This window comes from Amblyomma maculatum, chromosome 10, assembly GCF_055883805.1.
Source record: "Amblyomma maculatum isolate TAMU_Amacu chromosome 10, ASM5588380v1, whole genome shotgun sequence".
Classification (NCBI taxonomy): Eukaryota; Metazoa; Arthropoda; class Arachnida; order Ixodida; family Ixodidae; genus Amblyomma; species Amblyomma maculatum.
The window spans coordinates 103382446-103454534 of NC_139353.1; the positions used below are offsets into that span (position 1 = coordinate 103382446).

The 72089-nt window shown below is 46.4% G+C and overlaps 1 protein-coding gene across 1 annotated transcript; it reads left to right on the forward strand.

Moving 5' to 3' along the window:
• Positions 1-8258: 8258 nt before the first annotated feature.
• Positions 8259-57467, forward strand: LOC146177158 (ionotropic receptor coreceptor Ir76b-like). The gene is made up of 5 exons (XM_084581098.1): positions 8259-8383; positions 10092-10309; positions 50687-50842; positions 55021-55151; positions 56923-57467. The coding sequence occupies exons 1-5, from the start codon at positions 8305-8307 to the stop codon at positions 57137-57139; spliced, it is 801 nt and encodes a 266-aa protein (XP_084437224.1). The 5' UTR covers positions 8259-8304; the 3' UTR covers positions 57140-57467.
• The last annotated feature ends 14622 nt before the right edge of the window (positions 57468-72089 follow it).

Genomic DNA, 72089 nt, shown 5'->3' on the forward strand with positions numbered 1-72089 from the left:
TAAAATAGGTAAACATGACCTATATCTGATATCTAAACATCATATTTTAAAGTATGATCTAGATATTTTCAAAGCACGTCGCGAGCGTCTGTGCGAAAAGAGGGTTCTCTCATACTTTACACTTTTGTGCTTAGCTAAAAGCATAGCTAGAACATTCGCTTCGTAACTACGTAGTTATTGTTTCAGAGAATATACGCCTCGAATTTCGAGCCATAGGAAAAAGAATTACACCTGTGGCGGCAAGCTTTACATCAGGTCGGTCGGTTGGTCGGTCGGTCGGGTTGAGTTGGTTGGTTGGTTGGCTGGTTGGTTGGTTGGGTTGGTTGGTTGGTTGGTTGGTTGGTTGGTTGGTTGGTTTATGGGGTTTAACGTCTCAAAGCGACTCAGGCTATGATACACGCCGTAGTGGATGGCTTCTGAAATTTCGAACACCTGGGGTTCTTTATTGTGCACTGACATCGCACAGCACACGGGCGCTTTGCTTTTCGCCTCCATCGAAAAGCGACCGCCAGGGCCGGGATTCGAAAAGAGAAACGTGGTTGAAGGCTGTTTACTTTCATTGCTCTCAATGAAGAATCAAGCGGCAAACCCAGCGCCTTGCTCACCCAGAGCTCTCTTCACCATTTATAGCCTACGAATCAGATTATTTTTTTCTTGCTTGTTTTTAGGAATTGACTTAGCAGTTTCCGCTAAGTAATGTTCGCGTCATTGACATTTCCGCATGTCTCTACCCCCAAACAGCGCTCTTCGCCCTGTGGCGACAAGTGTAACCAGGCATCACTGTGCCTTAGCCGATTTAACAGTGTTTCACTACGCGCTTCTAACTGCATCTCGTTTTGCCATCAGTTGTTCTGACCTGCGCTTGCCGAGCATTGTTTCGACTTTGGCAGCACTCTACAATGTTGTGTACTGAAAGAGAAGGGGTGCACTTCAGCACAAGTCGTTTAGAAAGTAATGAATAACTCTTGCTTGCGAAAAACTGCGCGAAACTAAATATTTACATGGGAAATTACCATATTGGAGACGCAATCTGTTACATTACAAAAATACTAGGAAAAGTAAAGAAGCTACTGTAATTTTATTATTGTATCTAAATTACTCTCGTGTATGGCTGCATTCCAGCTGTTGTTGGTAGCACGCAATACAGGTTACTATATACCACGGCAATATGAAAACAGGTCGCGAAGGGTTAGAGCACTGCCAAGCACATCGCACAGGCATTTCACCCCTAAACGCCTCGAGCGCACAACTCTTAACTAGCAGCAATGGGGAATGGGGCACGACATTGCCTTTGCCGCTCGGGAGGCGGCATTGACCACTTCAATGAATCAGTTACTAAGCATTACAGGTGCCACAGTTTTCTTTACGACACATGAAGCTTATTGGCCAGTTTTATTCAGTACTCGCTTGAATAGCTGACTCAGCAACTCGGTGCAGCGGTGCATGCTCACGAGGCCTGCGCATGCATCACTCGTGTTGCAGCAAAAAGCGCATTCCTTTTCGCACTGGGCGCTGTCCTGCTTTCGCGTGTCACGGGGCTAGGATCCCGTTGTTGTTGCATAGGCTTGTTAGGTGGTAGTGCTGCGTGTAGTAGCTAAGAGATGGGCTGTAGGCTTCCTTGAAGTTCGTTCACATTCTTTCCACGATTCGGCTTCACGTTATCCGCCTGTTCTGGTGACGAGGGCACCGTGGAACGCCGAAAGCCATAGCTAAATAAACGTTAATATCCTCGCGTCAATCTCACTTTTTTGTTTTCAGCTACCACTTGTTTGCGACGTCCGACTCGTAAACAACCAAACTCACGTGACTGGAATTACGGACATCTTGCTATCGTCTGTGAGAAAGAACTTGAACTGTTCGTAAGTACCTATCAACCGTAAATATCATCCGGAAAGTCCCTTTAGCCACAACAAACTAGACACCTGCTAAGAGAACCAAAATCTGTGTAATTTAAAGGAGAGAACAGTCTACGAGTCGAAGGCTAACGTTGGTGATATTTTTTTTTTGTGTTATTGGTATAGAAAAGAGTTAGTCTTACGATAATGTTTAGGGATAAAGAATACTAAATGCAAAGGGGAAGGAAAAACAACGTGCCGCTTTGCTTTAGTATTCTTTATCCCTAAGCATCATCATAAGACTAACTCTTCTCGATACCAATAACGAAATACAGAAAACGTATCGCCAACGTTCGCCTTGAACTCGTAGGCTGTTCGCTCCTTTAAATTCTATAATAACGCACCCCTGAGTCCCCCTCAGTTCCCCTTCAATTCTCTGCTTAAAAACTGTAAGAAATAAGCTCAGAAACCTGGATGTCACAAATCCTACGCAACGATGACCTGACTCGAGCACGTTAACTTTGCTCCGGGAAATGACCTGACATTTGGTTGCACACCTTTATTCTCCATGCTGGTAAACGTTGACGCGAGACGACAACTATAATAGCATGCGCATCAATTTCTGGTTCCGTGTGGCTCATGTGGTTCCGTGGCTCATGAGCAACAAAGAACACCACATATCAAGATGCCTCTCGTCGTAAACAATTCGTGCAAACCCTGTAAGGAATTTATCGTGAAATAGAGGGCAAGATATTTCGCTTCTCGACCAAAAACATTTATAACGTACACTCAGCTGTCTACAGGTCTCCTCCAGTGGCTACTAATCAATGTCGTAATGGCTCAAAATCAATTTGTTTATTGGCCGTTTAATACTATGGCGTCCCTTGGAAGACATATATTGAATGTCTGAGAAAAGCATAACAAGTTATCGGTGCATCCTTTCAAATACATGTAATTTAGGTGTTGATTAGAATATATGATTTTTTTGGTAGAGAAATTTGCTTGAAAGAGTCATAATGACTCTAGCTACTGGCCGCGTTCTGCGGCTCGGCTGCCGCCTCAAAATGGTAGGCGGTAAATGTACTGCAAATGTCGAAAAAAATATATTTCGTGTTGTGAAGCGATGTCTATTGTAAAACAAGGCAGCATTTGTTACATGACTGCTGAAAAAACTAATACATGACAATAATCCGTAATCAGTATTCCGAACGACTAGTTTTGCTTTTAGTGCAGTTTGTTAAAAAAATATAAACGATTGAGCTTCACAAGTAACCTATATAGCTTTTTCATTTTCCTTGCATTACCTTCAGTTTTAAACGTTGTGGAGGGCAGGACCCGCTAGGAGGCGTTGCATTCTACTTCCACGCGGTTGAAGAATAAACAGGCATACATGGTTTTACTGTACGGGTGGACAGACTGTGGTTGGTTGGTTTGTGGGGTTTAACGTCCCAAAGCAACTCAGGTTATGAGAGACGCCGTAGTAGAGGACTCCAGAAATTTCGACCACCTAGGTTTCTTTAACGTGCACTGACAGCGCACAGCACACGGGCGCCTTGCTTTACGCCTCCATCGAAAAGTTGCCGCCGAGGCCTGGATTCGATCCCGCGTCCTGTTTGCGAACGGGCCACCTGTTAGCCATCCTAATAACATAACAATGCTCATTTCATTGTGACCCTCACGTAAGTACTTGATTCCGCCGCTATAGGCACACAGCTGGCGGCCAAGGCCGGAGAGAATTTGAAACCGCTAGCGTTATCAGGCGTCATACATCCTTTAAGGGCAAAGAAATCACGTGAGCGACGCTGACTTATGTTTCCTAATTGCAGATATTTGCAGCAACTCCACGCATTGCTTCCAGATTTAACTGCGCATCGATAGCATATGAGTCCAATTCAGTTTCTGGAGGACAACTATTATGACAAGAAAGCCGGAGTATATATATATATATATATATATATATATATATATATATATATATATATATATATATATATATATATATATATATATATATATATATATATATATATATATATATATATATATAAATAGGATACGAGAACATTTAACGTACTTGGCCGCTTAAAAAATTATAGAGCGAAGTGTACGCTTCATTTAAAGAAACATTTTATTGGACTCGGCGTTTGGACCAGAAGCTGGCCTTCATTCGCACTCCTGATGAAGGCCAGCTTCTGGTCGAAACGTCGAGGCCAATGCAATGTTTCTTTAAATAAAGCGTACACTTCGCTCTCTCTCTCTCTCTCTCTCTCTCTCTCTCTATATATATATATATATATATATATATATATATATATATATATATATATATATATATATATATATATATATATATATATATATATATTTGGGAAAAGACATTCTTGGCTGCGGTCCGGTCTCTTTCAAGACCGGACCCCGGTCGAACCGTCGACGAAGAATAAATGAAGTTAAATGAAGTGTTAATGATCTTCGCTATATATATATATATATACAGTAGCAACTTAATTCTCAGCTTGGGAAGTCTTATTGTTCGCTTTCATGGAGTTATGAAGGTCAGTGTGAGATGATAGTTGAGCTCACGTATTTCTTTTAACTCTTTTAACCAGTAGTTGGTGTAATTAAAGTAAAAAAAATTACAAAAACGCAATAATCTGTCTTTGAATATTGAAGCCGGTAAATATTGCTGACTGTTCAGCTTGCGCTTCGGCGTCGGTGTGAAATAAGGTGTTCTAATTATCGCGTCCTCTCACAGCTACAACTACTATCTGCCATCAGTTCTTACTTTCGGAAACGTGGCGCCGAACGGCACGTGGAGTGCGGGACTGATGGCCGACATCGCCAATAATGTGAGTCAATTTTTTGTCATCCGTGTTCCTAATTTCTGATGCTGAATGGCAATATGAATGGCGCGACTGGCCTTGGTATTGCTCTGAAAGCCGAAATATTACTTCATACCTGTTGACACAATTTTATAACATGACCATACCTCAAGGCTAAAGCAAGGGCAACAAATTACCCGATTTCGGCAACTACTAGATTTGGCAAATGACAATGATGATGTCTGTTTCAAAACAATAATGCGGAAATGAGAACCATTGCGAATTGCGCGTTCAGCCCCTTATAATGAGATCGTTCTGTGTTTTGCTCCGGTTCTGACGTCTACACCGTTCATTTTTCTTTTTTTTTGTATTTAATATTATTTATTGCTTCATGTTTAAATTTTTAGTCTCATACTTTTACTTTTCACTTTATTATTTTCAACACTTTGCAGTTCATTACATATATAGCACCTTTTCATTAATTAATTTCTCGGGTGAGAGTATCACGTGATTGGGACCACTATCTGGGATCGCATTATGCGACCAAAGTCGACCTTCAGATTTCGTGCCTCGCTTGGTTTTAGCCTATATAAACAAACCTCATTGCACATGCTTACGCAGGTGTTTCTAGCAGCCTTGCTTCCCACCACATTATTGTACAGCGCCCACTTTTGGTATTAGTCTGATGCGACGCTTAGGTAACTAACTACTGCGGCGTTCCATTTGCATCCATAAAGTTAAGCACAGATGGACGCAAAGCTCTAAATTAGGTGGGAGTAAATAGTGAAGTTGATTGGATTTCGTGGCAGAGGATGTCTGACGTGAAGCAATTCAAAATGAGCATCTAGAACGTTCAGAAAACGATATAGAGGAGCAACTTGATTATGAAAACAGATTTCCAGCGTATCCTACGTGCGTACTCGTGATAAATTGTTCCTAACCACAGCTTCGCGTTCTTGACATCGTTCATCATCTCAAAGGTACTCTGATCCGATTACAATCGCAACGAACTCGGCCCTTACCGAGCCGCTACTATTGCGTTGAACTCATTATCTCATAGAGTGCTTGGTTGGTTGGTTTGTGGGGTTTTTAACGTCCCAAAGCAACTCAGGCTATAAGAGACGCCGTAAGTGGAGGACTCCGGAAATTTAGACCACCTGGGGTCCTTTAACGTGCACTGACATCGCACAGCACACGGGCACCTTGCTTTTCGCCTCCATCGAAAAGCGGCCGCCGAGGCCGGGATTCGATCCCGCGTCTTTGGGAACAGTAGTCGAGGGCCGTAATCACTGCGCCACCCCGGCGGGGCTCATAGAGTGCACCCTGTGCTGAGGAAATAAATTTTTAAAATAAAGCAGTGGCTATAAGGCGCCCGTCATAGAGTGCACCCTGTTGCTCCTAACGGACGCAATATAGCCACTGCTTCATTTTAAAAATTTATTTCCGTAGCACAGCCTTGGCCTATCTATCTCGGACAGCTGGCTGACCAATTATCTATTGTACTCAAGGTGTATATATGCGATAAATATTCATCCCATTTCCTTCTCAGCGTTGCCTAGGACAGTTGGCGGCACTGCTTGTTTATCTAATGCCCCCTAAGAAAACATATAACTCAATTCAACTTCTCTAGTGGCGCACACTTGACTGGACGGTAAGCTCAAGCAAACGGAACAGAATAAAGATATAGGTTGGTAGCTCCGAATCATGGATTACCACAACAACCGGTCAGGTCATCAATGTGAATGATTAATGCAGAACATAGCTTGCATTTCTTTTCATAAACTGTGGCCTCAAGAGCGTAGTGCACAGGACCATTCATTTTTCTACATTTTGCTTCAGCATTATCACAGACGGCCGTGAAAGCAGGGCTCGTTTCAAAATAGTTGTCTTTTGTTGCCACATCTCCGCTCAATAACTTAGCCTTCTGCCGCATTGTCGTGCCTTCTGATTATTTGTTACCGTTTAATAAATCATTACTTTTCACGCGAGAGCAACAACGTGCACCCACGCTTCTTATATAAAATAATGCTAAACTACTCGAGTGGTTTGTTGACTTTGAATTCTGTTTGTATAACTGGCTCTGTGCAGATATAAGAGCATAACGTAGGGAATCGCCGCAACTGCCTTCCGTTCCAGGTCGTCGATATGACGTTCCCAAGTGTCCCGAGAGGTGTTGACGAGGACGACTTGGCCGACCCTACGCCTCCGATTTTCAATGCGGCGATCAATATCCTGGCAGGCAGAACCCGCATTCAGGACACCAATGTTACTGGCTACTTGCTGACATTTGATATACAAGTAAGCAATTGTGCAAGGTTTGCAGCGGCCTACAAAAGGTCACGGACTCTTTCGTTATATACTTACTTTTGAACTCATTCAAAACAATTCTTGAAAACTCAATTAACTACTGTGCAACTCAATACAGCTCCCTGACTCAAGTTTTCTGACTATTCCAACAGTGGCAGCATACGTTATAGAGGCTTGGTCACCCAGAGTGGTTCAGCAAAGCACGTCAGTTACGTAGATGAAGGCATTTTGTAGGTTAATGCTAAATTATTTGTTTGAAACTTGACTCCTTGATTCTCAGAAATATTGCGGCAATCTTACTCCTTTAAACATGTGCACGAAACACACGTGTTTCCTTTTGGCACGTATGTTGGGAGCAATGAAAGGATGCACACTATTGACCGTAACCAGGAACCCCTTAGGAAATTCAGCCTTGCTTTCACAAAGGTGAAATGTTTACCAGCGGAGATCTCATGTATGTTTTTTTTTTAATGCGGGCCTCAGAAAGTTTGCCCAACTTCTGTAACCGAAGTCTATATATCACTGAAGCAGGCCGGCGAAGACTGCACCATGAGGCTATGAATTCACTTAACTATGAGGACACTTTACCGACTGAGAAAGGGAGAAGGAGAGGGAGAAAAATAACTGAAATGCAAAGAGGGTGTGCGGAGAAGTGGAGAGATAACTAGATGGCGACCAGTGTGTTACCACACGCGTAGAATCTCGAATAAAAGGATGAAAAGAAAAGAAGTACAGGAACGTGAAATTAATTTGAACCGTTTCGTTCACCTATGATACTAGGACAGACAGGGCGCCCAGTAAAATTTCACAGCATTGACTGAACCCTTGTGCGTTTAAGAATTTGAGTAGTCCATTACCGAATATGTTCTCTAAGATATTCCAAGTGCCCGGAATCTTGGCTTCCGCTTCGGATCTAGTATTGAAACGGCAGAACGTGGAAGGCAGGTGACACCTATACGCAGAAATCGTGGATACTCAGGTCCTCAACCACTTCACGGCCCTCTGAAGTTCTCTAAATCTGGAGCATTTGGAATTGTGATAGTAAAGATGTCGCTGAAGTTGCCTAAAAGCGATTCAGAAGCAGGGGATATTTGATCTTTTTATATATCCTTACAAAGAACGTCTACTAAGCCTAACGGCGGAGTTTCTTGGTTTGGTGAGGCTTAGTAGAGTTTCATTAAATCTTCGTGGAACGGCCTTCTGTCTTGAGAAAGAAGACGGTCGACTTTTCTAAACTCTCTCCTGTTTCCTGCGCTGCTATTTCGTAGGTATGGGCATTGCTTTTGTTGTTCCTGGCTCTACTGAGCGCCGTCTTGGCTATTCTGGATGTGGCATCCAGCCGGATGCGTGGAGAAACGGCTGTAGCCGCTAAATGCTGGAACCAACACTTCTGGATGCTCTTCGAAAACATGTTTTGCGAAGGTGGGTACCTTTGAGGAAATCTACTTAGCAAAGCGCTTAAAAAGCACTTAAAAAGCCAACAATAGCGTCCTGACACCGGGGTTTGAGCTTTATTCGTCTGGTCTGAAAACTATTGTACAGCCATCATGATAGATCCAAAGACGCAGATGCACTATCTAGATCAGTTCGCCGATCCCCTGCCGGTTTTATAGGCTCCCAAGTGTCTCCCGCCGTGGGGGTGCAGTGCTCAGGAATCCCGCCTGATGTCCCAAAGGTGCGAGATCGAATGCCGGCATCAGGGGTTGCTTTTTCATTACAGTGCAAAGCAAGACGCCTATGTTCTGAGTGGTGCCAGAGCACGTTAAAGAAGCCCAGGTGGTTGAAATTTCCGGAGGCAGCCTCTAAGCCGTGTTTCATACTCTTAGTCTCTTTGGGACGTTATGCCCCACAAACCAAACTAAAGATTTTCATTCAATGAATTCAAAGGGGTCGTGCGCACTCCACACAGACATTGGCTTTCGGGTATACGAACCATTCACGTTCAATCCCCCTTGACTGCCCCTGCAACACGTGCTGGTGTCCGTTGAGACCCCTGGTGACATAATTTTCTATAGCTGCAATCTCACAATAGGCCCTACTTGATTACTTGATGCCGAACGAATTGACGACGCATATTCTGTGCTGAATTACTCGCTTTCAAACACACTCTTATTGTTGCTTTCCTGCCTTTGAAATATTCGTATGGAAGCCTTGCACCTATACTGTGAGATGGAACGTCTAGTAATTCTTTTTTACAGGCGTAAGTGCCTCCGGTCAAAGTTAAATGCCAGGAATAAGACGATTATTCGAGCAAATTTTCTTTACATCAGAGATTTCCCAGATAACAGCCCTTATGTTGTCTACTCAAAGACGAATAATACGAATATTAGAAGCATAGGTTGCTCTTGTTTCAAAATATGAATATTATATTTCTATGAGACTAACAACAGGGAGGACCTAGGCACCACCTGCGTTGGCTTTCCAATGGGCTCTGTATTCGTTCTTCTGCTGTACACTAGAGGTGAGGTCGTGGCGTGAAAGACAGTAGGACGTTAGCTAGGACAAGTGGTCACAGTAAAAGATATTCTGCAATGAAGATAGTCAACACAATCTTGAAGGAGAACATCTTCGGCAGAACTCCGCCTGGTTAGGTACTTGAAACAAAACTTTGAGAAATTCTTATCACCGAAGGAACCAAGTTGGTCCCGAAACGTCGGGTTCTAATAAATAATTTGGTCGGTGCTAGGTGTTCCTCAAACTTTTGTTTAAAGACAATCTTACATTAATTTGTGCTGAAGCGAAGGTTCAGAAATTTAATGGAGCCTGTAAACCATTACTCACGCAAAGTGCGTTGCTAAGCAGGTACACACTCTTCACACAGCGGGAGCAGCCTTTTCATGCCTTCACCATTTACGCCGGCTGAATCGGCTGTGTGAGGTAGTGTGAACAGTCCCGGATGTATGTCTTCAGTTCCAAGTGCTCCAAGGCACAGGTGAAAGTGACTGGGTCAAAAACACTGTGACTTCATAGAAAACCCACATCGGGCTAACATGTTTGCAGCATGCAGCACTACGAGGGTTTGAATTATCGCTCAATTGTCTTTCTCCATTGCATATTAATTGGGGAACAAAGCGTAAAATATATTGAAAATAGCGGACGTCACACTTCATATCACAAATCGCTTTTGCAGCATCTGTGGTAACGCCAAAGAGGACAGTGCTTCGAGTGGTAAGCGGCTCCTGGTGGTTAGCCATCGTGGTTCTCATGAACGCCTTCACGGGACACATGCGCGCCTGCCTCCTGGTGAAAAACGAGCTCGAGAGAATCAACACGCTGCAGGACATCGCTGCTAAAGCTCACCTCAAGGTTTACCTCCTCAAGAATACCGTAGTTACCCGGCACTTGGAGGTAAGAGTTTATCTAGTTCACAATACCGCGGAACCAAATCTGAGAAAATACAGGGTGGATTGAAAAAACATCCCATCGAATTTTTAACAGCCAGACTGCACATAAAATTGAAGACAGAACAATTTTCAGCAAGTACCGTTAGACGTTAAAACAGATGCTTGGGCAAGTTGGTAACTCATTTTGACCGGAACAGCGCGCACTAAGACACAGACACGAAGAGAGACACGACACACACGAAAGTCAGCGCTCGTGTGTGTCGTGTCTCTCTTCTTGTCTGTGTCTTAGTGCGCGCTGTTCCGGTCAAAATACCGTTAGACGTTTCTCCCATTCAGTTATAAATTATTTGAACACACTTGCTCCAACACACCTTAAATTATCAATTGCAATGCATCCAGATCTTGCTTATATTTTGGCTCCAGAAAACATTTTCTCTCGTGGTGAATAATACAAAGAATATAAATTTGACAGAAATCTGATTTTTGTTTCAGGTGAAAAGCAAGACGCTTGTGTGCTGTGTGGTGTCAGCGCACGCTAAAGAACCCTAGGCAGTCGATATTTGCGGAGTTCTACATTATGGCGGCTCTCGTACCTTGATTTACTTTGCGACATAAACGCCATTAACCAAACCAATTTCGTCCCATCACACAATTTAGAGACATTCGTAACTTTAATGCTTATAATTGGATATAACTTCTATACTCTTGGTCATCATATTGCAATTGTCAATATCGCCTTCAGCATCACTCCAAAGCGGCTTCTTTTGGGTCGCCGAAAGTGCAGATGCTGAGGATTTCGAATTATTTCTGATCAAATCACTCACGTTAATCTTCTAATTCTGGTACTGAAGGCCATAGACGATTGTATGCTACCTGCATGTCAAACTCTAGAGCTAATATGCGAGCGTTTTAGTCTATACAAGCATTTTAGAGTAATAAACCTTAGTGAAAAGTAGCGTTTATGTTTGAAAACTTCCACATGGTGGGAGAATCAATACAATTGTTTTCCGCGTCACTTTTAAAGACGTGTAGGGCTATGAAAAAAAAAACGGTGTCTATCGTCAGGCACACAATCTTGCTATTAAGACAAAAAGACCTCATACGAGTTATTCTGTTTCTAGCACTGATATATAAAGTTTGTCAGCATTTATATAATTGAGTTTGGTGACGGTGTCGGCGACGGTGAAAGGCGAAGCCAGATGTGTAATCAATGGTAGCTGCTGCATAACAAACGAAGATCTTGCCGCCACATGGCAATATTGTCAAAGCACTGTAGTATGCGCCAGCTCTTTATTTCCTAGAAGAGACTGCCCTTGATGAGGGCGTCCGCGGTATTCGAGGTGTTGCCAGTCTTTTCTTACCCCGAAATGGCGGTATCAACTTGGTGGCATAAGGCTAGCCCGTCTTAAATGTAGGTGACGTGGGTTTCAGGTCAGGACTGCGCACACGACTGACGGCATTTTGGCCGCGAGCATCAGAACATCTGTTTGTCAAAAGAGAGCGCGAAGCTTTTCTTTAAAGATATCCCAACTCAATTATTCTTTCTCATCGGTGTCGTGCAATAGGCTCGCTGCGCAGGGCTAATAGTAAATGGCGTTTTTCAGCAGAACGGTAAGTCCCCCTTTAATACTGCTGACACAGTGCATGGACATCCATTTGTCGACGTTTTCACCTGAGGCGATGAAAATGGTGTCAGGGTCATGGGGATGAGCCACGATCGTAAATGTAGGGGCAGTGAGGTTGCGCCAGTCCCTGTGTTGAGTCATGGTGGCAGTTCTGGTATAGCACATCTGTGAAGCTCCGTAATGCAATATTCTGGGACACGGAGAGTGGCAAAGCCGGCCCCTCCACCAAGATAGTAGGTAGCAGGAAGCGTCCACAGCAAGTAAAACACGTATGCACTCTCACAGCGCAATGGCCAAGTTGAGAGCACACAGGACGTCGAAGCAGAGACCGCTGCGAAAGATTCAGGCCTCGAGTATGCATCAGACTGCCACACACACACTTCTGCCGTTCGAGTCGAAGACGAAGTCAGGGAGCTGTCTCCGCTGCCCGCTGCGAAATCTGTATGGTTTTCTTTTTAACTCTGTCTCTCTCTCTCTCTCTCTCTCTCTATATATATATATATATATATATATATTGAAATGTGGATTTAATGGTTGGTTGGAACGTCTAGCGCTGGCAGTACTTTGGGCACAGCAGGATCGAATTACCAGCCGCAGGGCACAGCTTCAGCGCGAGCGAGAAGGGCGCCGGAGACAAGCGATGGGGATGGCGATGCCGCAGCGTTTTCTGGTCTTTGTCTTCTTTACATCCCCCCCCCCCTCTTTGTCTTCTTTACTACCCCGCCGGCTGAAAAGCACCGTCCCGGTGCGTACTAGCGTCCAAACCAGGGTCCATGTAGTACGGTTTTAGGCGTGCAACATGGACCGTCGCGGTGCGTGGTGTAGAGGCATTGCGGACGGGATGCAAGGGCGCAATTTCGTATGTCACTGATGTCACTTGTCGTAAAATACTGTAGGGTCCTGTATACCGGGGCAAAAGTTTTTCCGAAAGGCCAACGCGCCGAGCTGGAGTCCAAAGCAGCACGAGAGAGCCGCAAGAATACTCGGTGTTGCGATGACAGGAATCATAGCGACGTTTCTGCGAGCAACAACGCGGGCAGCATCAGCTCGGGCTATGGCGTCACGAGCATATGAGCTGGCAATGGTGACAGACGGGAGCAGGCTGTCAAAAGGAAGCAGAGGTTCACGGCCGTATAGAAGATAGAAGGGGGAGTAGCAGGTAGTGTCGTGACGCGACGAATTGTAAGCGAATGTCACAAATGGCAGCGTTATGTCCCAGTCACGGTGGTCATCAGAAACGTACATAGACAACATTTCAGTCAGTGTCCGGTTAAGTCGTTAGGTAAGCCCGTTCGTCTGTGGATGGTAGGCAGTCGTGAAAGAATGACGAACGTCAACTATACGAGCTAGAAAGCAACGGCCACGGTCGGTGAGCAGTTGGGGGGAGCTCCATGGACGAGTATAACGTCGTTGAGGAGGAAAGCAGCGACATCAGTGCACAACTGGTTGGTATTGCTCGTGTGACCGCGTAGCGTGTGGTGTAATCAGTGGCAAACGCAATCCATTTGTTCCCCGATGCAGACAGTGGAAAAAGCCCTAGAAGATCCAGACCCACTCGAGAGAATGGGTCTATGGGGATGTCGATTGGCTGCAGAAGTCCAGCTGGTAAAACTGATGGCTTTTTCCGGCGTTGACAGCGGTCAAAAGCAGCTACGTAGCGGCTGACTGCGCGATATAGTCCTGGCCAAAAGAACCGACGACGCAGACTGTCGTATGTACGAGAGACGCCTAGATGACCCGCTGTAGGAACGTCGTGAAGCTGTTGAAGGACGGCTGAGCGTAGGTGCTGAGGGACTACTAGTAGAAGGTCGGGGCCATCAGGTCGCATATTGTGCCGGTATAAGGTGCCGTCGTGGAGCACAAACAAACGAAGGGAAGGGTCATGGCGATCGGCGCTGAGGCGATTGATAATTTCGCGAAGCTGAGGGTCCTGGCGTTGGTCATGGCGAATGTTGGAGAAATCAGAAATAGAGAGCACGCAAGCGTCATTGTCAGATTCAGGTTGGCTTGGCGGGTCGACTGGATGACGGGACAGGGAATCGGCGTCTCGATGCAACTGGCCAGACTTATAAACTACTGAAAAATTGTACTCCTGAAGGCGCAAGGCCCAACGTCCAAGGCGGCCAGTAGGGTCTTTGAGTGTAGAAAGCCAACACAGTGCGTGGTGGTCATTGACTACTGTGAATGGCCGCCCATAAAAGTAAGGGCGGAACTTTGTAATGGCCCAAACTAGGGCTCACACACGTTCAGTGATGGAATAATTTTGTTCAGCCGCAGAGAGGAGTCGGCTGGCATAGGCGATGACGCGAGGTAACCCGAGCTGACGTTGTGCGAGAACGGCACCAATTCCATGACCACTTGCGTCGGTGCGTACTTCTGTGGGCGCTGACGGATTGAAGTGAGCCAACACTGGCGGAACGGTGAGGTGGGCAATAAGAGCGACGAAGGCGGCCGATTGTTCGTGGCCCCAGGTAAAGGAGACCTCTTTTTTCAGAAGCTGCGTGAGCGGACGGGCTATTTCTGCGAAGTTTGGTACAAATCCCCGGAAATATGAGCAAAGTCCGAGGAAGCTACGCACGTCGCTGCTAGATTTCGGATGAGGGAAATCCCTTACAGCGCGAATTTTGTCGGGGTCCGGCTGGATGCCATGGGTGTTGACTAAATGTCCTAGGACCTTGAGTTCCCGGCGACCAAAGGTACACTTCTTGGAGTTCAACTGAAGGCCAGTTCGTCGGAAGACTCCAAGAATAGCCGAAACACGATGGAGGTGGCCTTCAAAGGTTGCTGAAAATACAATGACGTCATCGAGGTAGCATGGACATGTGGTTCATTTGAGCCCGCATAATAGGGAGTCCATCATACGCTCGAATGTCGCAGGGGCATTACATAAGCCGAAAGGCATCACCTTGAATTGGTAGAGGCCATCCGGGGTGACAAAAGCCGTGTTTTCACTATCTCTTTCGTCAACAGAGATCTGCCAATATCCAGAACGGAGATCGATGGAGAAGTAGTTAGCACCATGCAGGCAGTCGAGAGCGTCATCGATCCTTGGAAGAGGGTAAACGTCTTTCTTTGTTATCTTGTTTAGGTGTTGATAATCAACGCAAAACCTCCAGCTGTTATCTTTCTCTTTGACGAGTACTACCGGAGACGCCCAGGGGCTGCTCGACGGCTCAATAATGTTGCTTGCCAACATTTTCTCTATTTCTTCCTGAATGATCCTGCGTTCGGAAAGAGCAACTCTGTAAGGCCGTCGATGAATAGGTCGGGCATCTCCAGTATCAATACGATGTGTGACGACGGACGTTTGGCCCAGGGATCCTTGACCGAAATCAAAAATGTCGCTGTATGACCTCAAAAGGCCGGCAATGGCGCTGGCATATTCGGGACGCAGGTCAGAATATATTGAGATCGCTTAGAAGCAGTCAATAGAGAGGCAATGCAAGCCGTCACTGGCCTCCCTCGCCTGACATCCCTTACCACTCTCCAAGCGGAGGCCCAGATGAACAAAATTGACGAGCTCTTCGAGTAGCATCTTGAAGCGCGCTACCTGAAGCGTGAAGCTATTCCTGCAGCGTCTGTATCAGCGCATTATTTTGATTGGTGTTGTACGCTGCTTGAAGCAACGCCTTCGGAACCTTCATGGAATCGGCCACAGATTACAAGCAACCGTCTGCTACGAGAAAGGCGTCGGCGGTTTATCTCGCCGTGAGGAGATGGCTCTGAGAAGAATCCCCTGAACTACCCTTCCTGCCCAGCCCCAGCTACGGAGGCCACACTAGGCCACTTCGTAACAGCTTGTCCTGGTCTTCGCGTGGCCCGCATGTCGCACCTTAGAAGCCACTCTTACCGTCCTACCAAACCGCCAGAGACAGGAGTATTATGGACACATGACCCCCAGTCTGGCGGTTTGGTAGGATGGTATGGTAGGGGTATGGACACATGGCGAGAAGACGATGATTAGCTGATCGGCTGTCTGAGACCGGTCTCTAATTTTCGGTGTTTTTTTGAAGTATTCGAGTATTAAGCGTCCTTGTGATTTGTGCCCTCAACGTGCGGTGATCTGGGGGTCCCTGGCCACCGGCGGAAGCACGTCAAGTGACCTTTTAGGCGCTCTGCGCGTATGCCCTCCGACACAATACACCACCTCCAGCCGCACTCCATGCTGCACTAATGGCAGCAGAGCCATCGGCTAGTCAAGCGGCCCCTGTAGTGGCGGCAACAGCTCAGGGCCCTGCAAACAAGAGACCACGCGAATAAAAAGCCAGCCAGTGATGCGGCTTTGGGTGACCACGCAGAGGACATGAACCACACATCCTTCACGGTTGTCTCCTACAAGAAAAAGAGAGCTGCTGGTGTTCCGGTTGTCTTCAGACCCACCAAGGTAGGAGGCAATCTATGGAAAGCCAACCCTAACATCGTGGCTTCGGCAGTTGTAGCGTCGGCACAAGAAAAAGTTCGCAGCCATCGTCTCAATAAGGATGGGAGCTTAATGGTTACAGTATCAACAGTGCCGGCTGCAAACCGTTTGCTCACTGTAACTAAACTGGATGGAGTGGCTGTAGAGACCCGGGTACCGTATTCCTACACAGACAGCTACGGGAAAATTCAAGACGTACCTGTCACCTACTCAAATGAAGATCTGCAGGAGTGTCTACGTGACCAAGGTGTCCTCTCAGCTAGGAGGCAAACAACATACATTCCTGAGGACGGTGGCAAGTTCAAAGAGGTACGCCGTCGTCCTGTTATATTAGAATTCTCAAAAGATGCACCACTGCCTAAAAGAGTCACGCTTGGGTTCTGTAGTTACCCTGTAACTCAGTACGTTGCAGCAACGACACAATGCTACAAATGCCAAAGGCATGGCCACATATCGAGACATTGTACCGGCCCCGTGCGATGCAAAGTGCGTGCTAGCCCCCATTCGCAGAAAGACTGCACCTCGAGAGCGCAACCTAAATGTGCAAGCTGCGATGGCCTACACCCTGCTTCATATGGAGGTTGTGTTAAAAAGAAAGCTGCTACACTTGCACGCTCAGTGGAGCAAGCACAAGGGAAGCCGCCCAAGCGTCACGATCCGCCACCGAACCCTGACGTGGTTTTTACAAAAACGTTAGATATATCCCAAAATCAGTCACCACAACATGAAAAATCACATGATGGATAAACGTGTGATGACACGTACGCGGCTACAGCCAAAAAGAAGCGTGAAAAGTCGGCTGGAGTTTCTCCTCCAACAAAGCAGCAGCGACACTCCGCACAAGGCCCGTCAAACAACCTTTCTAACTCTCAGCCTAAGGCAACGCAGTGTAACAAGATCAGCGAAAGGCAACAAAGCGGAAGCACCGAACAAGAAATCACAAACCTACTGATTCCGATGCTGTTTGCCGCCATCAAGGCACTTGTCCGCGGTAGCCCTTCGTCACAAGGACTCCCAGAAGTACAAGCTATTTTAGCAATGGAGCCGTTGCTGTCGGTCTCTTACGCTCCGCAGGGGAGTAATAGCACACATCTGTAATCATGGCTTCGACAGGAAGAGCTTCACCACAGTTAATCATCCACAACATCTATCGCACATGCACAATTTTCCTGTGGAACGATCGTGGTTTACGCTCGAAACTCTGATTTTCGGCAACTTGTGCGAGCGTACCACTTTCCTTTCATAGTCATCTCTGAATCGCGCGTGGATGAAACGTTTAGACTACGCGGATACTATTTCCATCATTCACAACGACTAGATGACGTTAGCAGATTGGTAACAGGCTTTTGCAAGGAAATCCCGGCCTCCTTGGTGGAAGTTCCGCCTCACAATCATAACGAATATGTGTGCGCATTAACAGTAATTGGGAGACAAGAGTACACTCTTATTGGAGTATATCTTGGGCCAGGCAGGCTATTCGATGCTTCGAGGCTTGAAAATTTGATAACAAGGACGCCCACTCCACATATTATTTGCGGAGACTTCAACGCTTACAATGAAATTTGGGGAAGCTGACACACATGTGCCCGAGGCGCCAAGCTGGCAGAACTTCTGGCAAAACATTTAATTGAACCGCTAAATGACGGCAGCATAACCTATCTCCGAGGCCTGACGACTTCCAGCAGCATTGACGTGACCTTTGTGACAAGTTCAGCTGCCACACGTAGAAGTGACCATTACCAAATTCTCATATCGGCTGTCAGTGCGCAGATGGCTTCAAAGAAATTCGTTATAAAATCTACAGACTTGGATATGTACAAAGATGCTGCTAGCAGAGGAATTACTGCCGCAAACCGGCATGAGAAACTAATATCGACAATTGCTTATTGCCTGAGAGAAAGCACGCGAATCACAACTAAAAGCAATGGCTTACTCAAAAATGATGAGACATTCCAAAGGCTCTGCACTATTCGCAGACGAGCTGAAAGGAAAGCTAAGCGCACAAAAAACATTGAAAACCTCCGTGCCTGCCGACGCACACAGCGTCACATTCGACGCTACCTGGATAAGCTTAGTCGGCAAAGATGGCGTAACTTTTGTTCTACACTGGACGTGCGCCAATCAGTAGCCAAAATTTGACGGATAGTCCGCGGTATGCGCACGCCCCTCCAACAGCTTTACCCTTTAACAGCACTATCTCTGCATGAATGAAAATCCATTAAAGAAGCCTCAGAAGAATACTGCAGACGACTGTCCGCAGGGTCAGTGACTTCCACACATTCCACAGATGGTCTGTCAAACATCCCCCCGGCGGCCTTCTAAACAGCCAAGTTATGCATCCTTCCAAGACATCGCCCTACTGAGCTGCGTCGGTAAGCTTATGGAGCGATTGATCTCCAAACGCGCCACCTGGTTCCTCGAGAGCAGAAATGAATATCCTCAAGAAATGAACGGGTTTCGCCAAAATAGATCTGCGACTGATAATGTTATTACCCTTGTCTCATCACTTGAAAAGTGCCTTCATGCTGGATACATCCCGACAGCCGTTTTTCTTGACATCAAGGCTGCTTTTGACTGTATTTCATCATGCAATTCTTGCAGCCTTGGCGAGCCTTGGCCTCGGAGGAAAGCTTTACAACTGGAGTGGACACTATTTACAAGAGCGGCAAATTTTTGTGAGCACTCCACATGGTCAAACTGCCTTTTATGCAGTGGAGAGGTGCTTACCTCAGGGAGCTGGGCTCAGCCCTCTCCTGTTCAATATTGCCCTTATACATATAACAAAACACTTTCCCCGTGGAGTACGCATTACAATTTTTTTAGATGATACTTGCATCTGGAGTGCATCACGTTCGCGTTATACAACGCAGCAACGAATTCAGAGAGCGTTAATGCACATCTCAATGTACCTGGCTCGCCGGGGTCTTCGGCTCTCACCAGAAAAGAGTGTTGCTATGGCTTTTATAAGCAAAAGAATGACTCGATACCAACTCCTTCTGGGTGGACGGTCACTGTCCTATGTACGATCACACCGATTCCTAGGGGTTATAATTGATAGTAACCTCTCTTGGGCCCCTCAGATTAAAAAAAAAACCTCCATGAGATAATCACTGCTGGATCACAGGTTTTCAGATTCATGGCGGGAACACAATGGGGCAGCAACTGCCGATCGATGGTTCTGCTTGAAAAGGCCTACGTTGAAGGAGCTTTACCCTACTATTTACCGATACTTCAAAGATTATCTCCAACAAGCAAGAATATTTTTGAGGCTGCACGGAACAACTGCTTGCGGATATGCCTTGGGCTGCCAAAGGGATCCTCTGCATCAGGGGCACTTGCAGAAGCAGGATGCCTCCGCTAGATGTGATTGCCGCCCAAGAAACTATGCGCACCCACCTCCGGCATGTCCTCCAAGGGAAGAAGTATTTCTTGCATCGTTTCCACCAAAGTCACAGCCACTCTGGCTTTGGTCAAGCAGTACAGTTTCTGCCACTCCCTACTATTATTCAGCCACTTAGGTTACTACCAGTCACCTTTCCTCCATGGACACTATCGTCTTTAAAGGTGAATATGTCTGTTCCTGGCGTGGATGCGAAAAGCCGCATGCCACAGGCAGCACTTCTGCAAGCCGCTCTCGCCTACATAGTCAAGAAATACACGCACCACACCCACATATTCACCGACGGTTCAACTGCTCAAGAGATTTAATCCTGTGGCCTTTATGCACCCTCAACAAACAATTCTTGTCTTACCGGCTGCAGCGGAAGACATCATCTAGGACAGCTGAGCTCCATGGTATTAATGAAGCTGTCTCCTATATCCTGTGCGAAACTCCAGGAAAATGGGTTATCTTCACTGATTCCAAAGCATCTCTGCAAATCCTGATTAACCTGCTGAAGAAAAACAATCATCCTCCTGTTTCCCTTGACATCCGGTATCTTCATCATTTGGATATTGCCGCAGGCCACTGCATAACATTTCAGTGGATACCGGCTCACTGTGGCATTAAAGCCAATGAAAAAGCAGATGAAGCGGCTCGCAAAGGCCACCAACATCAAAGATACATTAGGACCTTCTTCACAAAATCTGATGCATCCCAACTGGCTAAACGAATTGCTTCCGAAACAAAGTATCGACTTTGGAGCTTGCCGACGCATCACTACCAATTTCTATATTCTATTGACCCACATATAAAATCAAGACTTCCTTCAAAACATCCTTGCCAACTAGAAACTCTCTACCATCGACTTCGTCTAAACTGTGCATACATAAATGGATTGCGCTACCGTTTAGGTGAAATGAACAGCCCGTATTGTGACAACCGTGGCTCCATTGAAACTGTGGAACATATCCTACTTGAGTGCACTACGTACGCTGACGAGCGTGAAAACTATGAACACTGCATGGAGAAGCTCTCCCCACTGCCTTTAACAATGAACAGTGTTTTAGGTCCCTTAGCATGCCCTAGGCAACAGAGACTCGCGATGAATGTTTTATTTACATATTTGAAAGACATTGGACTCCTTGACAAACTCTAAATCCACCTCGCATATTTACCTCAGGTAAGCTGTGAACTCTATAAGCACTTTTTTCGGATCATGCATTTCATTATTTGACTTTATATCATTACTCCACGAAGCACCTTAACACGTATTTAATGGCCGTATTTTATCTCCCCCTTCAATTGTATTATTTCCCTCACCATTCGTTTTTCAATATTTCCCTCCCGAATTCCCCTACTCACACAAGCAGCATGCCAGCGAAATCTAAACGCCGGCAAAATTATCTGTTTTTCCAATAAAGTCTCTCTCTCTCTCTCTCTGCCTGGACACATGGCCCACACCACCGAGAGCTGTAGGCATTCATAGGGGCCACAGGCCTGTATCAATATATTTAAACTCTTACGCTGAAGGGCAAACTCACGCAACAAAAAAGGCGCTACCTCTATGGCCGCCCGTTTGAAGTGTTCACAGACCATCATTCTTTGCGCTGGCTCGCCAACCTCCACGACCTATTGAGGCGCCTAGCACGATGAAGCTTTCGCCTACAAGAATTTGTGTAAACCATTGTTTCTAAATCTGGCCAGAAGCACGATGATTCTGACGTACTGGCGCGCACGCGTCCGTTTAGTCGATGTGAGCAAGGACGACGAGAACCGTTTTCTGGGACTGGTTAGTGGCTGAGACATAATGAACCGACAGCGAGATGGTTCGAACCTTCAACCAGGCATGAATCATCTGGAGGGACGCGCTGCTGATATCCCTCGCGAATTTGCGTGGAACATGTCCGATCTCTGTCTTTTGAATGGCGTTGTATTTAAGAAAAACTCCACCACTGTCTACCGAGCATACCTCATCGTAGTGCCGGCCGACTTCCCTGTCGATATTCTTTTTGCTTGCCATGATGAGCCCACCTCTGGCCACTTGGACTTTGCACGCACTTTTGCCCGAGTTCGTCAAGCTTATTATTTTCCTACACTTGCTGACGCCGTTCATCGCTACGTCAGAGGCTGCCATGGGTGCCAACGTCGAGAGGCGCTGCCTCTCAAGACTACTGGTTTGCTCCAACATATTGGGCCTCCCCGGACGCCATTTCACCAAATCTGCATTCACCTTGTGGACCCATTTTCGCTGACATTGGTGGGTAACGAATGAATTATGGTCATGACCGACTATCTCACACGGCACATTAAAACCAAGGCTGTGCAGCGTGACACATTTTATGAGATTATCTAGTTTTTTATGAACCAATTCGTGTTGCGCCACGGGTCACCGTCTCACCTCATCACCGACTGAGGCACGGCGTTTATGGCACAACTTATTCACGAGGTATTTGAGCCTTTTGAGCTCTGTCACATGAGCCATCGCGAATCCGCTACGTATTACCAACAGACGAATGGCCTCACGGAGAGGCTCAATAAAACGATCGCTGACGTGATTGCAATATGCATAGGCTACCAGCACAAAACCTGGGACGCAATTCTGCCATACATCACCTGGGAGGTAAGGCGAAGCCTCGTTGCGAGATGGAAAACACAGAGAAAGATGAAAACATCGGCCGCTGTCCCCCCTGCTACTTTCTTGGGTATTTAATGATGTCTGTGTACGAACCTTGAGAGTGTTCACCAGCGCCACCCTCAACATAGTTGAGGGTGGCGCTGATGAACACTGAGGGTGGCGCTGGTGAACAATCTCAAGGTTCGTACGGCTGAGAGTGGCGCTGGTGAACACTCTCAAGGTTCGTACGGATGAGAGTGGCGCTGGTGAACACTCTCAAGGTTCGTATACCCAAAGAAAGTAGCAGGGTGGGCAGCGGCCCAAGTAGCTCAGTTGAAAGAGCACCGGACGCGATATTCGGAAGTCGTGGGTTCGTTTCCCACCATCGGCACGTTGTTTTTTCTTCTACTTTGTGTTTATATTTCCCCTAAATAGGTTGCATTACTAATTTCTGTGATTATCCAAGTTAAAAGTTAAAAAATGACATAAAGTACAATCCCCAATGCTTTGCTTGGCCTCGCCGACTGTTGGCTTCTTTCCTTCATGTAATATAACGAGCACCCTCCGTTCCCCTTCATATTGTCACGTAGCCGTTTAGGCCCGTAACCAGAAGGTTGGTTTTAGTAAGGGGTTGACCTTGTAGGCACAGAAGAGCAGGTCCAGAGAGCACTGAGTAACAGCAGCCAACTTCAGCTTGTTCTCGAACGCCACGGGGCCACTTCTTCGAGTCCGCGCACGAGACTCTCCATGAGCAGCCGCCTGACGGCTGCTGTTGCACACGCTACATTACCCCCCTCTCGAAAAAAAATAAATCTCAACTTGATGAATTCGAAAGCTGAGGAAAAAAAAATAAAGCAAGAAACATGCGTTAGTCGGCGCGCTAATTTTCTCGAGAAAAGTACTGCTTCATGCGCACGACATGGACAACCTCGAATTTCTGCTGGCGACTAGCAGAAGAAAAGCCGTCCGGAAGCACTTCGTACGTGACGTCGCTCAGCTGACGGAGCACTTTGTATGGGCCAAAGTACTGCTTCAGAAGTTTTTCGGATAGTCCCCTACGTCGAATCGGAGTCCAGAGCCACACTCTGTCATCCGGTTCGAAAGTCACTACACGGTGGCGGTGATCGTAACGCTGGGCGTCTCGGCCTTGCTGGTTCCGGATGCGTGCCCTGGCCAGCTGTCGTGCTTCTTCTGCGCCAACTTCGAGGTCACGGCCGTCGTGGGGCAACATGGCTTCGAGCATTGTCGAAACTTCGCGGCCATACAATAAGGAGAACGGCGTCATTTGCGTTGTTTTCCGCTGCGCCTTGTACGCAAACGTGACGTACGGGAGGATGTCATCCCAAGACCGATGTTCAACATCCACGTACATGGCCATCATGTCGGCGAGAGTTTTGTTCAGACGTTCTGTCAAGCCATTAGTTTGTGGATGGTAGGCGGTTGACCTGCGACGGGTAGTGCCGCTTAGCTGCATGGCAGGTTCCAGTAGCTTGGCAGTGAAAGCAGTGCCTCGGTCCGTTATTATAACTGTCGGGGCGCCGTGCCTCAGGACTATGCGTTCGATGAAAAATTTCGCTGCCTTGATTGCCGTACCACGCTGGAGGGCCTTCGTTTCACCGTAGCGCGTGAGGTAATCTGTAGCGACAATTATCCACCTGTTGCCGGAATCCGATATTGGAAAAGGACCCAACAGATCCATGTCAACTTGTTCGAATGGGTATCTTGGCACTTGAACAGGATGTAGTAAACCGGCCGGTTTCACAGGTGGTGTTTTCCGTCGCTGGCAATCATGGCATGTTCTCACGTAATGTCGTACTGCGGCCGCAAGGTTTGGCCAGTAATAACTCTTCTTAATTCGGGCCAGAGTTCGAGCATACCCAAAGTGACCCGCGGTGGGCTCGTCATGACACGTCTGTAAGATTTCTTCGCGAAAAGTCTCTGGTACGACGAGGAGATAATCTCTTCCCGTCGGAGCGAAGTTGATCTTGTATAACACATTGCTTCGCATGCAAAACGACGAATGCGTTCTGGCGAAGAGACGGGGAACTTCTGTAGTGCGCGATTCCAGAAAATCGATAAGTGCTGCGAGAGCCGGATCATTACGTTGCTGCTCCGAAACAGTGAGCGCGTCGACGGCTGCGATAAGGGGAAAGTCTGGTTCTTCGTCTTCCCGCGCAGCCTCGACAGGTGAACGGGACAAGCAGTCAGTGTCGTTGTGCTGACGTCCAGACTTATACACGATAGTCATGTCGAACTCATGTAGCTCCATCGTGCAAGGCGTCCGGAGGGGTCTCGCAAGTTAGTTAACCAGCACAGAGAATGGTGGTCACTGACAACCCGAAAGTGCCGGCCAAAAAGATAGGGTCGAAATTTCATCACCGCCCATACAACAGCCAGGCATTCTTTTTCTGTGGTGGAATAGTTCGATTCGGCACGTGACAAAGTCCGGCTGGCGTATGCGATAACTCGCTCGGCACCGTCTTGCCACTGGACGAGTACAGCGCCTAGACCCACGTTGCTGGCATCTGTGTGGACCAGAGTGTCATCATTCGCATCGAAATGGGCAAGCACAGCTGTTGTCTGCAAGCGGTGCCGTAACTCGTCGAATGCCTTTTGCTGTTCGTCCGTCCACGTGAAGGTGACATCATCCCGGGTGAGACGTGTCAATGGAGCGGCAATGCGTGAAAAGGTTTCAATAAATCTGCGGTAATAGGCGCAGAGGCCCAAGAAACGGCGAACTGTCTTCTTGTTACATGGAGTAGGGAATTTGGTGACGGCAGTTGTTTTAGCGGGATCGAGACGAACTCCTTGATGGCTGACGACGTGGCCCAAGAACAGGAGCTCTTCATAGCCAAAGTGACACTTTTGTGGTTTTAACGTGAGGCCGGCACATCTGATAGCCCGTAGCACAGCGGAGAGACGTCGGAGGTGTTCCTCGAACGTTGGTGAAAACACAACAACGTCGTCCAGGTAGACTAGACACATCTGCCATTTAAGACCAGATAGAACTGCGTCAATCATTCGCTGAAATGTCGCTGCAGCGGAGCACAATCCAAAAGGTAGAACTTTGAATTCATAAAGTCCATCGGGCGGGACAAACGCTGTCTTCTCGCGATCACGTTCATCGACTTCGATCTGCCAGTAACCGCTCTTAAGATCAAGCGATGAAAAGTAGCGCGCGTGGCGCAGCCGGTTTAATGAGTCATCAATGCGTGGCAGCGGGTAGACGTCTTATTTTGTGACCTGACTGAGCTTACGGTAGTCCGCACAGAACCTTAAACTTCCGTCTTTCTTCTTAACGAGGACAACAGGCGAAGCCCAGGGACTCCTCGATGGCTGTATGACACCGTCATTTAACATCTCGTCTACCTGTTGAGCAATGACTTCGCGTTCCCGCGGTGACACTCGGTAGGGGTTCTGTCGGACTGGTCGGGTGCGGTGGTCGGTTATTATGCGGTACTTGGTCAAGGGCGTCTGTTTAACCGTAGAGGCGGATGAGAAGCAGTCTTGGAACTGAAAGAGTAGCCCGACGAGTTTGTCCTTCTCTGCCGGTGATAGAGCGGGATTCACATCAGGGTCGATGTTGGGCGTTTGGCTGGCAGACGGGTTGGCCTCAAGAACAAAGCAGTCGTGGGCTGCTTCTGCGACACCTTCAAAGTAAGCTACCGTGGTGCCTTTGGCGATGCGTTGCCGTTCGTTCCCGAAGTTTGTAATCAGCACGTGAGCTGGACCATTAGTCAGATGAACTATACCGCGTGCAACACAGACTCCATGATGTAACAGAAGCTCTGTGTTCTCTTCGGGAACGCCGGCAGCACAGGACTGGTCATCGCACCTAACTGTGACGAGAGCAGACGAACGTGGCGGCATGAATACATCCGCGTCAACGATGCGTAAAGGTGCGTGGCGTCGTTCGGAGTCAGCGGTGATCGTTGCAGGTGTCGAAAACGTTACAGTACGGCGAGGAACATTAATAATGGCCCCATGCTCACGTAAAAAGTTCATGCCGAACATGAGATCCTTGCAGCAGTGTGGCAATATAACAAAAATGGCTACAAAGGCTGAATCGGCGATGGTTACTCGCGCAGTGCATCGTCCGATCGGCGTCATAAGGTGACCGCCAGCAGTACGAATTTGCGGCCCCAGCCATTCAGTTTTCACCTTAGAGAGCCGATCTGCAAAATTCTTGCTTATTATTGAAAAGTCTGCTCCAGTATCTAACGAAGCGGTTACTGGGTGTCCGTCGACGAGAACAGAAAGGTCGGCGCTAACAACGTGATCTGCTTGAGGTTGATTGGGAGTTTCGGCTTCATGTGGCGGCGGCGGCATCGTAGTCAAAGCATCGGGCTGAGTCGTCACGGGAGGGTCTTCGGGACATCGATTCCGTTCGTGAGCAACCTGCCCCCCTGAGGTCACCGCCTTCAGTTTCCCCGGTCTGGGCTTGGCGTCGGGTGCCTCGGTGTATCATTAAAATCATGGCGGCTAGGTGAAGAGCAGCGCGCGGGAGAAGACTGTGTACAGCCGCTCGAAGAGGTTGCACGGTTCGCGAGGTATCCCTCGATTTCTGGAGGGCGTTCGCCGACCCGGGGACGCGGGGAATCACGAGAAAAACTCCGAAGACCGAGCTCACTATATGGACAACGACGATACACGTGGCCGGGTTCTCCACAGTGGTAGCACAGCGGCCGTTGGCGAGGAGTGCGCCAGTCGTCTGCCTTCTGAGCCGGTGGCTGCATGACGGGGCTCTGCTGGGGTGGCGGCTGGTAGGAAGGCTGGTAGTATAGTGGCTGATGAGTGGAAGGCTGCATGACGATGCTCTGGTGGGATGGTGGTTGGTAGGAAGGTTGGTGCAATGGTGGCTGCAGAGGAGGCGGTGGCTGTGATTCGAAACGAAGCTCTTGCGCTGGAGGCACGGCAGGCCGAAGGAGAGTCGCTGCGTAGTTCATAGAACGTGGCTCCGACAGCGACTCAGGCGGTGAAAATGTTTGACGGATTTCTTCACGTACGGCTTCGGTGACAGCAGCGGCAGTCGGGTTAGGCGATCCAAGATTAAGCTTAAGGAGCTCCTCGCGAACTACCTCGCGGATTAGCACACGCAGAGAGTGACCTTCAGCAGACCCATACAATGTAGCCACACTGCTGAAGGGCTGACTACAGGCAGACTCAGTGCGCCGGCATCGTTGTTGCAGAGCTCGCTCAATGAGGGCAGCTTCATTGATGAAGTCTGCGACGGTTTGAGGTGAATGCGCACCAGACCAGCGAACAGGGGTTCTTTTACGCCCTGCATCAGGTGGCGCAACTTCGCTGATTACGTCATGTCGGGATCAGCCCGTCGGCAGAGAAGGGTCACGTTCTCAGCGAACATGGCCACGCTCTCGTTAGGTAGTTGCACACGAGCTTCTAGGAGGCGGCGTGCGCGATCACGGCGGTTGTGGCAGGCAAAAGTGTCCCGCAGCTGCTGGCGAAAGGAATCCCAGCTTTGAAGACTGGCCTCCCTATTCTCATACCACGTTTTTGCGCAGTCTTCAAGGGCGAAATATACATTGCGCAGCTTCTGAGCAGGGCTCAACTGATTGAATTGCGCCACTCGCTCGAACTGGTCGATCCAGTCGTCGACATCTTCCTCAGTAGCGCCATGGAAAGTGGGAGGCGTACGAGGCTGCTGAAGCAGCAACTGGTGCTGACTTGCCTGGGCCAATACAGATGTCTCAAACTGCTGGTCAGCTGACGTCGGTTCAGGTAGAGGAGCGAATTCCGGCGCCAGACCTCGGAGGCGACGGCTGCAGCGATGAACGCGTGTCGACACGAGCGGAAGCCGGTTGGGACTCGATGAGCGGCTGCGAGAGGCCCGAGACATGTAATTCAAGGCCTCACCTCCAACAGTGTCACGTAGCCGTTTAGGCCCGTAACCAGAAGTTTGGTTTTAGTAAGGGGTTGACCTTGTAGGCACAGAGGAGCAGGTCCAGAGAGCACTGAGTGACAGCAGCCGACTTCAGCTTCTTCTCGAACGCCACGGGGCCGCTTCTTCGAGTCCGCGCACGAGACTCTCCATGAGCAGCCGCCTAGCGGCTGCTGTTGCACACGCTACAATATATTGTCACGCGCCTTCGTAGAACGTCGACAGAAGAAGAAAGAAGAGCAAGGGCAGAGGAACGTTTGTACGCTTCGCCGCAGTCCTCTTTCTAGCGATCCCTGTAAATAAACCCCCCGTGCGTACAAAGCACGTAACATCTTGGTGACAGGTGCTTGGGTAGCGACCACGGAGCGTTTCATCTACCGAAGAAGCCGTAGACTTGCTGGCCTACCACCAATGCCATCAGACATGACTGAAGACGGCAGTACCGAGCAGCCAGGATCATCCACGGCGAACAAATGGCCCCGTTATCGAGAGCCGCGTACTTTTTCCTGACAACCTGAGGAGGACGTTGATGAGTGGCTGAAGCACTACGAAAGAGTGAGTAAATAAAATCACTGGACCGCCGCTACTGAGCTGGCTAATGTGGTGTTCCTCCTTGCCGCCACTGCCTTTGACTGGTTCGATAATCACGAGAATTCATCAAGTACATGGACTATCTTTACAAGCGAAATCAAGAAAAATTTTGGAGATGAACCTGCAAAGAAGAAGCGCGCTGAACAAACTTTGTTTCATCGGGCGCAAGTACCCGGAGAAACGTGTACTGTATATATCGAAGCCATCTTAAAGCTATGCAAACTCGTCAACTCCACTATGCTTGAAGAAGACAAAGTCGGTCACCTCCTGAAAGGAATAGCGGAAGACGTTTATAATTTTCTTATTAGCAAAGAGAACCTGAGCACCACCGCTGATGTTATAAAGCATTGTAGAACATTTGAGGCTCTTAAGCTGCGACGAATTACACCTAAATTCGGAAGACTGGCCAATGTCACCTCTGTAGCCAGTGTTGAAGCCTGTCCTTCAGTTTCCATGGCTGATATGATACGAGAGATTGTGCGCGAGGAATTGTCAAGATCTATGGACGCCATCTGTAGTGAAGAATATGTGCGGCAGAGTTGTGCACCGCAGGAAAATGTTGCCGCCCTGTCCACTCCGTGGGTTCAACCTAGCGGCGCCTCGCATATGGACGATCAGCGCAGCTGTACTCAACATTATGACCACCAGCCGATGGAAAAGAGGCCCGCCTACTCTGAAAATGTGGTTCGTCAGCAGCGAGAGCCTCGCTACAACCAACGTCGCGACTTTGTTAGGGAGGACTCTTATGCTGATCGCTGGCGCCCTCAACCTGTGTGCTACAGGTGTGGCATTGCGGGGCATATCGCTAGATACTGCCCCCGTCGTTTTCCAACTGTCCAAGATTACCGACCCCACGCGAACATTCACGGACTGCTGCACACCGAACAACAGCGATCCCCGACTATGCCTACTGGGGACTCACACCATTCGACATATTTGCGGAATTCATCTCCTGCATCTGATCGTAGTGTGACGCCGCCACCCCAGCGCCCGCGCAGGTCACCTTCCCCTCTTACGTCGTTCTTCCCCTCCGCCTCAGGGAAACTAGGGGGCGCGGCCGATGGAGGTGAGGCCGCCGGCGAGTCGATGACGTCCATACCTCTGCCCGTGTTTATGTTAAAGAACAAATTGGAAATGTTCGTTGATGGTGTGAAAACAATGGCTCTTGTGGACACTGTATCTGTTATGAGTTTGAGTTTTAAGAACCGCTTAGGTAGAAAAGTAATGTTCAGTGGTGACCGTGCAGTGTTATTCCGTGGTGTCGGTGGTGAACCTTTAGTTCCTCTTGGTGTGTGTGCTTCGGATGTTGTTATTGGCGGCCTCAAGTTTAGAGTAGAATTTGCAGTACTGCCTCGGTCTACGCATGATGTGATTCTTGGGATTGATTTTCTGCAAGAGCGTGGTGCAACTTTAGACTGTGGTACGGGAGAGATTGCTTTGAATCCTTCACTACTTTCGGTTCTTGTGGATGACTCGACACCTGAATTTGGAGCATTTGCTGTGGAAGAAGACAGAATTGTGCCAGCGTTATCTGCAGCATTCGTGCGGGGTTTCTCTATTCGGAACCAGTGCGAATCTTTTGAGGCTATAGTAGAACCTACCGGATTCACCTGCTCTAAGAAGAGTATCCTTGTGCCTCGTTGCGTAATTCCCGTGACTAGAGGCCGCACTGAGCTATGGACAGTGAACCACTCCGAAGAGCCAACTGTGTTGCCTCGGGGCCTAAAACTAGCCCGTTTCGAGGAAGGCATATCCGGTTCCGTCGCGGCGTTAAAAAGCTCTGTCACTGAGCAGCAGGTGCGACCAGGCATGGAGACCCAAGTTAGGCTATGATTAGTAAGTCTCTTTCTACAACTGAGCGTCGTATTCTAGTGGAACTACTACTGAAACACGTGACAGTGTTCGACTTTGCCAAGGATGACTAAATGCCACTGCCTACCAGTCGTATTCATCACACGATCAACACTGGGTCCGCCCCTCCAATACGTCAGAAGCCCTATCGAGTCTCAGCAACTGAACGTAAGGTAATAGATGAGCAAGTTCAAGACATGCTAAAGCGCGGCATTATTGGAGAGTCCTGTAGTCCTTGGGCAGCACCAGCTATCCTTGTTAAAAAGAAAGATGGCACATGGAGGTTTTGTGTTGACTACCGCCGTTTAAATTCAGTCACGAAGAAAGATGTCTACCCGCTTCCACGTATAGATGACGCAATTGACTGTCTGCACTCAGCTTCATACTTTTCTTCTATTGACTTGAGATCCGGTTACTGGTAAATCCCCATGCACATTGCAGATAAAGAAAAAACGGCATTCGTAACACCAGACGGACTTTACGAATTTAACGTTATGCCTTTTGGATTATGTAATGCACCTGCCACATTTGAGCGGTTCATGGATACAATTCTACGTGGTCTAAAGTGGCAAATTTGTTTATGTTATTTGGACGACGTAGTAATTTTTGGCAAAACATTTAGTGAGCACAACAGCCGTCTGGATATCGTACTTAATTGCATGGAACGAGCTGGTCTTGTACTGAATGCAAAGATATTTCATTTTGGCGATCGTGAAACAATTGTCCTCGGTCAATTAGTTGACAAAGAAGGTGTTCCACCAGATCCCAAGAAAATTGAAGCCGTCAAAAGTTTTACCGTGCTTAAATCAGTAAAAGAGCTGCAGAGCTTTTTGGGGCTATGCTCGTACTTTCGACGCTTTATACCAAGGTTTGCAGACATCGCTTACCCACTTACGAGTCTACTGCATAAAGATACACCATTCAATTGGACCAGCGAATGTGACTCGGCTTTCCGTCATCTGAACTTTCTTTTGACCTCGGGCCCAATCCTCCGCCACTTCTGCCCATCCGCTCCAATTGAAGTACATACTGACGCAAGTGGTATCTGTATCGGCGCTGTACTTATGCAACGCCATGGACGCGATCAGCACGTGATAGCGTATGCCAGCCGCTCGTCGAGTAAATGTGAAAGAAATTACACGGTTACGGAGCAAGAATGTCTAGCCGTTGTTTTCACCGTACAGCGCTTTCGTTCCTATCTGTACGGAAATACTTTCACGATTGTGACCGACCACCATTCCCTTTGCTGGCTCGTGAGTCTTCGTGACCCCTGTGGGCGGCTCGCTCGATGGGCTTTGCGCCTACAAGAGTTTAATTTTACTGTGGTGCATAAAAGCGGCCATAAACACTCAGATGCTGACTGTCTTTCGCGTTTGCCGCTTCAAACGACTGATGACAATTTCGATGAATATTTGGCTTCAATTTCACAAACCTTCCCCGATGTCCGAGTTTTCCGAACCGAGCAACGCAAAGACAAAACATTAACTTCACTGTTTGATTCCGCCAACGATCCTATGAAGAACACATTTAGCATTCGCGAAGGAGTGCTATACAAGAAAAAGTTCCCCTCTGGGGGAGCACGTATGCTTCTTGTCGCTCCGGAAAGCCTATGTATCACAGTTCTAGAAATAACGCATGATGACGCCACGTCTGGTCACCTGGGAGTGGCCCGAACACTCCACCGCACACAGCAGCGATTTTACTGGCCGAAGATGCGTCCAACGATCAAGCGATATGTAGCCAGCTGTGTGCAATGCCAGCGCTTTAAGCTGTCGACTTCAAGCCAACATGGAAAACTGCAGCCAGTCATACCTCCAACAGCCCCGTTTGAGCAAGTTGGCATTGACCTTCTTGGACCTTTTCCACGGTCCTCTAAAGGAAACCGATGGATTCTTGTGTGCGTTGATTATTTAACCCGCTACTGTGAGACAGCCGCGATACCATCGGCTACTGCGTCTGAAGTATCAAATTTCTTACTTCGACTCGTCATTCTTCGGCACGGCCCTCCTGCAGTCATCATCAGTGACCGTGGACGCCAATTCACAGCGGACATTGTCGAAGTTTGTCGAAGAACTTCTTCGCTTCAGCGCCTGCAGTTTTCGCCACTCCACGCCATATCATCCCCAAACGAACGGTGTGGTAGAACGAACTAATAGGACGCTTACCACCATGTTGGCTATGTACGTCGTTGCAGACCATAAGGTCTGGGATGGCGTTCTACCGTTCATTACGCATGCATATAACACAGCGCAACATGAGACAACAGGCTACAGTCCCTTCTACCTTCTCTATGCTCGCAGCCTCTCTGTGCCCTCGACACCATACTGCCATTTTTCATACATGACGAGCCTTCTCTTGCTACCACGCTCTGCAGAGCTGAAGAAGCCCGCCATCTGGCCAGAGTTCGATTCTTATCTTCACAAGAACGTTCTAAGAACCACTATGATGCCCGACACCAACAAGTTTCCTATGCTCCTGGTGACTATGTGTGGTTGTGGACACCTCGCCGTAAGCGTGGTCTTTGTCAAAAACTTCTGTCACACTACACCGGACCGTTTGTTGTGTTAGAACGCATCAATGACCTGAATTACGTCATAGCACGCATAACGGCGAATGGTCGACGGTCACGGCAGTCGCAGGTGGTGCATGTAGCCCGCCTCAAGCGATTTAGATCCAGAGGATCTCTGTAACTCGCCCGACGGGCTTCGTCTGCGAGGAGGGAAATGTCACGCGCCTTCGTAGAACGTCGACGGAAGAAGAAAGAAGAGCAAGGGCAGAGGAACGTTTGTACGCTTCGCCGCAGTCCTCTTTGTAGCGATCCCTGTAAATAAACCCCCCGTGCGTACAAAGCACGTAACATTATATATATATTACGGTCATATATTACGGTATATATTACGGTCACATCCGGAGTCCCTCAAGGAAGTGTCCTAGGCCCATTGCTTTTTTAATTTACATAAATGACAGTACCACTGCAATCAATTCCACTGTGAAAATCGGTTTGTTTGCGGACGATTGTGCGCTCTTTAGCGAAATCATGTCACCAAACGATCAAATTGATTTAAATGCTTCTCTTGCTGGCATTTATGAGTGGTGCAAAATCTGGGGAATGAGGCTTAACACTGAAAAAACTGTCTTTCTTCGCTTCTCTCGTCAAAAAGCTCCATTATCCTTTACTTACACGTTAGATTCGTTGCCTTTGCAGGAACAAACCAATTATAAGTACTTGGGTGTCACAATTGCTAACAATTTATCATGGAATTTACACATTGATAATATCTTTTATTCTGCCCTGCGTAAATTATATTTTTTGCGGAACAAGCTTAAAAGTATTCCACCTAACGTAAAATTGCTTGCCTATTATTCCTTAATTAGACCTAAACTTGAATATGCGTGTGTAGTTTGGGACCCGTTTACAAAACAGAATATTAAATGTCTCGAAAGGGTACAGAGAAAAGCAGTACGATTTATCTATTCCAAATTCTCTCGATACGACTCTCCCTCAGAAATAATTCGTGATAATGGTATTGAACTTCTTGAACATAGAAGGAAAGACTTACGATTGCGGTTACTTTCCATGCTTTGTAAAGGAAATTTAGCATTTGGCTCTTCATCTTATCTGTCTCTTTCAACATCTAGGCTTACTCGACACCATCACCCGAATTCACTAACACCTTATTTTGCAAGGACGGATGTCTTCAAATTTTCGTTTTTCCCCCGAACAATTGCTGATTCTAATGACTCGCTGTTGCTTGTTTCCATTGACTGATGTATTGTTCACTTGTAATATAGTTGTATTTTACCACCCTGCTTGGACCTGAGCAAGGTCTGCAGTATATAATAAATAAATAATTAAATAAATAAATACCATCTTCGCTCGCTCTGTTCGCAGCAGTATGACAAAATCGCTTTTAAACAGCAGTCATAATAGTGATTAGATCACTTCACCTGCGTTAAAGGCTTTTAAATATTAGTACACAAACACGAAACCCCCTTTAAGTGACTACTACTTGGCTTATACATACTGTAGAAAGTCTTAAACTGAGCATGCGGCTAATATAATAGCCTTGCACACAATGGAAAAAAAACCAGAATGCATAGCAAATGAGCGATAAGAACACTGCGATTCACTGAAGTCAATCAAAAATTAACAAACCTATGTTCCATCATGTATCGCGGCTTAAATACAATGCCTTATCGTCCTTTGACAAATTGATTGCTTAATACTTGATCACCCAATTTAAAGTGAGCTTTACATCACCTTCTTCATTTTGTGCTAAACCATGAATGGGGCTAAAATGTCATCCAAACCATATCCGCTAACCTTGGTATCTCGCGAATATAAGTTGGTTCGATTACCCATACGATTGTGATTTATTGCCTGATTGCGATACAAAAATAATAATCTCAAAAGCTGTGTGAGCAGTGCAGTGTAGGAATAAGGTTAAGTAATTTCTTCTGATTGCTACGCTCTTTGCGTTGCGCGTTAGAGCAATCTTTTATATTATAATATCTTCCGGTCCCAATTTTTATGGCGTCACTGAAAATGCGCTTTGCCATCTGCATTTCTTGCTTGGAGTACAAACGTTCCATTTTAGTATAAAAATAAATAAATAAGTAAAATATTGTTTGTTCGTAGGGTTTAATGATCCGAACCGACTCAGGGTATGTTAGACGCTGTAGCGGAGCGCTCCGGAGATGTCAACCGCCTGCGGGTATTTAAGATGCGGGGACATCGCACAGTACACAGTCGCTTTGCTTTTCGCGTACATCTAAAAGCAACTGCCCCAGTCTAACTTGATCCACATCTACGGGCGCCTAACTACTGAGCCACCACAACTGGCCTGACTAAATAAAGGAGAGAAGGGAAGCAGATATAAAGTTCGACTGTATTGCATAAGGACGCGACCACTAAAGTAGGGTGCTCATGTATGTACGGTCACAAAAACAAAATTTCGTGGGTGCTGAAAAAAGGTTTGCAACTCCTCCAAGTGTGCGATTGGACGGTACACTGTCGCTCCTGTCGCGAGGTGTTCCTTGGCGCGCGTTCTTTGTAATGCTTATTCAAGTATGGGATTGGCGGTGGGGGTAACTCCTGTCTTGCTGCGTTCTCATAGCCAGGCGACCTTCTGACACAAGCCGGAAGGGCCGGAAGCGGCGGTGACGCGCTGAAACTTTCTAGGTTTTGTTGCGAAAGCAACACTGCGCTAGTCATCGAGCCATTTCGCGTGGCATAGCTGGGCCAAGCTGCGCATGCGCGATGAGCTGCGTGACGTCAGAGGCAGCAGCTGGTGTGTCGGAACTGCCACCGCGGCCACGCTCTGCAGCGCGATCCGCTGGTACCGGAGAAGTGAAGTCATAACCACAGCCGGCGCCAGCTACGCATCACTCCCTGCGTTGGTTGTGCGGAGAAGAGATAGCTAGAAGCGAGGGGCCTGAATCGACCAACTATGGAGGAGAGCCCGGCCGCTGCTCAGCGCGTAGCCTAAGCTATCCTAAGCAAAGCAATGTAGCTATTGCTTTTGCTACTCAGCTAGGTTTAACCGAAGCTAAACCATTGCCATTTTTTTTCCATCGCGCACGGTTCTCCCCCCGCCACGTCTTGGTGCCACCGCCCTTACCCATGATGCCACGTTTTTGCTAGGATGCGCCATCATGTGAGCAGCGGCGGTCTCCATGGTAACCGCATTGACATGGCGTCACGATGAGCGCACCTCTTTTGATGTTTTTCATTAAAATCTGTTATAAATATTGTAAGGTAACGCGAAGGTCGGACTTGGGGGATCAGGCTTTATTGCAGACCTGAAGCCTTGGTCGCACACTGCAGCCAAACACACTCCGCGATGACGATGGGTATCTACAAGAGGGAGCAGGATGAAGATGAAGCAGCACGTTCAGTCGTGTGGAAGATGAAGCGCCACACAGTGCTCACACTATTTCGCCCGCGCAGTTAAAGCGGCCAGCCTGGCCGCAGTTAGTCCGCAGGATTGCGCCGAATAAAAGGTTTCATACGTGAAACGTGGACAACTTCAGTGCCACGGTAACGACTGTCCGGAGGAGGGTGAACAGGGGAGACGCGATAGTTGACCGGGGAGGTTTTTGCAAGAACTGTGTAAGGACCAATGTAACGGTGCTGTAACTTGTCAGAAAGGCCAGGAGTGCGTAATGGGGTCCAAAGTAACACCTCGTCGCCGCGACGGAACGAAACTTGGCGATGGGTTGCATCATAGCGGCACTTGCGGTCTTCCTGGCTGGCTTCCGTGTTGACGCGAGCAAGCCGGCGAGATTTGGCCACTCGGGAAAGGAACTGGTCAGGAAGAGAGGGTGAGGAACTGGCATGTGTAGAAAGGAAAGAGGCGTCAAGAAAGGTAGCAGGAGAACGGCCGTAAACGAGGAAAAACGGGGTGTAACCTGTGGTCCGCTGTACAGCCGTATTGTAGGCGAACGTAACAAAAGGAAGTATTACGTCCCAGTTTCGATGGTCCTGGTCGACGTACATAGACAACATGTCAGAAAGCGTGCGGTGGAACCGCTCAGTCAACCCATTGGTCTGGGGGTGATAGCTGGAGGTCAATTTGTGATGTGTGGTTGAGGCCTCAATAACTTCGGCTACAATCGTCGACAGAAATGTCCGACCACGATCGCTGAGAAGCACTTGAGGGGCCCCATGGCGTAGTACGAGCGATTCCAAAAAGAAGGTCGCGACCTCATGTGCTGAGCCATTAGGCAGAGCAGCGGTCTCAGCGTAGCGTGTTAGGTGGTCGACGGCGGTGACGATCCAGCGATTACCTCGTGCGGACAATGGAAGTGGCCCGTATAAGTCTATGCCAACAACGGCAAAAGGAGTAGCTGGGCAAGGTAGCGGCTGTAGTAGGCCAGCAGGAGGAGAAGTGGGCCGTTTGCGGCTCTGACATGGCAGACAAGAGGCGACGTATTTTGCCACACTTGAGGCGAGGCCTGGCCAGAAGAAACGGCTTTTCACGCGGTGGTAAGTTTTATGAAAGCCTAAGTGACCGGCTGTAGCATCATCGTGGAAAGCCGCCAGGATACGGGTGCGAAGCGCTCTCGGAATAACGGGGACCCAACGGGTGCCTTCAGAGCAATAAATATAACGGGACAGCACGCCGTTGTCAAGTTTGAAATTTTGGAGTTGTCTGCGCATCCTAGCGGTAGGAGGGTGAGAAGCACCGGTGAGAAGGTTGATTAGGGAAAGACAGTAGGGATCGGCTTGCTGGTGTGAAATAATTGCGTAGCGATCTGGAGCAGCGGCAGGAGTAGCACAGGGGATGTTTGGAGCTCTGGACGACATTGCGACGCCGAGGGTGCACGCAGGAAGGCGCGAAGAAGCACTAGGTGGAGACTCTGGGAGCGGGCAGCGGGAAAGAGCATCGGCATCTCGATGTTTGCGACCTGATTTGAATATGACATCAAAGTGGTATTCCTGCAAACGCAGAATCCAACGGCCCAGGCGTCCAGTCAAATTTTTGAGGGTTGATAACCAGCACAGAGCGTGGTGATCGGTAACGATCGTGAAATGGCGGCCGTAGAGGTAGGGGCGAAATTTCTGAACTGCCCAAACGACGGCGAGGCACTCTTGCTCTGTGATAGTGTAGTTGCGTTCCGCTGGTGTTAGAGTTCGAGTGGCAAACGCAATTACTTTTTCCCGAGAAGCGGTGTCACGTTGCAGAAGTACGGCGCCGATACCGAGGCCGCTGGCATCGGTGTGGAGAATGGTAGCAGCAGTGTCGTCGAAGTGAGCGAGAACAGGGTCCGAAGTGAGGGCATTCTTTAGGGTTTGGAAAGCTTTTTCGCATTCTTCGGACCAATTGAAAGTAGTACTGTCGGTAAGGAGGCGGTGGAGCGGTGCAGCAATGGTAGCGAAATTGCGAATGAAACGGCGAAAGTACGAAGACAGGCCAAGGAAACTGCGTAGTTCCTTAGTCCGCTGAGGGCGTGCAAAGTTCAAAACTGCAGCAAGCTTGTCAGGGTCGGGTCGAATGCCATCGCGGCTGACGAGGTGGCCCAGGATCTTGATTTCTTTCTTGGCGAAATGACACTTTTTTGTGTTCAGCTGGAGACCGGCGGATGCCAGGCACGTTAATACTTGATCAAGGCGGCATAAATGATCAGAAAAAGTCGCAGAGAAGATAACTATGTCGTCCAGGTAGCACAAGCATGTTTTCCACTTAAGTCCTCTAAGAACAGTGTCAATCATGCGCTCAAACGTAGCGGGGGCATTACAAAGTCCAAAAGGCATGACATTGAATTCGTAAAGCCCATCGGGAGTAGCGAATGCGGTTTTTTCTTTGTCGGCTTCGTGCATCGGTATCTGCCAGTAACCGGAACGCAAATCCAAAGTGGAGAAATATTCGGCGCCCTGAAGACAGTCGAGGGAGTCGTCAATTCGTGGCATAGGGTAAACATCTTTGCGAGTGACTTTGTTAAGTGCGCGGTAATCAACGCAAAAACGCACGGACCCATCCTTTTTTTTGACCAAGACAACCGGAGATGACCAGGGGCTAGCTGAGGGCCGAGTAATGTCTCGTCGGAGCATATCATTCACATTATCTTCTATGATTTTGCGTTCTGATAAGGAAACACGGTAAGGGCGGCGCCTAACAATAGAAGTACCTTCTGTAATAATGCGGTGCTGTGCAGAAGACGTTCGGCCCAAGGTCGGAGAAGTGGCATCAAAGGAGGCTTGGTGTTTTCGAAGTAATTCCTGCAAAGCTTGGCGGTGAGTCGCAGGAAGGTCAGGATTGATGGTGCCAAAGAGAACACAGAGAGAGGCATCGGAGAAAGCTGCTGGTGAGGAAGAGGGGGCGGTAAGGGTGGTGAGGGACACCGGATGAATGTCCAGGGCACAAGGAAAACATGTCCCTTTAGTCAGCACAATGGGCTCTGGAGAAGTGTTCGAAGCAGCGACAAGCGCTGTGCCATGCTCAAACCGGACAAGACTTGGTGGTAGCGCGATTCCACGGGTCAGATGGCGATCATAAGGCACGATTAGCACATCTCCGTTATCAATGTCAGTAGAAGTAAGCGCGACAAGTTGTTCGCATCCAGGGGGAAACACTGAGTTAGTAGCGGCAAGCAGGCGATGACGGGGCACGGGAGGTTCAGAAGACGGATCGCTCTCGTTCATGTAGATGACCCTGTCGCGACACGAAATGCTGGCTGATGCGGCAGACAGAAAATCCCAGCCTAAAATAATGGGGTGAGCGCACGGTGACATCACGGCAAATTGTACGTGGTGGCGGACACCATCAACAAAAACTCGCACAGTACACTTAGCAAAAGGCCGAATTATTGCCCCATTAGCTCCACGGAGTTCGGGTCCATCATAAGGCGTTTGCACTTTTCTTAAGCGGGAGCACAAGTCAGTGTGTATCACAGAAACAGCGGCGCCCGTGTCAACCAAAGCCTCAACAGATAAACCTTCAACCCACACTAAAATAATGTTCCAGGGACGTTCCGGAGGATTTTTGGGATGGCCGAAGAGTGCAGTTTTCCCTCCTAAAACTGCAGTGGTCAGTTTTCCGATAGGCGGGGGGTCGTCGGAGAAGCTTGACGGAGAGGCGAGGTTGAGCGGCGAAAAGGCGAAGGAGAACGGCGTCTTGAAGGCCTGTAACCAGCAGGCGGAGCGGGGCTTTCTGGCGGGGGTGATGAACGTTGCGGATAATCAGGGAATGAACGGGGGTTAGAGCCGGAAAAGCGAGGAGGGTAGTCTGCTTCAAATGTGTCGTAGCCGCGGCGTTCATTCTGGAGCCTGCGACGACAGAAGCGGGAAATATGGCCTCGGTACCCGCAGTAATAACAAACAGGGCGGGTTGGGCGCCAGTTGGGGTAGTATGTCGGCGCCGCGGCAGGTGGTGCCAATGCAGCGACATGAGCAGTGGTAGGCGCCGGTGGCGTAGACGCTCCAACTGCAGGGGGTAAGGTCGTGACCTGGGCGTACGTTGGTACCTGACAGATGGTGGGAGCGACCGATGTTGGGGGCGAATAGGTCATTGAGGCCAGCTCTTCTTTGACAATGCTACGCAGGCCGGCACTTGAAGGATGTGGCTCAGATGCAGGGCGGCACAAATTACCTTGAGCCGAGAGCTCTTCACGAATTAATTCGCGAATAAGTGCACGGAGGTCAGCGTTGGCAGTGAAACCAAATGAAGTGGGATCAGGCTGCAGGCGTATTGACTGTAGTTCGTCAAGGCGTTGACAAGTGGATATGATGGCATCGATTGTGGTAGGGTTCTGCACGGCCAGGGCGTTGTAGGCGAGTGGCCCAATACCTTTAAGGACGTGCCGAACCCGCTCGGCCTCTGGCATTGTGTCATTGATGCGCCGACAAAGTGAAAGTACATCTTCTATATAAGAGGTGTAGGTCTCATTGGGCCGCTGAAGTCGGGCTTCTAGCTTCTTCTTGGCGGACTCCGTCCGAACAGTAGGAGCGCAGAAAATCTGCCGTAACTTTTGTTTAAAGGTAGCCCAGTCCGGAATCGTCGATTCATGATTTAGGAACCACGTTTTGGCCACATCCGTCAAATAAAAGGACACATTAATTAGTTTAAGCGAATCGTCCCACCGGTTGAAAGCACTGACCCGGTCGTAGCTGTCGAGCCAGTCATCAGCGTCGTCGCCTCGGAGACCGGCGAACATCTGCGGGTCGCGCTGACGGCTGCTGACAGTCCAAGTGGCAAGGGGAGCTGGAGTCGAGTTGGTAGAAGCCGAATTAGCGGAGTGGCCCTCTTGAGTCATGACGATGGTGGTCGGGGTCAAACGGCGGCCAGAACGAAGCTCCAGGTGGATGCAGGTGACGAAGCAGCGGGGAAATCAAGGCGCACCTCCACCACGTGTAAGGTAACGCGAAGGTCGGACTTGGGGGATCAGGCTTTATTGCAGACCTGAAGCCTTGGTCGCACACTGCAGCCAAACACACTCCGCGATGACGATGGGTATCTACAAGAGGGAGCAGGATGAAGATGAAGCAGTCGTGTGGAAGATGAAGCGCCACACAGTGCTCACACTATTATTTGTTAATTCATAATAAATAATCATTTTTACATATATTTGAGATCTTTATTCGCATTTCTTGGGCTCATTATGCCGCAGCTTCACGACTTCCGCTTTAGTCTTTCGTTACTACCGGTTGTGCACGTCCCTGTGGTATATGGATGTTCGTGGCTATTACGACGTTTAATAGACTTTTTTTTGCCTATAAATAATTACCTGATTACTCCAAAGACACCAAATTTATTATTTAGTGATAATTCTTCACCTTCGATCTCACCAATAATATTTCCCCAACTCTTCACAAAACGACGCAAGCGCGTCACGTTTTGCGTCCACTTTCAGATGACACTGAATCGCACACATACTCGTGTAAGGCTTTATCTTTAATAAACGCTACATAAGTGTGTTACCCGTAGCGAATGAGCTGCACATCTCAATATAAGCGTGACTTTACGTCACACTTCCAGTCAGGTTGCTTTTGTGTGAGTTCATATTTAGGAGGCTGTAACATCAATAATAATTATATGTTAGTAAACTTGTTCAATCGTAGAATGAACACTTTCAGGCGTTTGCCCTAAGTATAACTGAAGCCAGCACATTGCTATTAATTTTTAAAAGCTGTCTCTTTTTATTTTTTCAATTTGCTGACCTACTGGTCAGTGTGGAGTGGTGATTTTTGGTTTCTGTCAAGGATGCACCACAAGTACAGTGATGCCGTGGTGAGTGACAGGCCACCAGAAACTACCGTTCACTGCAGCCACGACAGCCATGCTTCCCATAGCCGATGAGCCCCTCGAGTATGCGAGAGCAAGGCCAGCGTTGTCATGCATGCGATTCTGATTTACCACTGCACCACCTTTCTGTTGGTGCCAGTTTTGCTTTGAGCTCCATGCACTGCACACAATTTAAGCTAGAAGAGAAACGCAGTGACTGACGAAGGTAATGGAGGGAGAAAGCCCACACTCAGGAAAAATGGGTGCGACAACCAGAAGTCGGCAAACCAAACATCATCTGGTAACATATTAATGGGCAGGTGCACTCCCCAATTTGTTTTTCTTATTTTCTTTTCGTGTCTTGGAACATACAAGTTGCGAGCTGAGGAGGGTTGGGAGCGTTACGTTTAATTACCGATATCTATTGTAGTGAAGCTAGCTCAAAAATTCTTGCGGTGGAGTGAAGAATGATGGATTGCCTCACTCATTTGCTTTATTTAGCCTCGGTAAATGGCATTTCATTCTCCGTTTATAGGCAACACAGGGCCAACAAGTGTGCAGGGAAGCTTTTTTGGCAGTGGCATTGGCTGCTGTTAACCATGGGGCTGCACTTCAGAACACGTGCATCTGTATTTGCATTCACTGAAAGTTTGTTTCAGCATTCCCATGCTTAAAGCTTTTTCTATTTTACTACACAGAGTGATCACAAAAAGATGTGCTCAATGCAGGCAACAGTCAGATATATAGGATAATATATAATACCGTTGGGTACAGCGACGTTTTGTGAAACAGGCAGTTTAAATTGGCAGGATTTGTGGTGATTTTGCACCAGGAACTCCAGAAAATTATACTGTGAACATGCAATTGCCATGCTTTTTCTTTCAGCAAAAGTGTGAATGAGAAAAGCTGGTACACCTGCAGCACCTGCAGAAGTGTTTTTGCTGTGTCTGCTTGTCTATTCATGTGCATATTTTAATACACATCAGTAGGTAATGTACTAAGTGTAGTCAAGCATAATTTGTTTTATTACTGCAGAATTTAAAAGACGCTTGTCTTGCTGTGTATGTCTGATAGACACACTGATTTTTAGGTGGAATGTACAAAACAATTGAGGTGATACTCCCCTTGAATTTGGAAACCAAGAACCCCCCAAAACAGCTGTTTAATTGCATTCACCTTCTGAAATGTAGTAATCAAGTCTCGCTTCACGTCCCTGCTGGCTTCACGGGATGAATGCAGCCAATGCCACTCAGCCTGACCGATGTGAAAATGGCAGAGAAGCTGCTTGCTTTCAGGCCAAGTTGCACACAAGGCAGCCTTATCGGCTGCGGAATTGTCCGGCATTCTGTGATGCCTGCAGAATATAAAAAGCAATATTTGAAGCTTTATTGGTTCAATACAGAACTGCATCATATATGCTAAATAGCACAAAGAGACTGTTTAACAAGTGAACTGGACCTCCGTGATGACCCCCCACCCCCCCATCGTGGCTTAGTTGAGTGACTGGTGTGACTGGTGGGACCAAAATGTTAGACGCCCTGTTTTGCCCCTTACAGCAATGGTGCTAATATAACAAAATGCATGAAAAAATTTTTGATCGGCAGTCTTTTTCCTTTTCGCTGCAGGGTATATATACTTTGCTGATACGTGAATGCTTTGAACATTAGTTGTTACTTACATGAGTAACGCCAAAGCAAGTTGGGGAGGTCTGCTTCAGAAGACCAAATTCAGCCTTGTAGCTTTCACTGCTCTACGAACTATGGAGAAGCACAGCCAGGGACACTGCACAGACTGCAGTTGCTGCTAGAATAAATGTTAGGCTGCTGTGTGTCTCGTCACATGATGCCGTGGAATCCACAAAAATTATTTCCCTCGCAGCGCTCAATCTTTGGGTTCTTTCCATAACTTGCGTCACCACAAGAGCTGCCCAGCAGGTAAACGTAAAGCTTGGATGGATCTTCACGAGTTCTTCCTCATAGTTCCTCTTTTGGGGTTGAGGAATCGTCTGGCAGTGAACTGCAGGAGAACTGGAGAATATCACATGCACAGACATATATGCGAAAATAGAAGGGAAGAATGAGAAAGCTTTTGCAGTCCAGTAGTTTTCAGATCGAGCCACACTAATTTCACACACACACACAAAAAAGAAAGTACACATACTCACATATAATATACAACTTACCCTTCTCAAGATACTGTGCCTGTGCTCGGATTCACCGCTCCATTGGCAAGCTTTTCGGCTGCGCTATCACAGACGCAAGCTTCTGCTGAAGCACTGTCAAGTCCTGTGCTGCCGTGAAGCCATCATGAAAGTAGCTATGAAATTTAGCTCGCGTGTCCGATGGGGTTCAAGAGACTAATTGCGGTCATCTCTGACCCTCACTATGCCACGTAAAGGTCTTTCCCTCTTCAAGAATGGATCACGCAGCCTTGTGTCTCGTGTGATGTTTTTTTTTTATCTTAATATCCACAAAAGCAAGGCATTTGGTGACTGTTTGGCCAGCAGTCTTATTTTTGTTGCCTTGTTGACATTTCCACTCCTTATAGAATGTGATGCTGGGAAAAAAAGGTGCAAGTTTGTTTATTCTCGCGGTTAACAACCAATTTATTGGCTTTATACGATTGAATGTTATAGAAATGCTAGTAATAACGATGTAATTATTACGCGTTTCTTCGCACGACACTGCGGCTATGTGATGGTGATGAAGCGAGCTTATCAGGTGATGTATTGATATTTAGGATGATTTACTGTTCATAATTACGCAGTTCTTTTATGACAGACGTAACAATTTCGGCACTTAACGCACAATTAATTCATGTACGTCAAGCAAGATATGGCAGCTTCAGCGCTGTGTGGTCGCTTTTCTAGGGCAGGTGATCGCGAACCATCAGCATAAATATATGGGCCTAAATTGAATTTGGTGGCGGCTACGGGACTAGCAAAACTATACTAACTATACAACGTGGAGTCTTGCTCTACTTACAGCTACGCTCTTCTATTCCTGGAGCAGCAGGTTTCAGCGTGCCAGTCTGGAGTTCGGGTTCCTAACTTTCGTTAGCCACTTTAACGGTTGACAGTCGGTAACAAATTTGAAAGGGCGGTCCAAAGAGGTAGCAAAGATAGTGGCGCAATCCCCAGTGCCCACACGACTGCCAGGCACTCTTGTTCAGTTGCTCCGTAATTCCGTTGCTCTGTGTGCAGGTGCTCCTAGACGTACGTTAACCTCTAGTCGAAATACTTCTATCCCTTTCATTTGTCTGATTGATCCGGGGACACAGGTCTATAGGCCAGCAGGCACTCGCTCATCGCTAGGAGCAGCGTAGTTTCGATTAGCATGACGAGTACGTTCCTTTCAGGCTTACCGCTGACATAATCTTGCATCGCCGAGTTCTCGCAGGTCCGGTTATCAATCGAGACCCAAGATTTGCCCACTCCAAGCATGCCCTGACTGAACAGCATGTCGACCCGCTGGTCTCTAAAATATCATGTCCGATGATGGCGACCACAGGGAGCATGACACTGTCATCGCACACACAAAAAAAATTGGATGTGAATGCATGGCTGCTCAGTGCCACATGTATGCGGTAGACGCCAAACGCGTCAGTGTGGTCTCCGGCGATGCCCATAAGAGTTATGTGGCTTTCGCACTTCTCCAACGCATCCCAGTTTGCGTTTGTGCCTGTCAAGGCGCTGCGCTTTAACAGACACACTTTTGAACTTTTGTCCACATGGCATTTTACTGCTCTCACTGCCACCTTGCGCTTGTGATTGGGCTCGTCTCCCGGCACAAATTCATAACTGCTTAGCACGACCCCCGTCCGCCTCGGTTGACGACAGAGGCCGTACTCAGTTTCCATGCACCCCGGGAGCGGTCTTTTGTTTTTTTGGTCAAACAACACTTGTTACAAAAGGATCAGCACACTACAGGATATCGAATGCAGTATACATGCATGGTGTAAATTTGCACATGCATGTAACTTTACAACATATATAAATGCTCTTCACATCATGCGACACCAATGACATTGGCAGCATGCTCTCCTGACAGAAGAAACAAAACCATTTTTCCGAAGGCACAAGGACTGGCTTAAATAAAATGATTGTGTTATTGAAAAGTGTGTTTCGAATTACAGACTGCTTTTATGCCGCCTGGTGAGTGAAAAAAAAATGACATCAAAGCTCATAGTTGTGAACTTTGAAGGCCTCCGCCTTCTCTCAGGGGGCTCGGGAGCCGCACACCGAACGACGAATGACCACAAAAGAATGCTGCCTCAGGAACAAAAACACTTTTATTAGGTTAGGAAAAAATAAACAAGAAATCAACTGGGTTAGCGTATATCAAGGGATATATGCAAAAGAGGGGTCTACTGGTACTGCAAACGTTGTACCGGCGAGTCAACAAAGTATCCGTGTTCTCGAAGATAAAAAGATACACACCGCTGGCGGATACACACGCGGCACGTTAAAGCGCGCGCGAGCGAAAACAGCAGCGTAGGCACATTGCGATGTCTCGGAGGGGTCTTTCCCAAGGTCCCGCTCGGACGGTCGCGCGAGCGCGGCCGTAGAAGCAGTGCCGTGTTCCCGCTGTTGCCGTTGCCGTTGGCGGTGCCGTGTTCCCGCCAAAAGGCGCCAATGAGAACAGCAACTGGGACACCGGGGTGGAGCTGTGGCCGAACGACAGTGACAAGTCGTCCGGACACCTCTCCGCTGCCTAAGGCGGGAGAAAAGGAAAGAGGGGAACAACAGGAGCGGGCGACGGCCGCGCAACAGAAAGCCGCGGAAAGCCCGAATCCCACAATAGTAACAACAATACTTAGGTTTAGAGTTTAGTTAGCATAGCAATTAGTTGAATATTAAGAACTGCACAAAAACAATGGAAAAGACAAACTGAACCACTGCCTAATTACTAAGCTGTGTTCGCCTTTTATAGTTATGGATAAAATGGCACTTGGTTTGGCAATACTTGTGTGGCAGACAGTGCAGCGGTGGCGCAGCGGTAGAACATCCGCCTCGCATGCAAGAGGACTGGGGTTCAAATCCCGGTGCCGCGCAATTCTCCACCGCATGACAAAAATAAATAAATAAATAAATAAAATCCGCGTGTCGATGGAATTGCATATACAGGTTTGGGGTGCGACCTGATGCCGGTGAACACCTCCGGCAACGCACTCCCTCACCAGAACAGGAGTTGGCCACCCTGGTGCAGTAATTGGCCACAACCTCCTATGATAAGCTCCATAAAACCCCGGCCCTCAGTCACCAGCGGCTGCGGAACAACTGACCACGGCGGCGGTCAGACCTGTGACGCAGCAGGGGGTGCTAAGAAAGCCTGGCTCCGCTGGACAGGCCGCCATTGGAAACTGACCCTGGCAACGTTTAATGCTAGAACCCTTGCTAGTGAAGCTAGTTTAGCAGTGCTGTTAGAGGAACTACAGGCATGAAATGGGATGTCATAGGGCTTAGTGAGGCTAGGAGGCCGAATGAGGCATACACTGTACTGAAGGATGGGCATGTACTGTGTTATCGAGGTTTACCAGAGAGGCGACAACTAGGGGTAGGTTTCCTTGTCAATAAGTATATAGCGGGTAATATAGATGAATTCTATAGTATTAATGAGAGGGTTGCAGGCATCGTAATTAGGCTTAATAAGCGGTATAAACTGAAGGTTGTACAGGCCTATGCACCTACATGTAGTTATGATGACCAGGCAGTTGAAAGCTTCTATGAAGATGTAGAATCGGCAATGCGAAAAGTAAAGACGCAGTATACTGTACTAATGGGCGACTTCAATGCCAAGGTAGGGAAAAAACAGGCAGGAGACAAGGCAGTAGGTGACTATGGCATTGGTTCTAGGAATAGCAGGGGGGAGTTTCTAGTTGAGTTTGCAGAGCGGAATAACTTACGAATCATGAATACCTTCTTCAGCAAACGGAAGAACCGGAAATGGACATGGAAAAGTCCTAGCGGAGAGACTAAAAATGAAATCGACTTCATAATGTGTTCAACCCCCGCCATTGTGCAGGATGTAGAGGTAATCGGGAAAGTTCGATGTAGTGACCACAGGATGGTGAGGTCCCGAATTAGCCTAAATCTGAAGAAGGAACGCAATAGATTAGTAAGAAAGAAACCCATCAACGAATTAGCGGTGAGGGGGAGGGCAGAAGAGTTCAGGATCTCGCTACAAAATAGGTATTCAGCTCTAACTGAGGATGGCGACATTACCCTAGAGGCAATGAACAATAATTTCAGAGATATCATTACTGAGTGCGCGGTAGAAGTAGGCGGTAGGGTAGTTAGAGAGGATACCGGTAAGCTGTCTAAGGAGACGAAAGATTTGATTAAGAAACGGCAGAGTATGAAAGCTTCCAATCCAACAGACCAGATCGAATTGGCCGAGATATCAAAGCTAATCAATAAGCGCAAGGTGGCCGATATAAGGAAGTATAACATGGAAAAAATTGAGCATGCTGTAAAGAACGGGGGAAGCCTTAAAGCGGTAAAGAAGAAATTGGGCATAGGCAAAAACCAGATGTATGCGATAAGGGACAAGGCGGGCAATGTCATCACTAATATGGACAAGATAGTCAAAGTAGCCGAGGAGTTCTATACAGATCTCTACAGTAGCCAAAGTAGCCAGGACCGTAATGAGATTGGCGGTAGGGAAAAACAGTCAGGCGTTCCACCAGTGACGAAGGACGAGGTCAAGAAAGCACTAGAAACTATGAAAAGGGGGAAATCAGCTGGAGAGGATCAAATAACTACAGATTTGCTGAAGGACGGGAGGGGGGATATCGTGCTAGAAAAACTGGCCACCCTGTATACGCAGTGCCTGTTGTCATGGACGGTACCGGAACCGTGGAAGAATGCAAACATTATCCTCATTCACAAGAAAGGGGCTCTAAGGACCTTAAAAATTACAGACCAATCAGCTTACTGTCTGTTACGTATAAGGTATTTACTAAGGTAATCGCTAATAGAATCAGGACAACCTTAGACTGCAATCAAGCAAAGGATCAAGCAGAGTTTCGGAAACGGTACTCTACTATCGTTCATATCCATACCATCAATCAGGTGACAGAAAAATGCTCGGAATATAACCAGCCCTTATGCATAGCATTCATTGATTACGAAAAAGCACTTGACTCAGTTGAAACCTCGGCGGTGATGCAGGCATTGCGGAATCAGGGGGTAGACGAGCCGTACGTGAAAGTGCTGGAAGATATATATAGTGGCTGCACAGCAACCATAGTTCTGCATAAAGAAAGCAACAAAATTGCCATAAAGAAAGGTGTTAGGCAAGGAGACACAATCTCCCCAGTACTATTCACAGCTTGTTTAGAGGAAGTATTCAGAGACTTGGAATGGGAGCAGTTAGGGATAAGGGTAGATGGAGAATACCTCAGTAATCTGCGATTTGCTGATGACATTGCCTTGCTAAGCAACTCGGGGGATGAACTGCAAATAATGATTGATGACCTAGACAGAAAAAGTAGAATGGTAGGCTTGAAAATCAATATGCAGAAGACTAAGGTAATGTTCAACAGCCTCGGGAAGGAACAGCAGTTTACATTAGGTAGCGAAATACTGGAAATAGTAGGCGAATATGTCTATTTAGGACAGGTAGTAACCGCAGATCCAGACCATGAAAAGGAAATATCAAGAAGAATAAGATTGGGATGGAGCGCATTTGGCAAGCACTCGCAGATTATGACTAGCAGCTTACCGGTATCGCTCAAGAGGAAAGTATACAACAGTTGCATCTTGCCTGTACTCACCTATAGGGCTGAAACGTGGAGACTAACCAAGAGAGTTCTACTTAAGTTGAGGACAACCCAGAGGGCTATGGAACGAATAATGGTAGGGGTAACATTAAGAGATAGAAAGCGTGCAGAGTGGGTCAGAGAAATAACTCAAGTTAACGACATTCTAGTGGAAATTAAGAAGAAGAAATGGACATGGGCAGGACATGTAGTGCGAAGAGAGGATAACCGATGGTCGCTGAGGGTAACAAACTGGATTCCAAGGGAAGGAAAGCGTAGCAGGGGGAGGCAGAAAGTTAGGTGGGCCGATGAGATTAAGAAGTTCGCAGGTGTCAAGTGGATGCAGCTAGCACAGAACCGGGTTAAGTGGAGAAATATGGGAGAGGCCTTCGCCCTGCAGTGGGTATAATCAGGCTTATGATGATGATGATGAACATCAATACGGTCATCATGATCTTGCTTTCATGGAAGAGTGTGAAATTTATGCGCCCTTGTTTTTAAACATTGCTACGCAGTCGTCTCAAGACACTACTGAACAAAAAGTGTGGAGTATGATTCGTCGCGACAAAACGGACCTTTACGGTCTCCTCCATTACCCGGAAAAGATGCTCCACGAGGTTCTCCAGGAGAAAGCGATAGTCATACATGGAGACTTGCTTTCTCAAACCGAGGTACGCCCTTCACTTCTATACTCATTTTTAGTGGACTTTTCATTTCTGAACATCTGCCGAAAATAAAATCCCCCCCAAAAAAGGAGCTTGATTTCACCCTCATGAATATACATTTCTTTTATAATCAAGAAGCATAGAATACATCCTTTGCTATAAACGAAAATCCTCGAAGGAGTCTAGAGCAAACGCACCTTTTTTTTGCCTCAACGTCGACATTCCGTCAGATTATCAACGAATGGGGGTTGCTTATGAAAGATGCTGTTTTAGAGTAACTGCGTAATTGAGTGGTAAAGAACAAACCAATGGTAAGTGTAGTAAAAAAGCTACAGTACATATTAGACTGATTCCGCATGTTGGTAAATTAACCATAACTCTTCTTTATGCCGAATAAAATCCGAGGCGTGCTCATTGGTATTAAAATTCATAAATAGCGAATCGCTTCGACATAAAATTTTATATATGCCTGGGGCAATGCTTTCGTAAAGTAGAAATGTCCGCAAATATGAAAAGGAATAAAAAACAACATATATGGCAAGCCGAATGACTAAAACTGAAGAGTATATCCCTCGGCCATACAGTACTCAAAAGTATAGTTTTTATTTCACTGTAATTCGAATACGGAGACAAATTTTATTATGTATCTTTTTTTGCTGAAGTCTGAATCCATTAGGTCGAGTCACGACATATTAGAACAGTTTTATGATGTTTTTCAGGGATCTCCGCAGTTCGCGGTCAAAACCATTTTCAGTTTAAAAGCTACGGTACCGGAGGCTATGTATCTGCCTGCGCTCTATTTCCCTCCGCGCAACAGATCTATAAATTCCACTTCCATTTACTATTTCGATCTTCGTTGCTATACTTTAAGAAGCTCAATGAAAATAATATTTTATGCACTACTTCAACCTGCGGTTAGCTTTGGCTCGAACACATATATAATATCTATATCGTCACTGCATCTTAGCGGGTAAAAATTATAAATTGATTGAGTTAATTTATTAGTCCGCATTGATGTTTTAGAGCGTAGAATCCCCATTCCACCCCATAGCCGACAAAGCAACTGAGCCATTGAACCCGAAGCACATGCTGAGATATATTTGTTATTTCGCCCTTCGCTATCAATTCGTAATGGAGGAGACGCTGAGTGAGTCTCTTTTTTTTTTCCACAAAACACGCGAGATTTCTTTAAGCTAAAATTGGCATAATGAAACAAATTAGGCACGGGTTTGATTTGTGTTATCCTCCTGAACGTTCATAAAAAAACTTATATCTCCTCTCCACATCAGATTTTTCCTTTGAGACACAAATAATCCTTTCTTTTTTCGTTTTTTTTATGTTCTCCTTAGCAACTTTATTTATTCAAAAAGGGGAAAACGTGCTGTCGAGACACACAAAAACGCCCACATGTATGAATGCGAAAAGAGGATCACGCGTTGGGTGACTGTGAAGCCGAGGCTTCTAAACTTCCTCGGTAATGTAAAATAACCCTCTTCCCTGGGCGTGCTTTCTCTTCGTTTCCCTTCGTGCACTGGCTCCCAATGAGACACTCGCACGCTTTTTCGTCTTACCGCCCGCAGGCTGCCATAAGCATTTATTGCAGGCGTGTATTTTTATACTGGCTGGTGACCTCACTGACTTTGTAAATCTTCACAGAATGTGGTAAAAGCATTCTTAACGCTGAAAATCACCTTGTGGGTATTATGGTTTGTTTTCATCCAGCCTTAGCACGACGTCATTTGAGCAGTAAAGTTTTCTGTGGCGTTGATGCTTTATAAAATTTTCTGCTCCAAATGAACCCGTTGAAAGACATATATCGAACTTAGCTTTAAGGATGACAACGGCCATCCGTGTAAGGGTTCGCTCACTCCGTTCACGCATAAAAAGGGTGCTTCTCTTATGTCCTGCTGGCCTTATGATAAATTAGTTGCGAGTGCAGCGCAATAAGAAGTGTTTGCTTTCCTTATCTGAACCCTGCTCGAACACTTCACTGAATCAGAACTACATCGCGGAGTACCGCATGGGAGAGCGCCAGCGACGCCGCCGATCGCTTATCGATCGCAGTAATAGAAGCTGGCATGCAAGACCTACTAATGTTAATGCGAAATCATTATATAGACCACTGTGCGGAAACACTGGCGCCGTGCGCCCGATGTCATTGGTTGAGTGCCGTCGTACCGAACTGAGTATGATGCGATGCATGGCAAATAAGCATATATAAGAACAGTAATCATGAGGAGTGCATGACTAATACGCGAATGACTAAGTAGTCACTGCTCATTTTTGACCATTAATTTGTGAACATAAAAAGCATAAAACGCCAAGACAGGTAAGATGCGCTGAATGAAACTGTAACTGATAGTGCTTGAGTTATGGTCGTTAAAGGTGCAGCCACTAATTAGCGTCCCCTATTTAGTGAGTAAAATAGCTTTAATAAAATAAACCACCGGTAGCTGAACCGGACGAAGTAAAGGAGCATTTTGCGACCGTTAAAACTCACACCTTATTAGTCAAATATATGTCAGTAAAATAGCATGTAATTGGCCCCTCTGGTGGAAGCGCCCGATTGCTTTCTTCTGTAAATCTCACATTTCCACTCACTGTAAAGTAAGCGTCCCCCATTTTGGAACGGGAAGTCCTGCCGAAACGGTTCCTATTTAAATATTCGCTTTTGAGTGCGCATGCGTATTAATTGAAGCCAATTCGGGTCCATTGTCCTTGTCCGCTCCACCTCTCCATCTGAAATTCGACAGCACCGAGAATGTTTGGGCTTTTGTGTGCAGTGGGAATTCGTACTCCGCGCAAAAAAAGTCAGATGTCGTGCACAGGCATAGGCAGAGTGGCAAAAACAGGTATCGAATGTCTCGTGTATACAAGGTAGATTCTAAAACGTGCGCGAACGGCACTAGAAGTGGAAACCACGCACTCTAGACAGACTGAGAAGGGCGAGCTATACTTGATCGACTCGGCGAGATTTGCGTCATCTATTAACCTAGAATGAATGTACTAATATCTTATGCATTATTCTCGTTGCTGTGTTCAATATAAAGGAACACTTTGATAGTTTTTACTGCGGCTAAAAGAGGGTGGTGGTTCTCTCGGGACTTGGGCTCTAATCTCAGAGCCAAACACCAGACCGCTAGCTCGGGACACAGGGCCGTGAAGACTGGAACACCGAGACACAGTCAGCGGGCCAAGCTGTTTATTGGGAATGGCCAATATTCATCTTCGGTCATAGCAGCATCCGCGAGCTCGGGCTTCGCGGCGTCCTCTCTCTGGATGAAGATGCTGTCCGTCGAGATGAGAGTGGAGGGGGAAGGAGGAGCCACCCGTAGCTCTGCGCCAGTTCTCTCACTCCCGTCCTCTCCGCCACAGCTCTGGGGGAACGAGGCCAGGAGGGGAAAGATGAGGGCTCCCCGTGAGAGAGAGAGACTGGTCGCCCCATCGTGCGAGCGAGGGGAATGTTGAATTCGCACAAGAGGAAGGCCGCAGCGAAAGTCGCGCAAAGCTGTTTCGCTGACTGAGTGCAGACAGCATTGCATACTCTCAGAGGCCGCAATTTATTTTGAGCCGGCCAAAGCGGTGGCCTTGTGGTAGAGCATCCGCCTCGCATTCGGGAGGTACGGGGCTCGATCCCCAGTGCCGCCGGGTACCCACCGGTTTCCAAAGGGCACAAGAGTTCCCCCGGCCTGGTGTTCGGCTGTTCTGGGGTGAAATGCTTGGGAAAAGGGGCCATGAACCAAAATGTTGGTTCAAATGTTGGTACGTGAAATAAAAAAGGGGCCCTCATATATCTTACTCGATTTATGTCATATGTAGAAGAGGGCGCTTTCTCGGTGTTTTACGGCAGTGACTAAAATAGAGAATCAGTTTCGACATCTTCAGTCCCGCATTTCTCACATTTCCTTCCGGCTCAGAGCCACACATCATTTTCTGAGCTTTGGGACTTGAAGTCTAACATGTCATAGGCTCAACCAATGTATTGCTATTTTCATCATGTAAGCATTGACGTGTTCCTTCTCGGTTTTCTTAGAAGGCTGCAAGGTTTTCTTAATGCATTGCATTTCTCCGCTTTCTTCTTCTGTCTTACAACCGTCCTAATGCATGCTAGAGATTACACATGCTCGAGCAATAACTTAAACACCCTTCGTAAACCCTCGATATAGAAAATCGTTTTGTTACAGGCTGGCAACTTCTGCAGCCGGGGTCAAATCGGCGAATTTTACTTCGGGACTGAAAACATGTATTCCTTGCCCTGCGGAGCCTACATGAGCCGCCTCATGAATGCGACACTTCGACAGCGCATCAAGAGAATGTGAGACACTTTCGTTGGCATTTGCCGGTCACTTTGTTAGTATTCGAAAAGAGACAAACAACATCCATTGTGTTGAATGTTTTTTTCGACGTAGTGCATTGAAGAGGAATTCTTTGCTGATAGTTCGTGTGCATATAGCAAAGTAAAGAAAATAATGCAAAGATGATACGGATATTTCTACGTAAGCGCTTTAGCGATACATTCAGAAAAATAATTTTAGATATACCTTTGTTTATACATGCGCAGTTACAAAAAAGGTTTTATTCTTCTCGCGAGCCAAAGGCCATTTTATAGAGGAACAGAAAGAGTCATTAACGAGGCGCGCGGAGCTCGTGGCTTTTCTTTCGCTTCTGAGAAATTCTCTTTGATCTTGATTTACTTTCGCTTCGTTTACACCATGCAGAGCTACGATGCAGTGTACCCTCGAAAAAGGGAGTAAAATCTGCTCGAAAACAACCAGGTTCTTAGGACACACGAATTCACTTACACCTCATGACACAGAAACGTAATTGTGCGTGAACGCTGCTACAGCTCTGGCGAGAAGGAGCTGGACACGCATTGTAAAAGCTTGAAGACGTACCTACTCGAAACAAAACTGAGCGTAAGCATGCGTCCCTACTCTTGTAAATAAGAATAGTAATTGACTATTCAAAGCTCTGCCTTCCAAATGTGAAACGCGATTGTCTTCGTTTCATAAAGTGGGTCTTGCAAATATAGCGTGATCTAAAAGGTTACAACGGCTTCACATGGGCAACAGAGGCTGCTAAAGAACAAGGTACAATATAATTAAGCGGGAAAGTATGCCGCTCCATGAGATGAAGAAAAAACTTGATCTCATCTTTTTATGCATGTGACTGCGTTATTTTGTATTCTACGTAAAGTCTTATTATTTGCAACCCGTGGGGAAGATGTCCTTCTAAGCGAACCGTTTTATTTGATACCGTTGGCAATCGGATTCGGTGCGACGTTAGTGCTAAGTGTCTTGACCATATGATCGACCTTGATATACCTTGCACCAAACTTACTTCGCACACTGCTTCCTACTTTCGTATATTCGTGTTTAAATGCACATTCTGTTCAGTGGCCCGGTCTATTGAATGCTACCACGACATGTGGAGGAAACGAATGAAGATTGTTATAAAAGGTTGCTGAGGTTGTACGCTATTTAACCAGGTTTGGCGAACGATAGCTGTGTGTCCATTGCGTAAAGATCTGCCGAGGTCGCTGCGATGCATCTGTTACATGTTTTGCCACGTGTTCCGCTGGCGTCATCGCGCACCTGTCACGTGCTCTCTCATGCTTTTGAAGATTAACTGTCTTTCAGGCTGAATGTCAATGTCTAATGGCAAGTTTAAATGTCATTATTCATTACCTAGGGGTCCGTTAGTCATGAAACCATGCACGAGCTTGCCCTATCATTTAACACACTAGGCAACACTTGTAGCTAGACAGCATAAGCCCACATTTAACATTGGTTCAGCTTCAATACCTTCATGCGGTAGCCAAGCAATCCCCAATTTTTTTACTTGAAAACGTAGCGGCTAACGCTCCAAAAATATCAAGTTTGTTTTGTTTTTTTCTCGTGTTTGTACACAAATTAGAAACATGTTGAAGTTGGTATGCGCCGAAATCGTCTATGCACAACTAATCCCCATTCGTTGTACATGTATATGCATCAGTAATCATTGTGACTGATGATATTACTTTAATGACTCTGCGTTATGGTCCTAGCACGTATTAAATAACGTATTATCTCTTCAATTTCTTCCAGCACGACTGCAATCGTGGAAGCCGGCATCGTTCGTCAGAAGTTTATCCTGGCTATCCCGTCCTTGGATCGCTGTCAGGTGGTTGCAGAAAAAGCTGCTCTCGCGTTGTGGGACATGGTCTCCATCTTCTACGCGTACGCCGCTTTCATCGTTGCAAGTATCCTCGTCTTTGTAGCTGAGATAATCTCTGCCTACGTAACGCGTCATGCACGTCCCTGAAAACGCCTATATCAAGAGATGTGGCCGAAGCCTCTGTGGAGCTGCACTCTTTCGCGGCCAGTTGCGCTATATTTACTGCGTGACGATTTCAAGCCGTTTTCGTCAACCATTTTAAATGTTTGCATGAATTGTTTAATGTTGCACTGGCCCTGCCGACTAGAAGTCAATTGTTTGGAGATTCCCCTCCTTCCACTGCATTCTTAATTAGAAAAAAGCAAGCGACTCCCCACACAACTATTGCATAAATAAATGTTCTTGCTAATTATACGATAATTATTTTGTCTATTGCAGGAAACTTGCACTACGCTATAATAAAGCCTCATTTCCTAACGTCCGAACGCATGACTGATTCAAAAACTGTGTCTTGCATACGCACCTTGGGATGCTGTTTCCATAGTTTTGATATAAATGACAATTGAATCTCTTTAAAAACCCGTATGGTATGACAGTCGCATAAACTCCACGGTCCCTTGCTGCTATATTTTACATTTCTTGCCATTCTACAAGGTACGGCTGGCGGGAACATTTCAACAATGCTGAATGTTTCAGCGGTATCCTAAATACATCCCTTCCGCTGGTATTTAGTTCTGATTTCGCTATAAGCAATTGCCATTTTTCCGTTATTGTCATATAAATTTTTATCAGACGACCAACCATTCCTCTTCAGTGAGAGAATCCCTCCAAACGTGCATTTCATGTACATAGCAGTCAAAAATAAGACTGCAAAGTTGATGCCTCGAAGTGAGATCAAAAGCTCGCCACTCTGTAAACTAGACGAGAACATACATTCCATACATACATTCCCTTTAAATACATATTTGTGGCATCATGTTTGTGGCAAATACCGAACAGTACATTAATTTTGAAGGACACTGGAGCGAGTAGAGACAAAAAAAAAAGACAAATTTTACGGCACAACAGAAGCCAGCGGTGAACATGTTGGTCACTTTTCAGTATACGGCTCTTACGTCCGGTAGAAACGTTTGTAGTATTGACGAGAATCATGCTACCAAATAATATTGACCGCAAAACGACCTGTCAAATTTATGTCATACTTCTTCATTTTTTGTATATAGCAAAAATATATCTGCGCATTATGGTTACCACATAATAAGCTAGACGAAATGCAGTCACCGGGGAAATATGTTCTGTTAGCTTGGTTAATTTGCGTCGGCCCTTTTATTGGAGGGAACCGCTGGCTACTTACCACAATAAAATTATCATGCCTTTCAAATACTGTGTGTTGTCGTTTTGTACCTGCTATATTTCAAAGGAACATGCATCTTGGGATTTAGACATTGACCTGCTGCAGCATGCGCTGAGGAAAATGTTTAACCATTAGATCAAACACTTTATAACATTACTATGCTGCCTTCGTAGGGTAACTTATAGTTCAGCATCTGTAATACTCGATCCAGTTTGTCGTAAACAAAAACTAAATAGTAGATGGGTCTCTTTCTCCGGGTCACGAGGTACATGCACATATCTGCAGAAATACGCGCGCATTTTTGCAATACTTTACTAATATTTTCCCGTACAAAACAAGTGTACCAGAATGAATGAGCACATCACAGCTATAACTACATATTCAGGTCCTCGAACGGCATTGACCTGACGCACGCTCCACTGCAGCCAAACTTGGATTTTGTAATTTTCAGTATGTCCGAAGCCTAAGTCATCTATCGGTCACTACATTGGACGCGAAAACATTGGTTGTGCCGCAGAAAGGTAAATGAGTTCCTTTAAACGAGGTCCATTTGCTCTCTGATTTGTTCTGTCCCTAAATTTTGTCTAAACAAAAGAACTGAGTCTCCTTCACTCCAGTGAATGCATGGGAGTGTTTGACCCAAAAATGAAAAACAGCGTGTACTGACGTCCTGCTTTCAATCAATGGTCGTCACATTTGCATTTCTATGCAAATGTGTATGTTTAATGAAGCCACGTGTGCTCATTTTTCCAATGACTCGTTTTCGAAGAAGTAAACTATTTTAATACAAGCATTACGCACTCCTTTTTCATATGCAGGATGGAACTGGGCTACTGAATTCCCTGGTTGAGTTATTCACATTCGTCAGAGCTGAATTCATTTGAAACTAATTGCACAAAAGTGTATCGGATCTCATATACTTTTTCTCTTGGTGACGCTTGTATAGCACAGTATTAACCATAATAAAGGAAAATGCCGTACCGAATGTTTTACGTACGTCAAGAAACCAAATTTCACCAAACCGTGGAAAGATGGGAAAGACATGGCATGCAGAATAATAAGATATTTTTACTATACAGACAATATGCAGCTATAGAGCAGAGTTCCGAGCATGAAACTGCCGGCCTTTAGTGACGCACCTGTATCGCAAGCAAGCACGTTCGCCTAACATTTGTCATCTAAGAATGAGTACTCGTCTGTGATAATTTCGAGTCTTGATCTTTGCTCTACAGCACAAAGATTGCCGTACAACATATCTAAAGTCTAATCTCAAACTCACTAACTAAAACTTAGACACATGTAAGTTCTCTCGCGTACCCGATGTGTACACATTGACCTACAAATCATGTTCTCTACTTACCCGTTATCATTCCAATTCGGAACAATCGCAATAATAACAGAAACTACATACTCTCTTCAGGACCACGTGCAAGGCATTGCTTAAAAGGATCAATTTATTCTCTTTAAACACATAGATCAAATTATAGACAGTATTAGGAAGAGAGATCTTTAAAAATCCGTCTTGGGTATACAGCTTCGGGCAAGCGGCACGTGGCGCCCCATTATTAGAGTTATTTCTTGACAAGAGTTTTTTTCAATCTACCATGCACTGCCTTGTAAAAGAAGTGAAAGTCATACGAATGATTGAACATCGGAACCTACTCTTTTCAGAATAAGCGTCCTGAGTTGCAAGTAATTTATTATTTCAACTGAATTTTAACGCATCAGGGTTAAGAGCCACATCCAACGAATCCCGGACTCGCATTTTCTCCGTAAACACAGCAATGGTTTGGTTTTGGTTTGTGGAGTCATAGCCTTCTTTATACTCTTTGCTTGTCAACGCACCGCGCGAACAATAGAGCGGCGCCGTCGAGTTAAGTCCCCTCGCTGAGGGCGCCGCTGACGTAGGGGTCGAGGTCGAGGCGCACGGGTCACACGGGTACGAATGTCGGCGCGGGGCGGGAGCGCCGTTATTCGCTAGCGGGATAACTGTTCCTAAGCATGAGTCGTGCATATTCAGAATATTTACTTATAAGGCCGACATCCACTAAGCATAACAAGTGATCATGATACTTGTTAGGCAATAACACCAACGCTATATGACATTATATGTCAGGCAGTTTCAAGAAATTGCGCATGGCTCGAAAAACTGCATGACTGCTCCGCTAGCACCAAGGGTAATAGAAAAATTACAATGCTAGTCTACACTGCAATAAAACAAAATTTAAGAAGAAAGACATCAGCATTTATTTACACATATCACAACAGCAATTGTGCTTCAAGAGTACCATGTAGAAGTGGAGTGATGAATAGCTGCCACAAGTAGGGAAAAACGTTCATGGTGACTGCTGCCACTGATAGCACTTCAGAAGCCAGCTTGGTTTACAGATGATGGAACAACTGCATCGCAGTATGCCATTAAGATCAGTAAGGAGAACAATTTTGGTATCAGCTGTTAATTTCAATGATTCAGCGCGTCGTACAAACGTTTTTTTTTTAACTAGAAAAACAAGGAAAGACAAATATACGCGTTGCATCTTTCTGTTTCGATCACTCCAAAATAATCGTCACAATAGGCAAAGCTCGTGTTTTTATTTTTTCACAGAATTGTGCAGTTAGCGAAACAAAAAATACTACGCTGGAGCACATGTAAGATACCACACAGACGAGCTAACCAGGGAGGAAGTTCGCATCGCAGTCCAGAAAATACACGTGCACATTTAATATTATTATTACCTTACTCGACGCGTAATAAACACACTTCTGGTGCTGTCATTATTTCTCACAAGCCTTTATGCGGTTGAGTGCGAAAAGGGAAATTAATATAGGCTTTGCAAGATTTGGTTTAACTCACTTTAAAGTAGTCATCTTCACAACAGGTAAATGTTGTGTTTCTATTTTATCACAACTTTTCTTAATTAGCCCATACTACAAAAAAAAGCTTCGCAGGAGCACACTAACACACCACGCAGACGAGCTAGGCAGGGAAGCAATTAGCATTGAAGTCCAGAAAGCACAGGTGCGCATCTAACATTACTATTACAGTATTTACGCTTAATAAACTTATTGGTGCTGTCACTATTTTTTACAAGCCTCAAAGCAGCTGAATACTACGCAGCGATCGCCGGAAGCACAAAGCAAAGCTGGCACTTACCAGTTGGTGCAATGCTGTATTCCTGCAGCAACAGAAGGCAGAGAAAAGTAGAAGCATGACCTTGCACAAAGCAGAACAGTCCACGAAACAACGAGACAGCGGCAGCGCGTGGCTATCCGGACCACTTTGCAACACGGCGCACCCGGCACTCGCCTGGCGAAGGTGACACTACGTCGCTGTCGCCATCTCTCGGCAGCCAGCGGCGTAACTTGTCAACGGAGGAGGAGCGGTGGCGACGGCCGCGGAGCGCGGAGTTGACAGGCACAGCGTGTATAAAGGAGGCCATGGTGGAGTTTAACGTCCCAAAGCTATTCAGGCTATGAGAGACGCCGTAGTGGAGGACTCCGGAAATTTCGACCACCTGGGGTTCTTTAACCTGCACTGACATCGCACAGCACATGGGCGCCTTGCTTATCGCCTCCATCGAAAGCTGCCGACGAGGCCGGGATTCGATCCCGCGTCCTTGGGAACAGTAGGTGAGCGCCGTAACCACTGCGCCACCTCGGCGGGCTAACAGCAATGTATAACCTCGGTCATCCGTCTGGTAGGTGGTAGAGGTGATGATTTCCAGGTGGCATGCTCATGCAGTTGAGTTGTATGACGTCACCACAACGCATGACATGGTGGAGTTGCCATGCACTGCGAACTCGGGCCTCGTCCTTGAGATGCAAGGAAGATCGAGTCCCAGCTTTCCACAGCATTTGGATTTTGATTTACACTAACGGCCGGCAAACCACACTGACATATTCATATAAAGCGGGCCTCTTACGTAGGGTAGTACTTAGTGTATATAAAGCGGGCCTCTTACGTAGGGTAGTACTTAGTGTAATATGATACCTTATGAGACGTATAGTCAGTATACGCGGTTACCTGTATTTGTGTTCGCGTTGCCACTAAGGCTGCAGGCATCTCGGCTTTCGTTTGGCGCTTAAGAAGGCATGCACCTCCTCAATATATATATATATATATATATATATATATATATATATATATATATATATATATATATATATATATATATATATATATATATATATATATATATATAATATATATACATATATATATATATATATATATATATATATATATATATATATATTGTGTGTGTGTGTGTGTGTGTGTGTGTGTGTGTGTGTGTGTGTGTGTGTGTGTGTGTGTGTGTGTGTGTGTGTGTGTGTGTGTGTGTGTGTGTGTGTGTGTGTGTGTGTGTGTGTGTGTGTGTGTGTGTGTGTGTGTGTGTGTGTGTGTGTGTGTGTGTGTGTGTGTGTGTGTGTGTGTGTGTGTGTGTGTGTGTGTGTGTGTGTGTGTGTGTGTGTGTGTGTGTGTGTGTGTGTGTGTGTGTGTGTGTGTGTGTGTGTGTGTGTGTGTGTGTGTGTGTGTGTGTGTGTGTGTGTGTGTGTGTGTGTGTGTGTGTGTGTGTGTGTGTGTGTGTGTGTAAGGTGTCCCTGATAGCAATGGGTTTATAGTTTTGCGTCGTCACTTTTGAGTTGCCCAGCAAAAATACACACGATGACAATGCAACAGCGTGGAAATGAAACATATGTTCATGACTATGGTCTTACAGTAAATTAGTGATCTATTAGAAAATAGTTTGGAAATGAATATGGCTCTGGCACACACGTTGGCCATGTGCATTTACAAATTGTTCGATGATAGGCCGCTGTTTGCCTTAGTGGAGTAAATAATGTAATTAACACATGGCGCTTTTTTCAAGACGCTACTTCGGCATTGTATAAAGAATTCTTGCGCAAAGTAAACCAAAAAAAAGTTACAAACACTTTGGTTTCAAGACCGCGACCTAATGTATTAGGAATTCGTATGGCTTCGAAGGCGTCAAATGAGTAGCTTCTATCACTAGCCGAAATAAAAAATTTCGAGCACGGAGAGGTAAAAAAGCCGAAGTAAACGAAGATAACAAACGCATTACAACAAATATAAGCAATCAAAGAGGTCAACTATATACCTCTGCGGTGGTGATGAATATATCGGACCGCTCGTCCAGAAGTGCATAATGGAAAGTTCTGGAACGGGTTGAAGAGCACGTTGCCCGATCTAGACAAATTAGTGATTTGATCACGGGTTGTGAGACGTATTTGTTGTGCGTTTGTTTTTTTACAAAATTGGAAAGTGTGCTTCTCCATCTTTTTCGTTCTTGCAGGAAGAGAAAAACGTGCGCAAGCACTGAAAATGTGACTCTGACAGCTCATACTGCGTGCAAAACAATGAAATACTTCGCCGAAGCATCAGCAACACGTGGTAAATTCCCAACACACGTAAATCTTCAGTGCTTCACCGGCATACGTTGGTGAGTTAGCACACACTAATTACTCAGAGAGCAAAATGGCAAATAATTACCAACAAAAACCCTTCAGATGCAAAAGCAAGCATAGCATGCTCTACTCCGATTCGTCTGTAGTAAATACCGGCAAACGAAACGATTAGGGAATTACGGCACGCATGTCGTGAAAGAGCCGATGTTAAGGTAAACGTATGTTATCGGGCGCTAAGAAGGCAAAACGTACGCAGAAGAGTGCGTAGTTCAACTATGTATTAACGCCAGCGTCACGCTTCAATCAAATGGTCGTCTGCCGCGCCATGATCTGCAGCGCAGCGAAATCCGAAGAGGAACCGCGAATGTGTGTGCCGCACTATTAGAGAGCGCGAACGAAGTAGCCGGACTCACTCTCAGCGTGGTAACTCGTCCCCGGCTCGCGGCGGGGCCCGCATCTGATAGCAGCGCCGCGATAGCGGACGGAAGCCGCTTCCCGGAGATTCGGAGGGGCCTGGGAACTTTTGACTAGACCTGTACATTCGAATATACCCGAGAATCTGCATCGACTGACATTGGGAGGGAAAGGATAATATCGCTACGCATTCAATTCACGCAGATCGGACTTCTTATACTACTATACTTTTAAAAACTGAGACATGTGGTTAGTGCACTCATTTGATGTCGCAGACACAGCCCATGTTATCAAACTGCCTAGTGGATGATAACTAAATGCATGACAACATAAATGATCGCATTATCTACAAACCCCTTACATCAATGTCATGGTAAAGAACATGAGTAATCGCTAGTAGGTGCGTCTTCAAGGTACGCCACACTGCAGATACTATGCTATTAAAATGATCTTTCATGCAGTGCATGATATCTGTCAGCCCACCATTTCGGTTGATGAATGTGCCATAGAGGTCATTCAGAAATTTGAAATTGCTGCGAGAATGTGATGATACCGCCAGTGGCTATGTCATAAGGTTAAGAGTGTTTCACTGTGGTCGTTGATCAGTCGTCTGTATTGGCTCGTGCAGAGGGTGAAAGACCGCTCAATGTAATATATGACTAAAGTATCAAAAAACGCTCATTCACGAAGATTTATAGCCACCGATACAAGAATGTTCATCTAGAATTTCTTCTTTACAGTCTCAGAAATGCCTGAGCGTCTCTTGTAACTTTTTAAACAGAGCCTCTGATTGATACGGTAAGTCATTTCTTTCAAGTGGATAGGGAAGCCAGATAAAAACTATGATTTCACCCGAGTAGCGTAGACATGTACGTGTCACATCCAGCAACGGAGGAATGTGTCTAACATAAAAACAAAGGCGGGGACGCAATAATCAGGCGGAATGACAAAACGTTAAAGTCATGGAATCAATCGGGAGTGCCGAAAAAAAATCTCTTCTGGGCTAATCAGCCTCTCCAGTTGGAAGTCTCCAACGTCGGGAAAGTGAATTGATAATGTAGAAAAACATGGCTCCTCGTAGAAACTCAAATGCATCGTCAATGATGTGTAGAGTTAAGACGTTTTTGTTTGGGATCGCTTTCAGGTGGGGACAATGAGGGCAGAAATTGGAATCGACTTCCTCGAATAAATATATCCCAGCCAGACCTGCATATTTGTAGCGAGGTGGCTACAGGACTAGGCGGCCACATCTGTCAACCTGAACCTGTTGAACAGTTCTACTGCAAGACATCTGCTGGTGCATATTTTCAGAGTATTGATGATATACATATACAGGGTGTTTCATCTAAGATTTTACCTATTTTTTAAAAATAGGAAATTTAAGTTTTAGTGTCGATTCTTCTTTAAGCTGTCGTGTTAAGAGTAGAGAAAAATCAGGAGCCTTAAAGGGTACTAATTAGCTTAATAATTAACTGAGATTAGCTAATTAACTTTTTATTTATACCAGCTAGGAGCTGCTTTCAAATTCCAACAGTGAGCTACCGGTGTAAGAATGCCAAATAGTATTTTAAACGACAAGAAACGCGCATTTCTTAAGGACTGCAGCAGTGGCAATTCTGGCCGCTTTCGACGCACGAAAACGAAACCTAGCAGTCGAGGCGTGCACTTATGCACGCCCATGAGTTACGCAGCCGTGACGTCGCCGAGAGAAACCAGCCGCCTGGAGGCGGCCGCTGCCGCCCGCGAAATACCCGCCTGGAGCTGCGTCATGATCTGGTAGGATCTTGAGATATCACCAACGCATTGCGGGCGAAGCTTGTCATGGTGCGGGCGTAGCAATGATGGTATGGGCAAATCAGCCCTCCCTCTTGACTATAAGCTTTGGCTCCCAGAGGGTGAAATAAAAAGAAAAGCAGTACATGCACAGATATCGCACCACTGGATGTGATGATGCAGCGCCAGACGAGTATTTCACGAGCGGCAGCAGCCGCCTTCAGACGGCTTGATTCGCCCGGCGACGTCACGACTGCGTCACTCGTGGGCGCGTACAATTCCGCGCTTCGTCTGCTAGGTTTCGTTTTCGTGCGTCGAAAGTGGCCAGAATTGCCACTGCTGCAGTCCTTAAGAAATTCACGTTTCTTGTCGTTTAAAATACCATTTGGCATTCTCACACCGGTAGCTCACTGTTGGAATTTGAAAGTAGCTTCTAGCTGGTATAAAGAAAAAGTTAATTAGTTAATCTTAGTTAATTATCAATCTAATTAGTACCCTTTAAGGCTCTTGATTTTTCTCTACTCTTAATACAACAGGTAAGAGAAGAATCAACAATAAAACTTAATTTTCCTATTTTAAAAAAATAGGTAAAATCTTAGATGAAACACCCTGTAGAGCTCTTAAATATTTCTTGCTTCGTCATTTAAGTTTCTCTGCTGAGTGTTATGTTCATAATTGCTGCAGGGAACATATACCTGCATACGGTTTTGTCATTTCAGAAACTAACATGGGATTAAGAGTACACTCAAAATTACGTAAATACATGTTAGCGGCATTCTAGCCTCACTGGGGCATGTTTTTTGCAGAACAAGTTGTAACCTTTATGATCAAAAGCTGACGAAATTTAACCGAGTATGATTCAGACGACAAAAACATTAATGCAGTTTCGTGTTTTAATGCCTCAACCACTGAATGTATGACCACATCTGAAACGTGCTGAGATTTTGACCCTAAATTTAGGAGGTTCCCAGAGCTCCTTGTTAGGGCGTTTTCATTTCGGACGAAAACATTTGAGGTTATATGTTTCGTCCTGTCAAAGGTGGTTACAAGTAACGGCGCGTTGTTCTGCTTCAGGAGAGGTAGTGTTATGCAAAATTAGATGGTAAATGTTTACCTCTCTCGCAGCAACGACGAAATGCAAGCAAAACTAGTAGAGATTACCGAGCCATCAGTATCGAAATAAGTACGGTTTCAATAGTCATTGTGTAGCCTGTATAGTGTCAATTGCCGAAGGGCTGGAAGTATTTCGATTTCTTCGATATCCTCGGAGCATAAAGTTGCGCACATGACAGCCGTAGACGCAATATTGGCAATGGAGGTAGTGCTGCCGGAGTGAACTGTTACGGGATGGATGACTGGTGGGCTGCTATGATCTTTGCAAATGCAGAGTGTGGTCTCTGCAGAGGCATCTGCACAAGTTGATGCTATGGAACCCTTGACATATGTCGTATGTGCATTCGCAAGGAGTTTAGGGCAATAAACTTCGAAAGATTCTAATTTCGATGCGCTCCGAGGGAGGCCTAGGCATGTGCGAAGGGTCTGACGTTTGACTGCCTGGAGGGCACACAAATTATTCTTGCATGCATTTGAACATACGGGCGTACTGTGCCGCAAGAATTCTGATAATAGTGCTCTGTAAAACTCCAGCACTCAATGAGCTGACGAGTCCCATGATTGTCCGCCAAAAAAGCGAAGTAAGTTAGCGACAGATGCTAGCTCTATTTCATTAGGACGCAATGCGGGCTCAAATATAGATTGCGTCTATCAGAATCCCTAAGAAATCATGAGATTTGTAGTAAAAAATAGTATGACCATCAATGCGTACAGAATATAGATTCATAGATTTGTATGTAAATGCCACTAACACGCACTTTTATGTTTAAACGCTGAGACCTTGCTTCTGAAGATAAGAGGAAGTCAGTTCTGCGGCCCATTGACATCTCGCATGCCCCTGGAGACGCTTCAGAGAGGAGGCCAAAATGCAGATGCTATCACCGTAAATTGACATTTGGACGGTGCAAGGGAGATTCTCTGGGAGGGCAATGAATGTTAGGTTAAACAATGTAGGGCTGAGCACAACACTTTGGGGCACGTCACGGTGGATATAATGTGCTGGAGTCGAGACAGCTTCACACTGAATAAAAAATTATCCGGTCAGATAGCTCTCGCCACGCAAACAACCGATAACCAATGCCCACTTTTTCAGCACATCAAGGATGGCTTCATGGGCCACGTTGTCATAGTCATCTATCACGTCAAGGAAGAGTGCCACGGACAAATGTTTGATTCTGTTTTTAACCGTGAACACGATGTCAACCGACGCTGTCAGAGGAGCGGCCGGGCCGAAAACCTGCCGTTGCTTCGGGCGGGTATATTTTGTAGTACTCGAGGTACCACTCGAAGAGCGTTAATACATTCATTGCATGACTTTTGCTACGCAACTGGCCAAAGTTATTGGCCTGTAGGATAATAATCCGATGACCTCGCTCCCCTCCACTAAAATATTTGGTAGATATAAAGAATGTAAGTCACGTCAGTGCATTCCATAAAAACCCATTTCTCCTATACAGTTTAGAGGTTTGAATAAGATGAATTACATGCGATGTATTTAAAATTTTCAAATTATTTTTACCCGATCAAATAGTATTTGAAATAAAACTTTGCTGATCCGTCGGTGCACTTACAATACCTGTTGATCAACTAATACAAAAATATAGATGAATGAAAAATGAAAAATTGAAATTTAATAGGTACATAAAATACATGTGTTTTCAGTTTACTGATCAAAGCAGCTAGAGGTGTTTTTCAATTTCTTACAGTAGCGCCAAAATCAACAAAATATTTTCTTTATGTAACCCTGAAAAAGAAATAGTTTGGTGGGATTACAAAGAAGTTTAATCAGAGACAGAGAAAAATGAAAATAACTTTGTAGTTCGTTATACGTTATTTTCATGCTTGTTTGCATGAAAAAAAATCAGGCAAAGCAGTTCACGAAACACTTGATTTTTAGTAATTTTATTTTCCAAGCCCTTATTTGCTTAGCTCCAAACCGCAGGCTCCACATAGGGCTAAATGATCAAAATGTTACTTAAAGTAGAATTCGCGTCAAACCGACTTTACTATCAGATACAACAACATGTCAGTGATAACCACTTGAGCATGTCACATATGGCACCTTTGTTATGAAGCAAATCTTGAGCACTGCGCCGTATCTACCCTTGCGAAGATGGCTGACGCCGGCTTCACTTAGTGGGTGCGGCTTCCGCTTCAGCAGTTTATTATAATTTCCTTGGTCTCAAAACAGTGTGCTCTAGCCTCCAGACAAGGATTTTTATACTTTACATTTTCCATAAGTCACATTTTAGTATAAAATGCGACTTATTTTAAAGAATTTTAAGCTCGACATTTCAGCCCAACATCGCCAAATACGCAGTCAGTGCCTGCAGTCAATGCCTGCAGTCAGTGCCTACTCTGAACCCCTTCATGGATCACTGCCTTGTCGTGGCGGAGGGGCTTGCGAAACTCGATGAAGCCGTGAGCTCTGCTGTGTAGGGCCACCCAAGCTATATAGGTCACGGCAGAAAGTTCTGACAAAATGTGATTCACTGGAGAAGGTAATGGCAACCCACTATAGTATTTTCTGCAAAGAAAACCCCATGGCCAGTCACAACATCATTAATGATATGGCACCGGAAGATGAGCCCCCCCAGGTTGGAAGGTGCCCCACATGTTATTTGGGATTAGGAAAGGGCGATTTCGAGTAGCTCCAGGACGAATGAAGCGGCTGGGCTAAAGCCAAAAGGACGCTCAGTTGTGGATGTGTCAGGAAGAGACCGGAAAGTCCGATGTTACAAGGAGATATATCACATAGTAACATGGAATGTAAGATCTGTGACGCAAGATAAATTGAATGTCGTCAAGCGAGAAATTGACAGATAGAACATTGATATCTTCGGTATCAGCGAGCTCCATTGGACCGGAATGGGCGAATTTAATTCCGGCGACCATTATGTCTTTTATTGTGGGCAAGAATCCAGGAGAAGGAATGGGGTCGCTATCATAGTAAACAGAAGAATGGGCAAAGCAGTGCTAGGGTACAACCCCAAAAACGGCCGAATGATTTCAATTCGGATCCAAGGTGACCCTTTAAACATAACAGTTATCCAAGTCTATGCACCAACCAGTACTGCTGAAGAAGCTGACGGTGAGACATTTTATGCTGACCTGCAATACCTTTTAGACCATACTCCATCACCAGACGTCCTTTTTCTCAAAGGAGACTGGAATGCTAAGGTGGGGAGTTAAGAAATATCCGGCATTACAGGCAAGTTCGGTCTTGGTGAGCCAAATGAAGCTGGGCAGAGGCTAGTAGAGTTTGGTCAAGAAAACAACCTGACCATAGCAAATACTCATTTTCAACCGCACAGGAGGCGCCTGTACACATGGACTTCACCGGATGGTCTGTACTTGAATCAGATTGATTATATTCTTTGCCGGCAGAGATGGAGAAGTGCTATACAAGCAGTAAAAACAAAGCCTGGGGCTGATAGTGGCACCGATCATCAGCTGCTTGTTGCCAAACGTAAGCTTCGATTGAGGACAACGCAGAAAACTAGAAGGTATTTCCATCAGAATATGCAGTTGAAGTGAGAAATCGATTTCAAGAATTAGATCTAGAAGACAGAGAGCCTGAAGAGATGTGGACTGATGTTTTTGATATAATACAAGAAGTTGCTACTAAGGTAGTTCCAAAGCAAAAGAAATGCAAGAAAGCAAACTGGTTATCTGAAGAGGCTTTACTTTGCAAATAGGTGAGGAAAGGAGGATGGCAAAAGTTATGGGAGAAAGAGAAAGATACAAGGTTCTCAATGCGGATTTTCAGAAAATAGCAAGAAGAGATAAGAATGCCTTCCTGAATATACAGTGTCAAGCAGCTGAGGACAACAGCCAATTGAGGAACACGAGCGCTCTGTATAAAACAAACAAAGATATCAAAGGAAGCTTCTGTGCTAAGATGGGCGTGATAAAGGACAAACGAGGCAGGGACCTCACTGAAGCCTCACAGATAAAGAAGAGGTGGCAGGATTACACAGAAGAACTGTACAAGAAGGACTCGGATGTGCAAACCCAACATAAGACAATTTTCATTACTGATCTCGAGCCGGACATCCTGAAGAGAGAATGGGCCTTAGCCAGCCTTGCTAAGAACAAAGCTAGCGGAACTGATGGCATTCCAGCTGAGTTGCTTCAAAACCTCAACCATTACGACGCTGTTAACGTTCTGTGTACATCATGTAAGCAAATTTGGACAACACTGCAGTGGCCACAGGATTAGAGGAGGTGAGCTTACATCTCCATTTCAAAGAAAGGCAGAGCCAAAGATTGTTCCAACAATCGCGCTTATTTCGCATGCCAGCAAGGTGATGTTCAAATTCCTGCAAGGTAGGCTGCAGCAGTATATGGATCGGGAGCTTCCGGACGTGCAAGCTGGGTTTCGCAAGGGCAGAAGAACTAGAGACCAGATTGCCAACCTTCGCTGGATCATAGAAAAAACAAGAGAGTTCCAGACACCCATCTACTTCTGCTTTATTGATTATGCGAAAGCGTTTGACTGCGTAGATCACAGCAGATTTTGGCAAGCTCTCCAAGAGATGGGAGTTCCAATTCACCTCATCTGTCTCCTCAGGAACCTGTATGAAATACAAGAGGCCACATTCAGAACTGGGCATGGTCTTACTTATTGGTTTACGATTGAGAAAGGAGTGAGACAAGATTGCATACTTTCGCCCTGCCTGTTTAACCTATATGCTGAGTGCATCATGAGGAAGGCCGCTCTGGATGAGTCTTCAGCTGGAGTGAAGATTGCTGGGAAACGTATCAGCAACCATAGATATGCGGATGATACCACTTTAATGGCAGAAAGTGAAGTGGAACTCACGAGACTTCTGATGCGCGTACAAGAAGAGAGTGAGACGTTTGGGATTAAACCGAACATTAAGAGGACAAAAATCTTGGCGTTTTGCCCTATCAAGTCCTGGAGCATCAAGGGATAAGATGTGGAAGGACAGATTTTCTCTTCTTGAGCTCCAAGATTACCCCGGAAGGAGACTGCAGCCATGAAATTAGGAG

Coding starts and splice junctions, on each gene's coding strand:
- LOC146177158 (XM_084581098.1), top strand. CDS start 8,305: ATGCGTGGAGAAACGGCTGTAGCCGCTAAATGCTGGAACCAACACTTC. Junction 10,310..50,686: donor TAGTTACCCGGCACTTGGAG/GTAAGAGTTTAT, acceptor ATTGCTACGCAG/TCGTCTCAAGACACTACTGA. Junction 55,152..56,922: donor CGACAGCGCATCAAGAGAAT/GTGAGACACTTT, acceptor AATTTCTTCCAG/CACGACTGCAATCGTGGAAG.